Below are 72,089 nucleotides of genomic sequence, written 5' to 3'. Positions count from 1 at the left end.
ATAGCTTTTAAAAACCTGTTGAGATACCACCTTACACCAGTTAGAATGGCCAAAATTAGCAAGACAGGAAACAACGTGTGTTGTAGAGGATGTGGAGAAAGGGGGACACTCTTCCACTGTTGGTGGGAATGCAAGTTGGTGCAGCCTCTTTGGAGAACAGTGTGGAGATTCCTCAAGAAATTAAAAATAGAGCTTCCCTATGACCCTGCAATTACACCACTGGGTATTTACCCCAAAGATACAGATGTAGTGAAAAGAAGGGCCATCTGACCCCAATGTTTATAGCAGCAATGGCCACAGTCGCCAAACTACGGAAAGAACCAAGATGCCCTTCAACAGACGAATGGATAAGGGAGATGTGGTCCATATACACTATGGAGTATGATGCCTCCATCAGAAAGGATGAATACCCAACTTTTGTAGCAACATGGACGGGACTGGAAGAGATTATGCTGAGTGAAATAAGTCAAGCAGAGAGAGTCAATTATGTGGTTTCACTTATTTGTGGAACATAACAAATAACATGGAGGACATGGAGAGATGGAGAGGAGAAGGGAGTTGAGGGACATTGGAAGGGGAGGTGAACCACGAGAGACTGTGGACACTGAAGAACAACCTGAGGGTTTTGAAGGAGCAGGGGGTGGGAGGTTGGGGGAACCAGGTGGTGGGTATTGGGGAGGGCACGTATTGCATGGAGCACTGGGTGTGGTGCAAAAACAATGAATACTCTTACGCTGAAAAGAAAGAAAAAAAATCTGGAGTTGTCCTTGGAATTTTGGTTAATTCCAGGAACTTTTGTCCTCTGTGTGCAGCTCCAGTCTCCCCACATAATATGTTCTTTCCTTGCATCACCCTAGTACAAAAGAAACTCAAACTTCTTTTGTGCTTCTTTAGCCATGTACATTTTGAAAACATCTTAAGATGTTTTATTTCAATTAATCTTCACTAACTTCAGCTAGAGGGACTTAGAAAATTAATGATTATTCAGAATTTACAAAGCCGAGGAAGTAAGTAAGGACTTCCAAATGAGTTCACATTTCTCCCAGGCTTGCAGCGAACTGCTACCTGACAGCCCAAGTTTCTCCACATTCACGGTGTTGTCTAGAAAGTAGCTTCAGTTCTGAGAATGTCTTGGTTATTCAGTGTTCTGCTGACACCACGGAAAGCTGCCTGTGTGATGATGTCATGCCTCTGCCCATGGGTTCTGACTGTGGTAGGGCTGTGAGTTAGAGCCATCGCTTTTGAAAATGCTTCACCAGGACCTGGGCCAGGCTGAAGAGAGCAGGCCTTTTGAAAGAGTGATTCTGCTGCTAGAGCTAGAGAAAACTTGCCATTTTGTAGTAATAAAAAACGGGGACCAACCCAGTCCTGTCGAGTGGAAGGTATGTGCTCTGCAGTATCATGCTCAAGTTACAGTGAACTACCATGAAACATCTTAAGTGTGAATTACTTAGACATGCTACTGAGGAAGAGGTAAAAGCGACTTGCAGAAAAATTGTGCAGGATGGTTGCACTTGTTCTAGTTTTGAAACTATACAAAATCAAATACAATTTAGCGATGCATTTACTTTGGTAAAAATATAAGGTAAACACAGAGAATAGTGAACAGGACTGATGGGCAGACAGGGGGAGGGTTGTACAGACGACTCCAAAGATGTGGATGATACCGCATTTCTTAAAATGGTTGGGATGTGTACGGGTTTCTTTTCCTTATTCCTTACATCTTCTATATAATTCATAAATGTCAGCTTGTAGCTTTTAAACACTAAGATACACTCTAATGTAAAGAACCCCTTTGGAAATAAATCAGACATAACAAAAATAAAATGGCCGATAGGAAGGGAGGAGAAAAACCGATTGTAAGATGCTTTGTGCCCTGCAAGGGTCTTTGCTGCCAAGACCTTAAAGATCCCAGTGTGACTTTCAGTTTTGAAACCTCCCCACCGCCCTTCTTATGACAAGCTGATTCCAGCTAAGATCACTTTCTGATGGTTCCCAAACCTAAAAGAAAACGCAGGCTTTTCTCAGTGGATGGTACTTGCTTCCTCCTGGCTGGAGATCTTCAGCGGTAAATGAAGGTATTGGGCTGTGGCTGTTAGGCTGCATTCTGACTGTGCCAGGCAGCAGGGCCTGGGTCTGGCTGGCCCACCACAAGGGCTCGTGGAACAAGGTGAGCGTGACTTGACAGAAAACAGATCAGACCAGGCCTCACACTTCGGGATGGATTTTATTAAACAAAGAAGAGGAAGGAAAATGTGTTTGAATATAGGCCAGGGACGTTCAAGCTAACAAGCCCTGAGCTTGCCAAGTGATGGGAAAAAAGGAGCTTTTCATAAATAAAACATAGGGAAAAGTAAACATTTGAGATATATAGCAGCTTTTGGAGAAATTTAGATGGTGCTTTCATGTTTGGAACATTTTGGTTGTTTTGTTATAAACACTGATCTACATATTTATGTGTAATATGTATCTTTTTGTAAGAAAAGCAGTGTTTCCATGTATTTATGCTGGGCAGACATCTGAAGTGCACTATTACATGACACTGATGCTCACAGAGATGGATTCCACTCCTGTTTTTCTCTTCCTTGTGCTTCACCTGATACATAATAAAATCTCCAATGATAGAAAACAGGGTGTACCACCCTGCCTTTTCTGTGATGAATGCCAAGGTTTGAGAAATGTTTTACCTGGGAGTGCTCACTCAACAGCCCAGGTTGTAGCACTGAGCAGATCTGTGGCTCAGTGTCATCTATTCAAATCCGGGAAGGTCAGTTGAGGTCCTCCTGCCCAAACACTGGGCAGAGAGACATAAGCCCCAGATTATAGAACATTCCCCGAAATAGACAAGAACTCCCAAATGGTTCTTCATATCTCCCAGAGTTACAATGAAACCTTCGTAATATTTATGTTAGTATCTAGAGAAGGAGTTTAGCTTCCAATATAAATATTTTTGTAAATAAAGCCAGTTCAGTGAGACCTGAAGGATTTTTGTGGTCCTTTTCACTACACAGAGGATGCTCCTGCCTCATATCCTCTCTAGCCTTTTAGCTTTCTAGGATTAGTGAAGTTGCAACTACTTTGTCTCCTACCTGAGTCATCCATCGACAGAGTGAACAGCAGACATCGGAGGATATGATAATGTGTTTCAATCATCAGATTGGCTAAGCTAAAAAATGATGCTGGGGAAGGAGCAGAATCACAGGTGCTCTCATATGTCCTGGTGAGGTGTGAGTGGTGGTCATCCACTCCAGAATATTCCAGGAGGAGTTATTGAATTTTAAAAATGGGCTTACGTGCATGTTCTCAGAGCACCGAAAAGTATGGCGCACAGAAAAGGAAACCATCAACATGATGAAGACAACCTACCAAATTATCCCAGGATCAGAGCGGGATATACACAAAAGTTTCAACAATTTGGGTTGTTGTCATCTTTAATTGACAAGGAAGTGACAGTCCCTCCCCAGATATGATGTTGGGAGTTTTTTTTTTTAAGATTTTATTTATTCAATTGAGAGAGAGACAGACACACACACAAAGAGACACAGAGAGTACAAACAGGGGGACAGGCAGAGGTTGAGGGAGAAGCAGACTTCCCACTGAGCTGGGATGCCAACATAGGGCTGGGTCCCAGGATCTGAATATCAGACAGAGGCAGACACTTAACCATCTGATCCCTGACCCCCCATTAGGAAATTTTTATGAAATGGTACTAATTAGCTTCTTGGATCCTCAAAAGACCAAGCAAGTTGAAGTGAATCTGAAGCAGACTGTACTAGGACAGTGGATTGTGCTGAATGTCAAGTTGATAAGACCTGTTCTGTTACACAAAGGCACCTGAAGATTCTGATTCTGCCATTTACAAGAAAACAGATGATGCATGGCTCTTTCTTGACAGTGAGATAGTCATTGGTATTTGTAGGCGGCAGGAGCAGGAATTCTACAGGGTTCCTCTCTCTGCCAATGTTTACACTCCATTACAGCAAGTTTCCTTTAAAATGCACTGGTCGGGGTACGAGGTGGTGGGTATTATAGAGGGCACGGATTGCATGGAGCACTGTGTGTGGTGAAAAAATAATGATACTGTTATGCTGAAAATAAATAAATAAATAAAAGTAATTATTTATATATATATATATATATATATATATATATATATATATATATGCACTTCCGTGGGCTGACTTGACTCGGACTAACTCCCTGGCCCCAGCGACCCCAGCTACAGTCATGTGCCTGACTGGCTAGTCACCTGTGTTTCCACCTGCGCCATTGGTTACATGAAAGTATGGGAATGCTGTGTGGTCATGCTTTTTGGATCACAGTGGTGCTCGTCCTTCTCTGGAGAACACAATGCAGAGCGTGAGTTTCCCCAGGTCTGGTGTGGAGATGGATAAATCCATGCTGTGGGTACATTCCCTCTACCCCTTTTTTAAAATGGCCAGTGTGAGCCAGAAAGGGACTAAAACCAGTTCCTAATACAGTTTCACTTAAAAAATTATTTTGAGCAAATGTGTGCTTTTCTGAAGCTCCTAGAGGTTCTTGCAGCTTTATTCAACAGCATAAACCCATGGGTCACCCCTAGTTGTCCCATGATGTTAAGTGATGACTGTCCCTTCAGGTGGTACATAACATCCGAAATGGAAAATAGTACTTAAACTCTTCAAAGATTATTGCTTTAATAAAAATGTGCAATTTACTTAACAATACTGAGCTCTGGCCCTCTCTCTAAACAGACCTGGGAAGATAAGCTGTAGTCCACGGCTTGGCCCCTGAGCCATGTCCATAAGTAGACAGCACCCCACAGATACCATTACAGTCACAGCCAAATTGACAAGAAATCCTGAAGCACCAGAAATTGCCTTAGCAATGCATTCTCTGATGCCGGGTTCATGGCTTCTGCCTGTTTCCATGTTCATGCTCTATGTAACAGCATTCATTCCATACCTGTGCCATAAATATTCATAAGAAGCCCAATGAGTGAGTAACAGAAGATGTCCTTGGAAATATTTTCCAAGGGCACATTTTTTTAAAGGCAACAGATTCCCCCCCCCCAGAGTTTGGCATGTTTTGAGGATGGGTTGTTCTCCACTTTCTTAATTATCATTTTGAAATCTGAGATGTCATGATGACTCACTGGCCTTTCACTTTGTTTAGCCCTGCAGCCTTTCTTATCATTCTTTAAAAAAAAAAGATTTATATATTTATTTGGGAGAGAGTGATAGTACAACGGGGGGAGGAGCAGAGAGAGAGAGAAAAAAAAAACCTCCAGCCAACTCCCTGCTAAGTGCTGGTTAGCCCAGCTGACCCTGAGATCCTGACCTGAGTCGAAATCAGGAGTCAGGCACTTAACCCACTGAGCCATCCAGGTTGAGAATCAGCCAGCCACGGGTGTCCATGTTTATTTCTTTGTTACGCATCTCCACCCTGCTCAATCTGACCCACTTCTTACGCTGATCAAGGAGCTAGTCAGATCTCTCAATCTGTCCGGGGAACAGCTGACCCCAGAGCCATGCACCCTGGCCCACTGTTAATTCCAATGCGAGTCACCTGGCTTCCGAGCTTCCTAACCAGGTTCTTCTCCATGAGAGGATACTGCACGGTTGGGGGTGAGAGTCATTCTTAAGAATCACAATTGTGATTCTGCTATTCTTTATGCTCAGGCTCAGGCTGAGTGTGTGACAGATGGTCTGTCAGCAATTCTCTGAAGGAAAGAAAACCACGCCTAGTTCTTCAGTGGGTAGCTCTCTGCCAGAGGATCAAACCCAGACTGGCCTGCTCAGAGATTGGAGAAACCCAGCATCCTGGCTCCATTGCCTCTAGGAGAAGCAAATCCCATGCTCATGTTTTGTTGATGTCTGGCTATATGTCCCTCCTTAGTTGCAGTTGTGTATGTTTCTTATTTGATTAATTTTATTCTTACGATCACTTTGCCTACTACTTCATGCAGTTACCGGATTTTCATTTTGGTTTTTTTTTTTTTCTGTGTTTTGGTAGATAGCCTAGTCCTTTTCTATACTTTCTTTGAAGGTGCTTGTTGAGAATTTACTAGAGACTTCTGGTAGAATTTTTATAATTAATAGCCAAGGCACATGCCAGTAATTTTTGAGTAAATATGATGCCCATCTTCCATTCCTTATTCATCATTTTCTTAATTACAAATGTGAAGTACTTTCTGTAGTAGGGTTGTAGAATGTGTGTGTGTTTACTGAGAGAGAAAAAGAGAAAGACAGAGACAGAGAAAGAGAGAGATTTATTTTAAAGAATTTGCTGACTGTGAAATCTGGCATGTTTGAACTCAGCAGATTGGGCAGATTGGTGGCAGACCAAGCTGATGTGACAGTTTGAGTCTGATTCCCTGCCTGGAGGAAGAACTCCTTCACACCTTGGGACATCAATCTTTTCTTTTAAGACCTTCAACTGATTAGATGAGGCCCACACATGTTATAGAGCATAATCTGCTTTTCTCAAAATTTATGTGTAAATCACATATAAAAAAATACCTCTGCAGTTACATCCAGACATGGATTTGATCAACTATCTGCATCCTCTGACCTACATAAGTTGTCACATAGAATTAACCATCACTAATGTGCATCGTATGTTCTCTGATAAGGGACCAAGAGAAGGAAGAAAACAGATGGGTTGGGCGCCTGGGTGCCTCAGTGGGTTAAGCCGCTGCCTTCGGCTCAGGTCATGATCTCGGGGTCCTGGGATTGAGTCCTGCATCGGGCTCTCTGCTCAGCGGGGAGCCTGCTTTCTCCTCTCTCTCTCTGACTGCCTCTCTGCCTACTTGTGATTTCTCTCTGTCAAATAAATAAATAAAATCTTTTAAAAAAAAAGAAAACAGATGGGTCAACACAATAATACTCATAACAAAATAAGGAAGAAATACTCATAAGAATTAGAGTCCTGGAATGCCCAGGAGGCTGAGTTGGTTAAGCTTCCGACTCTTGGTTTTGGCCCAAGTCATGATGTCAGTATCATGAGATTGAGCACCACATGGGGCTCTGTGCTCAGCACGGAATCGCTGGAGATTCTCTCTCCCTCTGCCTCTGCCCCCCCCACTTGCACTCTGAACAAAGAAACAAATGAACAAAATCTTATGAAAAAAAAGAATTAGAGTCCTTATTTCTGTAACTGGTCACATGGTCATAGCTGGTATCTTACCTGCTACTTTGGCTTCTCGTTCTACATTACATTCACTGTGAACAAGCACCTCAGCTGGTCATGACTCTTTATCTGGTGGAGTGACCCAACCCTTCATTCCTGAGTTTTGTGGACTACCAGTAGTTCTGCCTCAACTAGGCAGCTGTCGTTTTTCACTGACTTTCATACCAGGGCTTGCTGGTTCAAAGGAATCTCTTATACTACAGACATGCCCTCCATTTCCTCCACAGTGGATTAGCAGTCTCATTTTTCTGCGTAATCAGGTCATTAAACACCTTACTTCTCATCATGTCATCTGTGAAGAGATAAGGATTTGGGCAGAAAGCTCCTGTGAATTGGCCGGAAAATACCCAGCAAACACGCTTCATGTGCTACACGTCTGCAGTGCCGCCCCCTGGGCCTGGCCTGGGATCCCCAGTTCCAGCAGCTTGAACCCTGTGAGAAAGCCCTCAGTGAGTCAGGAGCTGGTGAGGCCACTGCCTCCTGCTACTCAGCCTCCTTGGGTACCCTCCCTGGAGCAGGCAGATGGGACCTGGGCCCTCACCCTCACTTAGATTTTCAGCCTTCCTTTTCCAGCGTCCTGTCCATCGAGCCCTCCAGTTGAGGAACCCCGAGTCACACCCCATGGGTCCACATGTCAACCAGGAGGAAATGGTTCCTTTCAGAGCTGCGGAATTCCCTCAGAAACTTTCATGTCCCCACTGAAGCCATCCCCAACCATTGGTGCCACACTGAGCTGAAGAGTCGGAGGCTGACGCCCGGCCACACTCCGTCCCTCAACTGTGCTCCTGGAAAGCTCCCCTGCGCAGGGGCCCTCGGGTGGGCAGCGTGTTCTCGGCATGTTTTCCAGATGGCCGCAACATGCACTGAGCGAGAAAGCACTCTAGGCCACGAGAGACAGTGCGGTTTGAATAGTCACCCAACACCGGCCAATTCTCACGAGCTCTCTGCCTAAATCGATACCGATATTGATTTGGGCAGAAAGCTCGTGAGAATTGGCTGAAAAACCTGTGAAAATTCACTTCATGTGCCACATGTTTGCAGGGCCACCCCCTGGGCCTTGCACAGGATCCTGAGTTGTCCCGGCTTGAACCCTGCCAGTAAGCCCACAGTGTGTCAGGCACAGGCGAGGCCACCACCTCCTGCTACTCAGCCTCCTGAGGTACCCTTGGTGGTGCTGGTAGATGGGGCCTGCCATGCCCCTAGGCCAGGGCCCTGACCCTCACCCGGTTTATCAGTCTTCCTTCTCCAGGGTCCTGTTCCTCGAGACCTCCAATTGGGTGTGACTCAGGAAACCCTGAGTCACACCCAATGAATCCACCTGCCACCAAGAGGAAACGCTGCCTTTCAGAGCTGCATAAAAACCCTCAGAGCAAGAGAAAACTTCATGCCCCCACTGAGGCCATCCCCAACAGTCAACACCAAACCGGGAGGAAAAGTTGGAGGCTGATGCCTGGCCCCAAACCCTCCCTTAACTCTGCTCTTAGAAAGCTCCCCTGGGCAGGGGCCCTTGGGTGGGCAGGGTCATCTCGGCGTGTTTTCTGGATGGCTGCAACATGCACCGAGCAAGAAATTGCTCTAGGCCTCAGGGGACAGTGCAGTCCCAATTGCTGCCCAACACCAGCCAATTCTCATGAGTTTTCTACCCAAATCAATGGGGGACAGGGCGGTCCAGAGGGCCGCCCAACGCCGCCCAATCCTCACAAGCTTTCCGCCCAATTGATTTGGGCGGCCCTCTGGACCGCCCTGTCCCCCGTGGCCTAGAGTGCTTTCTCGCTCGGTGCATGTCTCAGCCATTGGGAAAATGCACTGAGACAACGCAGCCCATCTGGGATCCAGGCACAGTGGAGCTTTCCCAGAGCAGGGTTGTTGGAGGGGTTTTGGCCAGGTGTCAGCTTTCAACTTTTCAGCCTGCTGTGGCACCGTAGTTTGGGGATGGCCTCAGTGGGGGCATGAAGGTTTCTCTCACTCTGAGGGTTTTCCGCAGCTCTGAAAGGCACCATTTCTGGCTCGGTGGCAGGTGGACTCGTGGCGTGGGACTCAGGGTTGCCCAATTGGAGGGCTCGAGAGACAGGACCCTGGAAAAGGAAGACTGAAAAACCAGGTGAGGGTTCAGGCCTGGGCCTAGGGGCATGGCAGGTCCCATCTGCCAGCACCAGGGAGGGGACCCCCGGAGGCTGAGGAGCAGGAGGCATTGGCCTCGCCTGCACCTGACTCACAGAGGGCTTTCTGGCAGGGTTCGAGCCAGGACAACTCAGGATCCCGGGCCAGGCAGACATGCGTCACATGAAGTGAGTTTTCTGGCCAATTCTCAAGAGCTTTCTGCCCAAATTGATAAAGATTTGGGCAGAAAACTCGTGAGAATTGGTCGGTGTTGGGCAACCCTTTGGACTGCCCTGTCACCTGTGGCCTACAGCACTTTCTTGCCTAGGGCATGTCTCGGCCAACTGGAAAAAGTGTGGAGATGACGGGGCCCACCCGGGGGCCGCAGCTCAGGGGTGCTTTCCTGGAGCAGAGTTGAGGGAGGGGTTGTGGCCAGGCGTCAGCCTCCAACTTTTGACCCGCTGTGGCGACAGAGTTTGGATATGGCCCTGTTGGGTCACAAAGGTTTCTCTCACTCTGAGGCTTTTCCACAGCTCTGAAAGGCACCGTTTCTGCCTGGGTGGCAGGTGGACTTGTGGGGTGTGACTCAGGTTTCCCCAATTGGAGAGCTCGAGGGACAGGACCCTGGAAAATGATTCCCCTTTCTCCATATCTTCTCCAACACTTGTTGTTTCTGTGCTGTGAATGTTGGCCATTCTAACTGGTGTAAGGTGGTATCTCAAAGTGGTTTTGATTTGAATCTCCCTGATGATAATGATGATGAACATTTTTTCATGTTCATATCTGTTAGCCATTTGTATGTCTTCTTTGGAGAAGTGTCTGTTCTACTCATTTTTTGACGAGATTATCTGCTTTTTTTTTGGTGGGAATGCAAATTTATTTTTTTAATATATTTTTTAATTTATTTATTTTCAGAAAAACAGTATTTGTTATTTTTTCACCACACCCAGTGCTCCATGCAATCTGTGCCTTCTATAATACCCACCACCTGGTACCCCAACCTCCCAACCCCTGCCACTTCAAACCCCTCAGATTGTTTTTCAGAGTCCATAGTCTCTCATGATTCACCTCCCCTTCCAATTCACCCCAACTCCCTTCTCCTCTCTAACACCCCTTGTCCTCCATGCTATTTGTTATGCTCCACAAATAAGTGAAACCATATGATAATTGACTCTCTCTGCTTGACTTATTTCACTCAGCATAATCTCTCCCAGTCCCATCCATGTTGCTACAAAAGTTGTGTATTCATCCTTTCAGATGGAGGCATAATACTCCATAGTGTATATGGACCACATCTTCCTTATCCATTCATCCGTTGAAGGGCATCTTGGTTCTTTCCATAGTTTGGCGACCGTGGCCATTGCTGCTATAAACATTGGGGTACAGATGGCCCTTCTTTTCACGACATCTGTGTCTTTGGGGTAAATACCCAGTGTTGCAATGGCAGGGTCATAGGGAAGCTCTATTTTTAATTTCTTGAGGAATCTCCACACTGTTCTCCAAAGAGGCTGAACCAACTTGCATTCCCACCAACAGTGGAAGAGGGTTCCCTTTCTCCACATCTCCTCCAACACATGTTGTTTCCTGTCTTGTTAATTTTGGCCATTCTAACTGGTGTAAGGTGATATCTCAATGTGGTTTTAATTTGAATCTCCCTGAGGGCTAATGATGATGAGCATTTTTTCATGTGTCTGATAGCCATTTGTCTGTCTTGATTGGAGAAGTGTCTGTTCATATCTTCTGCCCATTTTTTGATGTGTTTGTCTGTTTCGTGTGGGTTGAGTTTGAGGAGTTCATTATAGATCCTGGATATCAACCTTTTGTCTGTACTGTCATTTGCAAATATCTTCTCCCATTCCGTGGGTTGCCTCTCTGTTTTTTCGACTGTTTCCTTTGCTGTGCAGAAGCTTTTGATTTTGATGAAGTCCCAGAAGTTTATTTTCGCTTTTGTTTCCTTTGCCTTTGGAGACGTATCTTGAAAGAAGTTGCTGTGGCTGGGGAGGAGTCAAGATGGCGGAGAAGTAGCAGGCTGAGACTACCTCAGCTAGCAGGAGATCAGCTAGAGAGCTTATCTAAAGATTGCAAACACCTGCAAATCCATCGGCAGATCGAGGAGAAGAACAGCAATTCTAGAAACAGAAAAACAACCACTTTCTGAAAGGTAGGACTGGCGGAGAAGTGAATCCAAAGCCACGGGAAGATAGACCCCGGGGGGAGGGGCCGGCTCCCGGCAAGCGGCGGAGCAACGGAGCACAAAATCAGGACTTTTAAAAGTCTGTTCCGCTGAGGGACATCGCTCCGGAGGCTAAACCGGGGCGAAGCCCACACAGGGTCGGCGTGACCTCAGGTCCTGCGGGGTCACAGAAGGATCGGGGGTGTCCGAGTGTCGCAGAGCTTGCGGATATTGGAACGGGAAAGCCGGCTGCAGAGACAGAGCCGACAGTAAGCTCGCAGCTTGGAGTTGCCTTGAACCGGTCGCAAGCTCGGTGAGCTCGGAGCGCGGCCGGAGGTTGGGCAGACGCGAGTAACTGGGAGCTGTTCGCTGAGGGCGCACAGGGGAGCGGAGCCCCGGGCTCTCGGCTCCTCCGGGCCGGAGACCAGGAGGCCGCCATTTGTATTCCCGTCCTCTGGAACTCTACGGAAAGTGCTCAGGGAACAAAAGCTCCTGAAAGCAAAGCCGAGCAGATCACTCAGCCCGGCCCCTGGTAAGGGCGGTGTAATTCCGCCTGGGACAAAGACACTTGAGAATCACTACACCAGGCCCCTCCCCCAGAAGATCAACAAGAAATCAAGGCAAGACCAAGTTCACCTACCAAGGAGTGCAGTTTCAATACCAAGGAGAGAGCAGCAGAATTCCAGAGGAGGAGAAAACAAACCACGGAACTCATGGCTTTCTGCCTGTGATTTTTCAGTCTTGCAGTTAATTTAATTTTTTTCTTTTTCATTTTTTTTCTCTTCTTCTGCTAAAATTTTTTATAACTTTTACCCTTTTCTCTTTTAACGTTTTTTAACTAGATTATCTAATATATATATTTTTCTTTTTTATACTTTTGTTTATTCATTTTCTTTTTTTTTAATTCTTTTTTTTCTTTTTTTCTTTCTTTCTTTTTGAACCTTTTTTTATCCCCAAATCAGAAGAGATCCTAATCTCTTCAATCTTTTTTTCTTAATTCTTTTTTAAATTCTTGATTGAATTTTTAATTCAATCTCTTTTTTTTAATTCTTTTTTTCTTTCTTTCTTTTTGAACCTCTTTTTATCCCCAAATCAGAAGAGATCCCAATCAGAAGAGATTGGGAGATCCCAATCAAAGGAGATCCCAATCAGAGGAGATCCCTCACCCAATCGTGAGGGGGGAGAAATCCCCCCTCACGATTTGGGATCTCTTCTGATTTGGATAAAGCATATTTTCCTGGGATTGTTGCCACCCTTTTAGTATTTTACTTGCTCCTTCATATACTCTTAGCTGGACAAAATGACAAGGCGGAAAAATTCACAACAAAAAAAAGAACAAGAGGCAGTACCGAAGGCTAGGGACCTAATCAATACAGACATTGGTAATATGTCAGATCTAGAGTTCAAAATGACAATTCTCAAGGTTATAGCCAGGCTTGAAAAAGGCATGGAAGATATTAGAGAAACCCTCTCCAGAGATATAAAAGCCCTTTCTGGAGAAATAAAAGAACTAAAATCTAACCAAGTTGAAATCAAAAAAGCTATTAATGAAGTTCAATCAAAAATGGAGGCTCTCACTGCTAGGATAAATGAGGCAGAAGAAAGAATTAGCGATATAGAAGACCAAATGACAGAGAATAAAGAAGCTGAGCAAAAGAGGGACAAACAGCTACTGGACCATGAGGGGAGAATTCGAGAGATAAGTGACACCATAAGACGAAACAACATTAGAATAATTGGGATTCCAGAAGAAGAAGAAAGAGAGAGGGGAGCAGAAGGTATACTGGAGAGAATTATTGGGGAGAATTTCCCCAATATGGCAAAGGGAACGAGTATCAAAATTCAGGAGGTTCAGAGAACGCCCCTCAAAATCAATAAGAATAGGCCCACACCCCGTCACCTAATAGTAAAATTTACAAGCCTTAGTGACAAAGAGAAAATCCTGAAAGCAGCCCGGGAAAAGAAGTCTGTAACATACAATGGTAAAAGTATTAGATTGGCAGCTGACTTATCCACAGAGACCTGGCAGGCCAGAAAGAGCTGGCATGACATTTTCAGAGCACTAAACGAGAAAAACATGCAGCCAAGAATACTATATCCAGCTAGGCTATCATTGAAAATAGAAGGAGAGATTAAAAGCTTCCAGGACAAACAAAAACTGAAAGAATTTGCAAACACCAAACCAGTGCTACAGGAAATACTGAAAGGGGTCCTCTAAGCAAAGAGAGAGCCTACAAGTGGTAGATCAGAAAGGAACAGAGACAATATACAGTAACAGTCACCTTACAGGCAATACAATGGCACTAAAATCATATCTCTCAATAGTTACCCTGAATGTTAATGGGCTAAATGCCCCAATCAAAAGACACAGGGTATCAGAATGGATAAAAAAACAAAACCCATCTATATGTTGCCTCCAAGAAACTCATTTTAAATCCGAAGACACCTCCAGACTTAATGTGAGGGGGTGGAAAAGAATTTACCATGCTAATGGACATCAGAAAAAAGCAGGAGTGGCAATCCTTATATCAGATCAATTAGATTTTAAGCCAAAGACTATAATAAGAGATGAGGAAGGACACTATATCATACTCAAAGGGTCTGTCCAACAAGAAGATCTAACAATTTTAAATATCTATGCCCCCAACGTGGGCGCAGCCAACTATATAAACCAATTAATAACAAAATCAAAGAAACACATCAACAATAATACAATAATAGTAGGGGACTTTAACACTCCCCTCACTGAAATGGACAGATCATCCAAGCAAAAGATCAACAGGGAAATAAAGGCCTTAAATGATACACTGGATGAGATGGACATCACAGATATATTCAGAACAGTTCATCCCAAAGCAACAGAATACACATTCTTCTCTAGTGCACATGGAACATTCTCCAGAATAGATCACATCCTCGGTCCTAAATCAGGACTCCACCGGTATCAAAAGATTGGGATCATTCCCTGCATATTTTCAGACCACAATGCTCTGAAGCTAGAACTCAACCACAAGAGGAAGTTTGGAAAGAACACAAATACATGGAGACTAAACAGCATGCTTCTAAAGAATGAATGGGTCAACCGGGAAATTAAAGAAGAATTGAAAAAAATCATGGAAACAAATGATAATGAAAATACAACGGTTCAAAATCTGTGGGACACAACAAAGGCAGTCCTGAGAGGAAAATATATAGCGGTACAAGCTTTTCTCAAGAAACAAGAAAGGTCTCAGGTACACAACCTAACCCTACACCTAAAGGAGCTGGAGAAAGAACAAGAAAGAAACCCTAAGCCCAGCAGGAGAAGAGAAATCATAAAGATCAGAGCAGAAATCAATGAAATAGAAACCAAAAAAACAATAGAACAAATCAACCAAACTAGGAGCTGGTTCTTTGAAAGAATTAATAAAATTGATAAACCCTTGGCCAGACTTATCAAAAAGAAAAGAGAAAGGACCCAAATAAATAAAATCATGAATGAAAGAGGAGAGATCACAACTAACACCAAAGAAATACAAACTACTATAAGAACATACTATGAGCAACTCTACGCCAACAAATTTGACAATCTGGAAGAAATGGATGCATTCCTAGAAACATATAAACTACCAAAATTGAACCAGGAAGAAATAGAAAGCCTGAACAGACCCATAACCAGTAAGGAGATTGAAACAGTCATTAAAAATCTCCAAACAAACAAAAGCCCAGGGCCAGATGGCTTCCCGGGGGAATTCTACCAAACATTTAAAGAGGAACTAATTCCTATTCTCCTGAAACTGTTCCAAAAATTAGAAATGGAAGGAAAACTCCCAAACTCATTTTATGAGGCCAGCATCACCTTGATCCCAAAACCAGACAAGGACCCCATCAAAAAAGAGAGCTATAGACCAATATCCTTGATGAACACAGATGCAAAAATTCTCACCAAAATACTAGCCAATAGGATTCAACAGTACATTAAAAGGATTATTCACCACGACCAAGTGGGATTTATTCCAGGGATGCAAGGTTGCTTCAACATCCGCAAATCAGTCAATGTGATACAACACATCAATAAAAGAAAGAACAAGAACCATATGATACTCTCAGTAGATGCTGAAAAAGCATTTGACAAAGTACAGCATCCCTTCCTGATCAAAACCCTTCAAAGTGTAGGGATAGAGGGCACATACCTCAATATCATCAAAACCATCTATGAAAAACCCACTGCAAATATCATTCTCAATGGAGAAAAACTGAAAGCTTTTCCACTAAGGTCAGGAACACGGCAGGGATGTCCATTATCACCACTGCTATTCAACATAGTACTAGAAGTGCTAGCCTCAGCAATCAGACAACAAAAGGAAATTAAAGGCATCCAAATCGGCAAAGAAGAAGTCAAATTATCACTCTTCGCAGATGATATGATACTCTATGTGGAAAACCCAAAAGACTCCACTCCAAAACTGCTAGAACTTATACAGGAATTCAGTTAAGTGTCAGGATATAAGATCAATGCACAGAAATCAGTTGCACTTCTCTACACCAACAACAAGACAGAAGAAAGAGAAATTAAGGAGTCAATCCCATTTACAATTGCACCCCAAACCATAAGATACCTAGGAATAAACCTAACCAAAGAGGCACAGAATCTATACTCAGAAAACTATAAAGTACTCATGAAAGAAATTGAGGAAGACACAAAGAAATGGAAAAATGTTCCATGCTCCTGGATTGGAAGAATAAATATTGTGAAAATGTCTATGCTACCTAAAGCAATCTACACATTTAATGCAATTCCTATCAAAGTACCATCCATCTTTTTCAAAGAAATGGAACAAATAATTTTAAAATTTATATGGAACCAGAAAAGACCTCGAATAGCCAAAGGGATATTGAAAAACAAAGCCAAAGTTGGTGGCATCACAATTCCGGACTTCAAGCTTTATTACAAAGCTGTCATCATCAAGACAGCATGGTACTGGCACAAAAACAGACACATAGACCAATGGAACAGAATAGAGAGCCCAGAAATAGACCCTCAACTCTATGGTCAACTAATCTTCGACAAAGCAGGAAAGAATGTCCAATGGAAAAAAGACAGCCTCTTCAATAAATGGTGTTGGGAAAATTGGACAGCCACGTGCAGAAAAATCAAATTGGACCATTTCCTTACACCACACACAAAAATAGATTCAAAATGGATTAAGGACCTCAATGTGAGAAAGGAATCCATCAAAATCCTTGAGGAGAACACAGGCAGCAACCTCTTCGACCTCAGCCGCAGCAACATCTTCCTAGGAACATCGCCAAAGGCAAGGGAAGCAAGGGCAAAAATGAACTTTTGGGATTTCATCAAGATCAAAAGCTTTTGCACAGCAAAGGAAACAGTTAACAAAACCAAAAGACAACTGACAGAATGGGAGAAGATATTTGCAAACGACATATCAGATAAAGGGCTAGTGTCCAAAATCTATAAAGAACTTAACAAACTCAACACCCAAAGAACAAATAATCCAATCAAGAAATGGGCAGAGGACATGAACAGACGTTTCTGCCAAGAAGACATCCAGATGGCCAACAGACACATGAAAAAGTGCTCCATATCACTCGGCATCAGGGAAATACAAATCAAAACCACAATGAGATATCACCTCACACCAGTCAGAATGGCTAAAATCAACAAGTCAGGAAATGACAGATGCTGGCGAGGATGCGGAGAAAGGGGAACCCTCCTACACTGTTGGTGGGAATGCAAGCTGGTGCAACCACTCTGGAAAACAGCATGGAGATTCCTCAAAATGTTGAAAATAGAACTGCCCTATGACCCAGCAATTGCACTACTGGGAATTTACCCTAAAGATACAAACGTAGTGATCCAAAGGGGCACGTGCACCCGAATGTTTATAGCAGCAATGTCCACAATAGCCAAACTATGGAAAGAACCTAGATGTCCATCAACAGATGAATGGATCAAGAAGATGTGGTATATATACACAATGGAATACTATGCAGCCATCAAAAGAAACGAAATCTTGCCATTTGCGACAACATGGATGGAACTAGAGCGTATCATGCTTAGCGAAATAAGTCAAGCGGAGAAAGACAACTATCATATGATCTCCCTGATATGAGGGAGTGGTGATGCAACATGGGGGCTTAAGTGGGTAGGAGAAGAATCCATGAAACAAGATGGGATAGGGAGGGAGACAAACCATAAGTGACTCTTAATCTCACGAAACAAACTGTGGGTTGCTGGGGGGAAGGGGGTTGGGAGAAGGGGGGAAGGTTATGGACATTGGGGAGGGTATGTGCTTTTGGGTAAATTGGAAGGGGAGATGAACCATGAGAGACTATGGACTCTGAAAAACAGTCTGAGGGGTTTGAAGTGGCGGGGGGGGTGGGAGGTTGGGGTACCAGGTGGTGGGTATTATAGAGGGCACAGCTTGCATGGAGCACTTGGTGTGGTGAAAAAATAATGAATACTGTTTTTCTGAAAATAAATAAATTGGAAAAAAATAAATAAAAAAATTAATCCGAGGATCACCAAAAAAAAAAAAAAAAAAAAAAAAGAAGTTGCTGTGGCTGATATCAAAGAGATTACTGCCTATGTTCTCCTCTAAGATTCTGATGGATTCCTGTCTCACGTTGAGGTCTTTTATCCATTTTGAGTTGATCTTTCATCCTCAATGGGAAAAAGCTTGCAGCCTTCCCACTGAGATCAGGAACAAGACAAGGATGCCCACTTTCACCACTCTTGTTCAACATAGTATTAGAAGTCCTAGCAACAGCAATCAGACAACAGAGAGAAATAAAAGGTATCCAAATTGGTAATGAAGAAGTCAAACTCTCTCTCTTCTCAGATGACATGATTCTTTATATGGAAAACCCAAAAGACTCCACCCCCAAACTACTAGAACTCATACAGCAATTCAGCAACGTGGCAGGATACAAAGTCAATGTGCAGAAATCAGTGGCTTTCTTATACACTAACAATGAAAATACAGAAAGGGAAATTAGAGAATCGATTCCATTTACTATAGCACCAAGAACCATAAGATACCTGGGAATAAACTTAACTAAAGAGGTAAAGGATCTGTACTTGAGGAACTACAGAACACTCATGAAAGAAATTGAAGAAGACACAAATAGTTGGAACACCATTCCATGCTGTTGGATCGGAAGAATAAACATTGTTAAAATGTCTATACTGCCTAGAGCAATCTATACTTTTAATGCCATTCCGATCAAAATTCCACCGGCGTTCTTCAAAGAGCTGGAGCAAATAATCCTAATATTTGTATGGAATCAGAAGAGACCCCGAATTGCTAAGGAAATGCTGAAAAACAAAAATAAAGCTGGCGGCATCACGTTACCTGATTTCAAGCTTTATTACAAAGCTGTGATCACCAAGACAGCATGGTACTGGCATAAAAACAGACACATAGACCAGTGGAACAGAGTAGAGAGCCCAGATATGGACCCTCAACTCTATGGTCAATTAATCTTTGACAAAACAGGAAAAAATATACAGTGGAAAAAAGACAGTCTCTTCAATAAATGGTGCTGGGAAAACTGGACAGCTATATGTAGAAGAATGAAACTCAACCATTCTCTTACACCGTACACAAAGATCAATCCTACTCTTAACTACCACTCACACCCTGTTCCAGGAAGTATTCCAAAAGACAGTAGTTAAACTGGCTTTCCAGATAAAGCCTCTGTGAAAAGTATTACTTTCAGATAATCTAAGAAAGCTAAAAAAGAAGGAGAACCAGGAGAATTTTCATGACAAGGATGTCAATGGTCTTCAAGTGTCTCCCCACTCATTGCTTATGAATTTCAAAGGAAAGAAGAGTAAATGAACAGTGGGGACACGACAATTCTTCACTCAGGTAATCCAAACAAACATCAGCAAACAGAGTGCCTCTGGATGAGACGCAGGAGAAATGTGCGTCACAGCTTATGTAGCATTCTGACTGAAGTTACTGCAAACAAGCAGAAAAACTCTCAAAAGGAAAGTCCCATTAGAGTAGAACTGTATTCCTCATAGATGTCAAGGTCACAAAGGACAAAGGATGACTAAGGAAATGTTCCAGATTGAAGGAGGCTGTGGAGATATGGCAGTTACACCCAACACTTGACCCTGAACCTGCTACAAGGGACATCGTCCAGTCAACTGACAAAACAGGCCTGGGAATAGAAGATTATTAGTATTTCTTTTTTTTTTAAGATTGTATTTATTTATTTGAGAGAGAGAGCAGCAGCAGAGGGAGAAGCAGACTCCCCACTGAGCAGGGACCCAGCCATGGGACTCAATCCCAGGACCTTGGGATCATGACCTGAGCCGAAGGCAGACGCTTAACTGACTGAGCCACCCAGGTGCCCCCATTAGTATTTTCTTGGGGCAAAAATGTACTGAGGCTGAGAACTGTACCAATTACATAAGAGCATATGCTTATTCTTTGGAAAAATATATGGAACTTTATATATAAATATACTGAATATATTTTACTTACATAAATATATTTATATTTTATATAAATATATGTTTAATATATACACTTATGTTTATAAATAACTGAATATAAATATTCAGTATGTATATAAATATACTGAAAAATATACTGAATAAAACCCCAGTGACTGCAATATACTCAAATGGTTCCTTCTTTAAACTGGTATGTTGTTACAAACAGACACACACGCGCACGCGCGGAGAGAGAGGATGGACAAACAACAGGGCAAACAGTAAAAACAGGTGATTCTGGGTAACACGTATATGGGTGGTCTGGCATTATTCTTATTCCTGTTATTTTCTCTAAGAGTCAAAGTGTATCTAAATAAAGTTCAAAAAATTAGAATCAATACAAAAAAAGAACAACCCATACACATTTTCTTGGTGTAAGGTTTGAGAAAACCACCAGCTCATCACGCACGTGTAAGTTTGCTTCCAAAGGAGCAGGGCCTGGACTGCCATGTCCGGGGAGAGGCAGCCAGTGGAACGTGCTGGAAATGGGATAGAGCAGAGGCATAACGGGGAGGAAGGAGCAGTTGACACAGATTCTACCCTAGTCCCACTCCGCATGGCCTCAGAGCACATGCCTCCGCGAGGCCTCCGGGGAGTGAGCTGTGAGAACGGCAGGAAGGTAAAGAACCCAAGACAGAGCCTGGCTCAGCCTCTAAATCACAGAACCACAGGCCAGCAGGGAGAAGTAACAGAGCATCAGACCTGCCCAGGGCAATGAGGGGGACTCCTGGGGAAGGTCACCGAAAAGACGGACCACCAGCTGCTCCATGAGCTGGACCCCGGCAATCAGAGGCTTCTTACTGCCCCCCAACCCCTTGACGTATGGGTCCCACTTGCCTTTCTCATCCCCAGAGACTGATCCCAGGACACAGCCTCGAGATAATGATGTGGTGCTGAGAACAATGACATGGCCTACGTGACTAAAACCAGTTAAGGCAGGGTGCCTGGGTGGCTCAGTGAGTTAAAGCCTCTGCCTTCAGCTCAGGTCGAGATCCCAGTGTCCTGGGATCAAGCCCCGCATCAGGCTCTCTGCTTGGCAGGGAGCCTGCTTCCTCCTCTCTCTCTGCCTGCTTCTCTGCCTACTTGTGATCTCTGTCTGTCAAATAAATAAAAAATCTTAAAAAAAACCAGTTAAGGCCTCTCTCTATACAGACTTAAGATAAACACCCACCACTGAGTCAGAGCGTAAAACCCATGCCAGGAAACACTGTGCAATCACTACATTATCACGTGCCCTCTCCAATACCCACCACCTGGATCCCCCAACCTCCCACCCCCCTGCCCCTTCAAAACTCTCAGATTGTTTTTTTTTTTAAGATTTATCTTATTCTTTTTTTTCCCCAATTTATTTATTTTCAGAAAAACAGTATTCATTATTTTTTCACCACACCCAGTGCTCCATGCAAGCTGTGCCCTCTATAATACCCACCACCTGGTACCCCAACCTCCCACCCACCCGCCACTTCAAACCCCTCAGATTGTTTTTCAGAGTCCATAGTCTCTCATGGTTCACCTCCCCTTCCAATTTCCCTCAACTCTCTTTTCCTCTGCATCTCCCTTGTCCTCCATTTTTATTCATATTTTTTACAAACTCGCTACCTTTAGAGAGTGTCGATACTCAGAAAAACAATAAAAACGTTGTCAAATAAGGAAAGTCATCACCAGTAGAATGAAAAAAGTCCACTGCAGTCAACCCTATGAAAGGACTTTCTAAGAACCTTACTACAACTCCTCCTCTAGCCCTGCCCTGGCCTCCAGCCCCTTCTGGGCTCCAGCCCCACAGGCTCTGACCTAGCTCACCGCAGGCCCACACCCCTGCTGGCCCTGTTGGACCCAAGGATTAGCTCCCTTCCCTCTTAGGACTCAAAATATTTTTCATCCACGGTGAAATACCTTACACATAGGAGGCACTTAATATATATTTCTGAACTTAAAGTTAGAGAGTGTTTTCAGATATCCCAGGCACGAGACCCTGACATGCTACCTGCACCAAGACTCTCCCCTGCCTAGATGTGGTTGCTGGAGCTTTCTGTTTACTTGTCAGTAATAACAACTGTCTCTTCATATTCCTCTGTTTTCATTGTGTAGCTACTTTACCATTTTTTTCTTTCTAAAGGCAAAACACTAGTTCCTTTTCCTCTCTTCATTCCAGTAAGAGATGGGAGAAAGATTTGTTCTTCAGGGAAGAAAAAAAAAAAAAGCCTGTGACCTGGACTAGGTAAGAACCTGCAGCCTGGGAACTCTTCCTAAAATATGGGTGTGTCTGGGTTTGGTATCCAAAGTATAAGAAACTGGGAGAAGTTCTGCTTTCCTCTATATTTTAATTAAAAAAGAGAGTCAAGCTCTATTCTAGTCAATGTACGATTTCTCGCATAATTTCGCAGAAAGACAGCACGCATGTATGTGCGCACTGCTCCCCCAGGATTCCATCTGTTCTGAGCCAAGTGAGCAAAAATCAATTCTTTGTATTGATCCAGGGCCCAAAGCCAGAGTCTTCACCTGGAGTTTCATTTAAAGTATTTCACTTGCCCTTTGAACATTTAAGTAGAAAGGTAAGCATTTGATGGGAAAAAAAACAGAGAGAAAAACATCATGTGCTCTGACTGCTCACACAAAACAATGGCCACAACAGACCCAGCACGGGATGGAGGGAACATTCCAAGAGGCAAGAGGTGGGAGTAGCAGGCAACCGGGAGGAAGCAAAGGAGGAGGTGGGCTCTGGCGTGCAGCAGCCCGCAAAGAACAGAGCGCAGGACCCTGCCGGCCCTCTGAAGTCAGCAACCGCCCTCCCCGGGCTGTGGTTAAATTTCCAGCAGCCCTGGGCAGCTACCAAAGCCCTCAACAACACCATTCTGCTCAGCCCCAAATGTCAAAGAAGAACAGAGAGGCAAAGATAACAGTGCACGACCAAAAAAACCCGCCAGGGCCGCGAGCCAACGGCTGGTGCGGCAGCAGCTCTGCAATGTTGTGGGGAATGCGTCTGAGCTAGCAAGACCGGGGAGTGGTGACAGGCGGCCAGAGGTTAGCGGGCCAGACCGCACCGGGCCCACCAGGCCATGAGAAAAACCCTGGACCTTCCTACTGGTGGAACAGATTCTCTGGAAGGTTTAGACCTGCCTTGTGAGATAGGTTGTCACCAATGGATTTCTACAAAAATTAATCCAAGTAGTACATCTATCACAGATTAAAGGCACTCAGAGTACTTAATACAGTCCAGGAGACCGTGACCACGTGCCCCACCCACCCTACCAGCTATACCTTCTTCCTCACTCACCTTCTGCCCCAGGACCCTTGGAGCCACAGTTTATCTGTTCCCATCATCTAGAATGTTGTCCACAGAATCCACCCCCACCCCCCAAACACACACACACCCAGTACTGACTCTCTGAAGCGATGGTGCCCTCTCATCCTCCCATTTCAGCTACACACCACCTCCCCAGAGCTCCTTCCCAGCCACCTGATCTAAAGTCAGCTTTCCACACCTCTCACAGCACCCCAGTGGTCTCCTTCCCAGCGCTTATGACATACACTTACTTGCTTAATATCTACATCTCCCCCTTGACCGAGGGTCTCGAGAGAGGAGAAAACATGTCTGTTTTGTTTACAACTACATATCTAGGATTTGATAAATATTTTATGAATGAACATAAAAAATTATATATTTATAATCTAAGTGCAAAAGTTGGTTTTTTGAAAAGATTGACTAAATTGACAAACTTTTTCCTATTTTCCTCTCCCTTCTTCTGGCTTAAAAAAAGGCAGGGGGGAGAACTTAAATGACTAAGATAAGACACAAAAGAAGGGAAAACACCACTGACCTCCACAATAAGAAGGATTATAGGGGAATATATGAAGAACTGTATGCCAACAGATGAAGTAAATAAAACAGACAAATTACTAAAAGAGAGGTTACCAGGGCGCCTGGGTGGCTCAGTGGGTTAAGCCGCTGCTTTCGGCTCAAGTCATGATCTCAGGGTCCTGAAATTGAGTCCCGCATTGGGCTCTCTATTCAGCAGGAAGCCTGCTTCCTCCTCTCTCTCTCTACCTGCCTCTCTGCCTACTTGGGATCTCTCTTTGTCAAATAAATGAATAAAATCCTAAAAAAAAAGAGAGAGGTTACCACAAGTGTCACAACCAAAAATAAAAAATTAGCAGACCTATACAAGCAAAGAGATTAAATTCATAACTAAAAAGCTTCTTGCGAAGAAAAGCCCAGGCCACAGGGCTTCACTGGTAAATCAAACAAAGAAAAAGAAAGACAAAGAAAAAATAAATGCCAATATGTCACAAACCTCCAAAAATCAAAAGAGGATGGGGCACTTCCCAACTTATTCTGAGACCAATATGACCCTGCTACCAAAATCAGACAAAGACAGCACAAGCAAGCTACAGACTATGTCCCTTAGGAATACAGACGTGGAAATCTTCAACAAAATACTTGCAAACAATTTTTTATTTTTACAAAATCCAGCAATACATACATAAAAGGATCTGCATATGATCCTTTTGAATCCATCAACATATAAAAATAATCACACACCGTGACCAAGAGGGATTTAGTCCAAGAACCAAGGTTGGTTTAAACATCCAAAAATCAATTAACATAATATACTACATTAATATGATGAAAGATAACAATCACATAATCACCGCTATAGATGCAGGAAAAGGATTTCATGAAATCCAGCAACTCCTCATTGTAAAACACTCAACAAACTAGGAACAAAAAGAACTTCCTCAACCTGGTAATGGTTATCGTAAACTCACAGTCAATGTCATACTTTATGGTGGAAGACCGAATGCTTTCTCCCTACAATAAGGAACAAGATGAGGATGTCCACTCTTACCATTCCTATTCAACACTGAACTAAAAGTTCTAACTGAGGCAATTAGGCAAGAAAATGAAATAAAAGGGACCCAAAGTCTAAAGGAAGAAAGTAAAACTATATCCATTTGTACATGATACAATTTTGTACACAGAAAACCCTACAGAATTCACTGAAAAACTCTTAGAACAAATAAATTTAGCAAGGTTACAGGATACAAGATCATCAAATAAAAACCACTGTGTGTGGAGATTCCTCAAGAAATTAAAAATAGAGCTTCCCTATGACCCTGCAATTGCACTTCTGGGTATTTACCCCAAAAGACACAGATGTCGTGAAAAGAAGGGCCATCTGTACCCCCAATGTTTATAGCAGCAATGGCCACGGTCGCCAAACTATGGAAAGAACCAAGATGCCCTTCAACGAATGAATGGATAAGGAAGATGTGGTCCATATACACTATGGAGTATTATGCCTCCATCAGAAAGGAAGAATACCCAACTTTTGTAGCAACATGGACGGGACTGGAAGAGATTATGCTGAGTGAAATAAGTCAAGCAGAGAGAGTCAATTATCATATGGTTTCACTTATTTGTGGAGCATAACAAACAGCATGGAGGACAAGGGGCGTTAGAGAGGAGAAGGGAATTTGGGTAAATGGGAAGGGGAGGTGAACCATGAGAGACTATGGACTCTGAAAAACAGTCTGAGGGGTTTGAAGTGGCGGGGGGGTGGGAGATTGGGGTACCAGGTGGTGGGTACTATAGAGGGCACAGCTTGCATGGAGCACTGGGTGTGGTGAAAAAATAATGAATAATGTTTTCCTGAAAATAAATAAATTGGAAAAAAATAAAATAAAAAAAATTTTATCTAAAAAAAAAAAACCACTTGTGCTTCCATACATTCATAATGATAAATTCCAAAGTCAAATAAAGGAAACAATTCCATTTAAAATAGTGTCAAAAAGTATAAAATGCTAAGGTATAAATTTTTTTTAAAAAGTGTAAAAGTTAGAGACTAGAAACTACAAAATAGTATTGTTGAAAAAAATTTAAAGAAGGGGTACCTGGGTGGTGCAGTGGGTTAAGTCTCCGACTCTCAGTTTCTCTTCCTCTCCCTTTGCCCCTTCCACTTGTGCGTGCTCTCTTTCTAAAATAAATAAATCTTAAAAAGAAAAAAAAAGAATTAAAGAAGATCTAGGTAGGAGAGCCTTGGTGGCTTAGCCACTTAAGTGTCCAACTCTTGATTTCCGCTCAGGGCATGATCTCAGGGTCCTGAGACTGAGCCCACATCTTACTCTGCACTCAGCAGGGAGTCCGCTTAGATTCTCTCCCTCTTCCTCTGCACTCACACGTGGACATTCTCTTTCTTAAGTAAATAAATCTTAAAAAAATATGATGACGACCTAGGTACATGGAGAGACATCTCGTATTCATAGATCAAAAGACTTCATACTGCAATATTCTGCAAAAACTTAATATTGGCAATATTCCCCAATATAGTCCTATCAAAATCCTAATTTTGGTAATAAAGACAGTGAGGTACTGACCTAAGAACAGATGGAACTGACATAAGGATAAATGGAACAGAATTCAGAATCCAAATTATCCTTGTATTTTATGGTCAAATGACTTCAAGAGCCAGTCCCAAGGAAATTATATGGAAAGAGAAGAGTCTTCAACAAATGGTGTTGAAAGAACTGGATATTTATCTGCGAAAGAAAGAATCTGGATTCATATCTAACAGCACACACAAAAATTATTTTAGGCTACAGACCTATATCTAACAGTGAAACCGTAAAACTCCTAGAAGAACACACAGGAGTTGATCTTTATGAAATTAGGTCAGCAGAGTCTTCTTTGATACAATACCAAAAAGCACAAACAACAAAAGAAAAACAGATAAGCTGGATTTCTCAAAAATGTTCGAACTTCAAGGACACCGTGAAGAAAGTGACCGCGTCTACAGAACAGAAGAATATACTGGCAAATCATGTATCTAATTACAGACTGGTATCCAGATCTTATGAAGACATCTCATAACCCAGTAATAAAAACGCAACTAAACCAATTTAAAAATGGGCAAAGCAAATGAATAAACAGTTCTCCAGAGAAGATATACAGATGCCCAATAAGAACATGAAGAGACACTCAACATCACTAGTCATCAGGGAAATCAAAATCAAAATCATATAATACTTCAGACCTCCTAGAATGGATGAAAATAGAAAGACCGTAACTGGTGCTGGCAAAGATGTGAAGAAACTGGAATCCTCATCCACTGCTGGTAGAAATATGCAGCTGGTCTAGAAAACAGTCTGGTGATTCCTCAAAAAGATTTATGCAGAACTCCCATTATGACCTAGCATCTCTACTCCTAGGTGTAACCCAAGAGAAATGAAAACAGACGTCTACCCAAAAACTTGCAAAGAAATGTTCAGAGCAGTATTACTTACAATAACCAAAAAGTAGAAACAATACAAATGTCCATCAGCTGATCAGCAGATCAACAAAATGTGTTATATCCAGTCAAAGGAATATTATTCAACCATGAAAAAGAACGATACGTACTGAAGTGTGGATAAACCTTGAAAACATTGTGCCAAGTGAAATAAGCTAGTTACAAAAGACCCCACTTTATATGATTCCCTTTCCAGGAAATGCTCAGAATGGGCAAACTGACAGGCAAAGAAGGTAGAGTAGTGGTTGCCAAGTGCGGGGAGGGACAGAAGAATGAAGTATGACTGCTCAGTGTGTATGGGGCTTCCTTCTGAAAGGACGGAGATGTTCTAAAATTAGCTTGTGACAAATGGTTGCACATTCCTGTGAATATACTAGAAAAAGTTGAACTGTGTATTTCAAATGGGTGAGGTGTATGGTATGTGAATTATACCTCAATATTAGCTGTTAAAAAACAACAGGTAACACAGTGATATACAATATATCACAGATGGTCCGTGACTTACAATGGTTCAACTGATGATTTTTCAATTTTACGATGGTGCGAAAGCAATACAGATTCTATAGAAATCATAGGTCAGATTTTTAATTTTGACCTTTTCCTGGACTAGGGGCAGCAGGCAGGATGATATCTCACAATGCTGGGCAGGAGCTGGAGTCCCAGGTCTGAGGCAGCCACGAGATCATGGAAGTAAACCACCAATACATTAATAACCATTCTGCACCCACACAGCCATTAGGTGTTTCCCTTTCAGTACAGTGTTCAGTACACTGCATAAGATCCTCAACACTTTATTATCAAATACACTTTGTGTGAGATGATCTTGCCCAACCGTACAGTGTTCTGAGCATGCTGAAGGTCAGCTGGGCTGAGGGGTAATGGTGTGTAGGTTAGGTGTATTACATGTGTTTTCACTTGCCAGACTTTCAACTTAACGATGGCTTTATCAGGAGGTAAACCCACAGTCAGTTGAGGAATATCTGTAATATGTGAGGTGCTTACCATTATATTTATATAATGACATTTCCCTTCCTAAATGTTTATTTGTTGTGCTGTGAAAACAGGGTTAAGATATAAAAGAGAGGAAAGCAGAGGAAAGATTTAACTTTTGGAGTCTTGGTAGCTGAGCATCAGAGCCCTCCCAGAATAAAATATTTCCATGTGCTGAATACGTGTAACAAGGAATTTCTGTGTCGTTCAGAGTGACATCAAATTATGGTGCATACATCCTTTATAAGGCCCAATCACTTGAAAACCTTCCAATTGTCAAATGCAAAACTGGCCACTCATTTGGCGCAAAACCACTCTGTTCCCAGGGCGAGCAATTCCCCCAGTGCACTAAGAAGAGATGGGCTCAAGAGGCAGAAATCACATACTTACATTCCTCAAGACCGGAGAGCCAAGTGATCGAAGGAAGTCAGATCCACCACGTACTGTCCAACCCGGCATTCACGTTTTCGAGGTGGAGGCTCTGACCTGAATGAAAAGAGAGGGCATTCTCTGCTGAAAGACCCCTGTCTGTACTGATTTCTGGTTTGTAGCTACTCCAGTGGGCCTCTGGCCCTCCACGTAGGCTAAATCACCTTTAAAAATCACCCAGGTACACTAAGCTAACCTGATGCCCTGTAACCTGATGCCTGACATCAGGGCTACCAACTGGAGTGCGTACCACCACTGCCACCACCAGGCCTGGCAGGGACCTTGGGGGGCAATCCTGAAGCTGCAGGGGGGCTGCGCCACAGAAAAGCAGCACACAGGAAACAGGACTATGAATTACAAAATGCTAAACACTTATTACTTGGCGGAATGACTTTTAAATGACATATGCTATTTTTATACTTTGTTTTTCATGTGATGGTTTCAATCTCTGTTTTCTTTCTCTGAGAAATCTGTAAAGGCCCCAGATTCTTCAAGATAGAAGGGATCATTTGGCTTAATCTTGTACCCAGGGGGAGTAAAATACCACAGAACAGAAATATCAGTACCTGATTCTGGACAAAACTCCCTGCAGACCAGATAACGTGACAACATCGAATCCTATTCTTCTCCCTCCCTGACTGACTTCTTCTGTGTAAAATCCATCGACAGGCCCACCGGAGGATTTTAACACCTCACTGGCTTTCTGGATCAGCGTTGTTTTTCCAACTCCTAAAAAAAAAAGAAAGAAAGAAAGAAAGAAAAACAAAACAAAACAAAAACCCATTAGGAACCACTCCTTTGCCAGAGGACACACAGCACTCACCGACTCCGAGAGCCTTCCTGGCGGGGAGTGAAACGGGCTGCCCCTGAGTTTTAGGAGTATTAACTGCACTTCAATTCTGATTGCTCCAGGGTGTTAAAACTTTTTAATTTCAAGCATAATAAAAATATGAATGGGATCTGAAAGTCTGATTTTAAAATTCCTCCGAGACACCGCTAATTTTGTCACATATACGATACCAGGACCAACTGAGTAGCTCTGTGGTGACAGGCGCAATTTTCATCCTCTGAGACAAGCTTCTAGAACTAGGTTTACTTGCCTCCGTGGGTGGCCACACTCATTCACGAGGAGGTAAACATGGTCATACTTGGGTCAAATTCTGGACACCTTAAGTTGGGATTTCAACCTTTGGAACACTCTGGACCTATACTTATTTATTTTGAAAGATTTTATTTTTTTTAAAGATTTTATTTATTTACTTGACATAGAGAGATCACAAGTAGGCAGAGAGGCAGGCAGAGAGAGAGGAAGGGAAGCAGGCTCCCCGCTGAGCAGAGAGCCTGATGCGGGACTCGATCCCAGGACCCTGAGATCATGACCTGAGCCAAAGGCAGAGGCTTAACCCACTGAGCCACCCAGGCGCCCCTGAACCTATATTTAATTGTGGGAAGATCCCTACACTCCTTCATGGACTTAAATTACTCTGTCTCCCAAAAAAGTGTCTCTTAAATACCACAAACACCACAGGAAACAGCAGTTTTAAACTTTCTCACAAGAGCAATCCTAGCAGGTTGGCAACCCCATCTATGACCTCCACCAGCGTCCCTAAGCATTCCCCTGGCTTGCCCACCAACCTTCCCCCAAATTACAGCTTCAGCGCCTTCACCCCCTCACCCACCTGGCCTGTTAACTACTCTGACCGGCTCTTGCTATGTGTTCACAAGCACCAACAGGTGCGAGCTGATAAAGTAACCCGGACTTGTGGAGCCGGGCACTGTTCTAGCACACTCCACAAGCATTTCCTTGGTTAAATCCTCACAACTCCCCCTCTCAGGCAGTCACCATTCTTGTTCCTGGATTACAGATGAGGCCCAGAGAGGCTACGTAACTTATCCAGGCTTACACAACTAGTAAGGATCATGCACGTTAAAAGAAGCCTTGGTGTGTCCCCATGGCTTCATTTCCATGAGCCTTGTTCCATACACACTGAAGGCAATGGCATCATGATGACCCAACACGGAAAAAGGGGAAACCTCTGGCAAGTCTGCAAGAGACTATTTCGAGACACCACAAAGTTGTAAATCATGTTATTCCTACGGCTGCCGACACAGTCATCAGGGTTCCTCAAGGACCCTTTTAAGCTTCCTTGAGATAAACGATGATCTGTTCTTTAATAAATCTCTCTTCTCAACTTCAAACCAGCAGACAATGGCAGCTGGCCTTCTGGAACATGAACAGCAACCCAGCCACATGCTCCCTGGGGTTGGAAGAGAATGGTGTAGGTTTTTCATCCCAGCTCCGTCCCCCAGTATCTGCCCCCTTCAGAAAGTCCCTGAAGAACCTGGTTAATGCTGGCCAGTGGCCCTGGTATGTAAGCTCGTACTTTTCTGAACGGCAGCACTGTCTTCCACAGCACACAGCAATTCTATCGCTGTGAATTCCCTCCACAAAAATTTGACCGCAGCACAAAGATATATGAAAGGGTATTTACGTCAGTATTCACTGTAATGGCAAGATACAGAAAGCAATCTATATGCTGATCAGTAAGGTAGTGTTAAATTATGGTACTACGTGCATAAAACACGCAGGAAAGCCAAGCAGCCATTAAAGAGATACTGTTTACCTGATGTATCAGCACAGAAAGTAGACCACAATATGTGGATAGATGGAGAAAGAGCAGGTTAAGACACAGCAGGCATATACAGTGGTATTCCACTAAGCTTAAAAAAAAAGTAAAGTATATGTATCTACACAAGGAAATGTCGAGAAGGAATTGGGAAGGGTCACAGCACTTATTTCTATACATAGCAATTCCATGTGATTTTCACATTCTTCTGTCAAACTTTTTTTTTGGTCTTATATTAAGTGGGTTTTACTCTAAATGTAAAAAAAAAAAAGAAAGAAAGAAAGTTACTGCATTTTGAAGGTGGTAACCAGAGCAGCTGTAATAAAGAAGGCTCTGCGTGTCCTGCATATTGGCTCGGACACGGGGAAGTAAGAGGAGGCACTGACTCAAGAACCTTTCTCCTAAGCTCTGGAATCTTCTTTCAGTTAATTTTTCATCTCCATCCATTCAGCCGCTACCCTTGTGCTGTCTACACTAAGAGGTAACCGATACTGAAGGAAACCCCAAAATGACAGTTCCACACACCACACAGAGGCAAGATGAGCAGGTCGGACAGCTCTAGAACACTTTTTGTTCTAGGTCTCTCAGAAGAGTGACCGTGAGATAAAGATTCAACTGCAGGTAGTTTAATTTGGAAAGTGACCCCATGACCCTAAGGGAAGTAACTGAGTTATCAAGCGAGTTGCCTGTGTGGGTAGCTAATCCCACTGGGGATCCTAAGGGACAGTTTAAATGCAGGACTCAATTCTCCCGAGGATGGAGGAAGTAGGGAGTTCAGCCACCAACTTCCATCTGTCATGGGTTCGAGGCTGCTCCTAGGGAACAGGAATTCCCTGGCCCTTCAGGCTGCCCTGTGCACTGGTATAGCAGAATCTAGTGACCAGAGATAGCCCTCCAAGATCGGTTACAAGTTGGACAGCTGGAAGTTGGGGAAAAAATGCTAAGTGCTAAGGATACACTGGTGGGACACTGACAACATAGAGAAAAGAGGCCACTTTGAGAAGATACATTACCTGATGATCTGAGTGTACAGATTCGATTTAGACAGCAGGCAGAGGCTGAGAGGGAGCTGGTGACAGAAACTATTTTAAAAAGCCTGACAGTGGGGCGCCTGGGTGGCTCAGTGCATTAAAGCCTCTGCCTCAGGTCATGATCCTAGGGTCCTGGGATTGAGCCCCGCATTGGGCTCTCTGCTCAGCAGGGAGCCTGCTTCCTCTCTCTCTCTCTCTCTCTCTCTCTGCCTGCCTCTCTGCCTACTTGTAATCTGTCTGTCAAATAAATAAATAAATAAAAATCTTTTAAAAAAAAAAAAACAACCTGACAGTAACTCCAAAGGGGAAAAAAGTTGTACATAAAAGGAAAAGAAAACTACAGATTACTGACCATGTGGCTTTTCTGGAATTAGCTTTTACATGTACTGGGCTAATAAAGATGACAAAATAACTGCACTAGGAAGATGGAGAGGGTGACCAGGTTTCAACACAGGCTCAGGAGAGCTATACTGTGGAATTACTTGAGTCTTTCAACGGTGTGCACACGAGACTTTTATAAAGAAGGAAACAGGAAGAGCCAATGTTGACCTGGCCAACCTCTGTCCCCAGCCACCTGAAGGACCCAGGGCAGGTGCTAACACAGTAACAGATCACTTCTGTTATGAAACACATAGGTGTCTTGGGGCCAGCCTGCTGAGCAAATGCCATTCCCAGTTTCAAATAAAGGACCGACAAATCAGTCGAAAGACAGTCCTTTGCCAGGTCAGGGAGTCCTTTGGATGTCAGCCATTCCTCCAACCACCACCGCACTCCTCACAGCTTCCCCTCCGCTTGTAACAATAAAATTCCGAAGTCTACGATATTATTAAGTGTGGCCTTTCCTGCTTAAGAAAAAACGTAACCATTAAAATCACATGAAAGACAATTCCAGGCCGGGAATGACCTCCTCCTCCAGGCTCCTCTACAGGAACATGATGCCATCCACTCGCAGCCCTGCAGGGTTGAGGGCTTTGCCAAAGACTGGCATCAGGAGGGCCTGGCATGGACACAGGATCTGAGATGGGCTTCTCACCCTGTAGCCTCGCCCCTGAAGGAGCCTGGGAGGGGGCAGGTCTCCTCTTGGGTTTCACTACCCTTCAGGCAAACATCCGCGCTTCCCTCCCTGAGTGTGGTCCAGACTCCAGCACCTGTGGTGCGCATGGGCGACACCGACAGAGGCGGGCCTCGTCCTGTCAGTGCCAGCGCGGCAGGTGGCCTGAAACACCACTGGCGCCCACCGCAAGGTGTCCTATCAATGGGACAATGAAGTCTGCATAACAGCACATCTGTTGACATCACAATATACTGAATATTTTAAGTCAATGAATTATTGACATGTATCACCCAGATAAAAAGATTCCTGCTCATTCGTCCAGTCACCCAAGAGCTCTGATGAAGACGGACAATGAGATTAATCTTGTTTTCATGTCCGCTAACACAACATCCATTCTGCAGCCCAAGGATCAAGGAATAATGTTGGTTTTCAAGTCTAACTATTTAAGAAATACATTTTGGGGGTGTCTGGGTGGCAAGGTCGGTTAAGCACCCAACTCTTGATTCTGACTCAGGTCATGATCTCATGGGTCATGAGATCAAGCTCCACATCAGCTCTCAGCTGGGAATGAGCTTGCTGAAGATTCTCTTTCTCCCCTTCCCGCTGTGCCTTCCCCTGCTTGTGCTCCCTCTCTGTCTCTCAAAAAAGAAAAAAAAGAAATACATTTTAAAAGGCTATAACTGCCATAAGTGATTCCCCTGACAGACCTGGACAAAGCAATTGAAAGCCTTCTGAAAAAGATTCCCTATTCCCGATTCCCATGTGGTTCACGTGAAGAGGTCAATGTATCCACAGTAACAGGGGTTTGGGAGAAACGGATTCCAAGCCTCAGGGAGGACTCTGAGGGGTTCAAGACCTCAGGGAAGGAAGTAACTGCAGCTGTGGTGGGAACAGCACAAGAACCAGAATTCAAAGTAGAGCCTGAGGATATGACTGAACTGCTATAATCTCATGATAAAACCCGAACAGACGAGAAGTTGCTTCTTATGGATGAAAGGGAATCTACTTCTGAAGATGCTGTGGTGATGGCTGAAATGTCAAGGACAGACCTAGACTATCACAGAATGTCGCTGATTAAGCAGCAGTGAGTTTGAAAGGACAGACTCCGGTTTTGAAAGAAGTTCTGTGGGTAAAATGCTATCAAGCAGCACCACATGCTACTGTTTGTGAAAGGAAGCATCAGCTGATACAGCAAAGTGTGCCTTGCTGCCGTTAGAGCCGGCCACGGCCACCCAGCCTTCGGCAACCACCACCCCGACCAGTCCGCAGCCAACAACACTGAGGATCCACAGCCAGCAAAAAGAGTATGATTCCCTGAGAACTCAAGGACAATGGCCAGCATATTTTGGGAATGAAATAGTTTAAAGTCAAGGTGTGTACTATTTTTTTCTTTAGATATAATGCTACTGAGCACTTTAGTAGACTATGGTATGATATAAACGTAACTTTGATGAATACTGGGAAACAAAAAATGCATATGACTTGCTTAACGGTGACATTTGCTTTATTGTCATGATCTGGAATTGAACCTGCAATATCTCTGAGGTATGCGTGTGTCTGACAAAGAACTATAATCCACAATGTACAAAGGACCTCAAAACTCATCAGCAAAACCACAACCCAGTTAGAAAATGGGCAAAAGTCAAGAAGAAGTATTTCAACAAAGATCAACACAAGACAGCAAATAAACAAATGAAAACATCTGAAACACGATTAGGGAATGCAAGCAGGACACCTGGGTGGCTCAGTGGGTTAAGCATCTGCCTTTGGCTCAGGTCATGATCCCAGGGTCCTGGGATGGAGTCCTGCCTTGGGCTTCCTGTTCAGCGGGGAGCCGGCCACTCCCCCTAATTTGCTCTCTGACAATAAAAATCTTAAAAAAAAAAAGATAAAATGACAACAAACTATCACTACATACTTATCAGACTTTTTTCAAGATTTTATTTATTTGACACAGACAGGAAGAGAGAGCAAGAATGAGAGTGTGCACACACACAAGAAACAGGTAGAAAGGCAAAGGGAGAGGGAGAAGCAGGCTCCCCACTGAATAAGGAACCCGATGCAGGGGCTCGATTCCAGGACCCCAGGATCATGACCTGAGCCGAAAAGAGACCCTCAACCAGCTAAGCCTCCCTATCAGAACTGTTAAAACAAAAAAATAGTCCTAACACAAATGATGGTGAAGATGCAGAGAAACTAGATGATTTTTATTATTTATATTTATTTTGGGGAAGGAATTTATATTTATTATTGAGAAGACAAAACAGTGCATTCATAGCAGCTTATTTGTAATAGCCCAAAACTGCAAAACCCCAGATCTATCAATAAATGATTAAACAAACTGTAATAAATAAATAAATAAAATGGAACACTACTGGGCAACTAAAAGGAATGAACCATTGATACAGTAACTTAGATGAATATTCAAGGTGTTATGTCGAGGGAAAGAAACTAATCCCAAAGTGACATACATACAAATCTATGTAACATTTGAACTGACAGTGGCAGAGTGCACAGGAGTGAAGAGGCTGCGGTTATAAAAGGACCAACAGTGGAGGTCCTTATGATAATGGAACTGTAGAGTATTTTGACTATAGGGGCAGATACACAAAACCTACACAAGTGACAAAGTTGTACTGTACTAAATGTATACAAACAAATGAAAAGAAGAAAAACTGGAGAAATCTTTCTTAGGCCCCAAAATTTTATCAATGTCAATATGCTGGATATGATATTTATACAACAGTTTGTTGGTGAACTGTTCCCAGGAATTGCATATATCGTTTCTGAAAAGTGCACTGGAATCTATAGTCCTCATAAAAAGAAGTATTTCAATTTAAAAAATTAGCAAGATGGTAGTTCACCTAAGAACTTGCTCCAAAAAGCATTAAAATAGAAGCTAGCGATGATCAGAAAGGATAAGAAAGCAAGAGTCAACTCTATCGTATAAAAAATTGATTTTAAATTAAAAGAAAAATATAAACTACAGAAAGATGGAATTAGATATACCACACAAACAATAATCATAAGAAGCTGAAGTAGTTATACTAATTTAAAAAAAGATTTCAGGTGAACCATGAGAGACTATGGACTCTGAAAAACAGTCTGAGGGGTTTGAAGTGGCGGGGGGGTGGGAGGTTGGGGTACCAGGTGGTGGGTATTATAGAGGGCACAGCTTTCATGGAGCACTGGGTGTGGTGAAAAAATAATGAATACTGTTTTTCTGAAAATAAATAAATTGGGAGGAAAAAAAAAAGATTTCAGGAAAAGGAATTTCACCAGGAAAAAAGAGGAAAATTTCACAATGAGAAAGAAGATACAACAATCTCAATGCAACTGTACCTAAAATGAGAGCTTCGTTATGTGAGAAACGGACAACAAAAAACACAAAATCACAATTACACCTGAAAACTTCAACATACCTTTCTCAGGAATTGATAAAAAACTGAAAGGGAAATGAAGCATGAATATGTATAACTGCAAAACATTATCAACCAACTGACATTTTAGAACATCTCGTGCAGTAACAGCAGAGTACAGTCTTTCCAAGTTCACATGGAACATTCACCAAGAAAGATAAACTTAAGGAAAACCATAAAGATTATATTCTCTGAACACCAAACAAGTCAGAAATGAAAAGAGTACCTGAAAAAAATTCCAAATATGTAGAAATCACACAGGCTTTTCTAAGTAACTCATGGGAGGGTGGGTGGAGAGACCTTAAGGTAAATTAGAAAATATTTTTAACTAAATGAAAATGAACACATAACTTCCCAGAATTTCTAGATCCTGGAGTGAAAATCAGAACATTAAAAAACTTATAATTAAAATGAAAACATTATTAAAGCCAATGAAAACCCAGCTTTCATTTTAAGAAGTTAAAAAAAGAACCAACCCCAGAGTGAATGAAAAGATAAAAATAGTAGAGAAGTGGACATAAGTCAATGAAATAGAAAAAGTACAGAGAAAAATAAGTAAAAACAAAAGTTCATTCTTTTGAAAAACATAATCAGTAAAACTGATAAATTTCCTCCAAACCAAGGAAGGAAAATAGAGAAAACAAATTACCAATGTAAAAACAAGAGGGGCAACCAGCACAGATCATACAGATGTCATTCTTTATGAATAACGACACAGCCGTCTTTAACACAGAATCTGCAAATCAAACTCAGCAATATATAAGTGACAGATCACAACCAAGTGGATTTTTACAGAAATACAAGGTTGTTTGAACATTTAGAAATATGTAAGTGTAATTAATTACATCAGAAGAATTTCAGAAGGAATCATATGATTATTAGATTTTGTGCTTAAAAGGCCAAAGGAAAAAATATCAACATTTATGATAAAACTCTGAGCAAACTCGAATTAAAAACAACATTCTGTACCTGAGAAACCCACAGCTGACATGAAACATACGGTAAACGACTCAGTGCTGTCCCTTAAGACAGAGTAAGGCAAGGATGTATTTTGTCAACAGTTCTCTTCAGCATTCTAGTGAGAATGCAGAAAAGGAAAAAAGAATGTGAACAGCATCAAGGTTGAAAAGAAAGAGCAAGTACAGGTGACATGATCATATACAATCAGAAAATCTTATGGAATCAAAAAAGCTACCAAGACGATGTTTGTTTATCAAGATTACAGGAAACAAGGTCAATACACAAGGTACAACCATATTGCTACAGATTAAGAAAAAACTGGGACGCCTGGGTGGCTCAGTTGGTCAAGCAGCTGCCTTCGGCTCAGGTCATAATCCCAGCGTCCCGGGATGGAGTCCCACATCAGGCTCCTTGCTCAGCAGGGAGCCTGCTTCTCCTTCTGCCTGCCTGTGCTCGCTTTCTCGCTCTCCCTCTCTCTGACAAATAAATAAATAAAATCTTTAAAAAAAAACTACTAAAAGTGAAATTATATAAATAATACTACTTATAATAGCATTCAAAGCAAGAAAGGCTTAGCAATAAGCCTAACAAAACAGTATATGTTATATATAATATATACTGTTATATTATATATATACTGTTATATTAATATTATATATAATATATATACTGTTAATATTAATATAATATTTATAAATATTATAATATTAATATAACATTATATATATTTTATATATATATTACTTAGGGAATACAAAATGCTGCCGAGAGAAAGACCGGATTAAATGGTGAGATAGATCATATTCATGGGTCAGAAAAGTTAGTATTATTAAAATGTCAACTTTCCCCAGACATACAGAATCAATAAAATCCTAAAAGCAATATTAAGGCAATCTTTGTTTTGTTTTGTTTTTGGAAACTGACAAGCTCATTCTGAAATATACACGGAAATGCAAAAGATTTGAAAGGGCCAAAACAATTCTGGACAAGAGAACAAAGTTGGAGAATGTATACAGTTTCATTTAAAGACTTATTAACAAAGATATGGGAATACAGACAACACAGAGAAGCTAAACAGATCAGTGGGACAGAGTAAAGGGTCATAGGTAGAAACCACCCCCAATACACACAAAGACAAATAATCAATTGGGGGTCTTAAAAGGTGCCAAGGTACTTTGATGGAGAAAAGACAGTCTTTTCAACAAATGGTGCTGAAAAAATTCAATGCTCAAATGGAATTATATAAATTTCAACCCTTAAAACACTATACATAAAAATGTATTCCAAAGAGATCATATACCTAACACAGAACTAAGGCATTTAGAAAACAAGGGGGAAAATCTCTGATACTATTGTTAAGATCTCTTAGAAAAGATTAGAACTGGTTAGCTGGACTTTTATCTAATGAAAAACTTCTTCTAAAAAGCCACAAACTAGGGGGTGGGGGGAAAAGCACGGAATGGGGGAAAATATTAAATTTAAAAAAATCCTTTTAACTCAAAAATAAGCCAAACAACCTACAAAGTGGGCAAATGACTTAAATAGATGCTTCACAAAATAAGATACACAAATGGCCAATAAGTAAGTGAAAGATGCATATCATTATTTATCAGGGACATGCAAATGAAAAAGCACAGGGAAATGCCACTATGCACATTAATATGGCGACATTAAAAGTAACAATACCAAGTATTGACCAAAACATAAAATAATACATCTCTTACACACTGGTGACAGAAATATAAAATGGAACAAACACTTCAGAAAAGTCTGATACCACGTATGCTAATCCTACCATCCGAGAAACTTTACTTCTAAGTATTCAGCCAAGGGAAATAACAATAGGCCTATATTAAAATGCACATGAAGTTCACTTCAGCTATGTTCGTAATAATCAAAAAGTGGAAAGGGAATGGATAAACAGAACTGCAGTACTAAACATACAATAAAATATGACTTAATCAAAAAATGAAGGTGTAACTGACAGATACTAAAACACGGATGCATCTCAAAATCAGGCTGAATGAAAGACAGACAAGGAAGAGGACATATTGTGCTTCTCCATTTATGTGAATGGTATTTTAAAAAATCAGTCTAACCTAGCTACAGAAGGCAGATCACTGGTTGCCAGAGGCCAGGAGGGAGGGAGGGCGAAGTCCCAGGAATGAGAAACCTTTCTGGGTAATGGGTGTGTCCTCTTCACTGTAGGAGTCATACATATGAGTATACTCTTATTTTTAAAACTCAAGTTGGTGACTTAAGTAGGGTCTATTTAGCCATATTACAATTACTGCCCAGAGTTGATTTTTAAAAATTTGAAAGCACTATTATTTTAATAACAAAGATCTTAAAATTCTGAAAATCATTAACAGGAAAAGAGACAATATCATTATGGTCATATATTAAGCTTTATTAAAGTGAATCAACTAAAGCTAAATATATCAGTATGTAAAAATATCAAAACCATGCATTTCAAGACAAAAATAAAAATAAAAATAAACATGAGTTAATATAAATATAAATATATTTAATATAAAAATAAAAATAACATGAGTTCCCACTGATATACTAGCAAAACAATGTTACATACACCCACACACACAAACACACACAGAGAAATATATGTGAAATATTACTGTAAAACTAGTAAGACCTGAGACCAATACTAACCAAATTCAGAAACTTGCGGAAGGTGGTAGAAGTTATAGGGTATGGAATGGATTTGAGGATGGTATGCAGATACTTCAACTATTCTTGTACTATATTACTTCCAACCTGCGGCAGACACACCAATGGTAAAGATATGCCTCATAATTAGATACATATATGAAATATTTCACTAAAACACCACCAAGTTTCTCTCCCTGGAAAGGCGGGCTATCACTGGGTCAACAAGCCTGAATTCAATAAAGCTAAGCCATGAGGAGCTTCCTGTCGATTTCAGGTGGGACACAAAAGTCCCGGCACTCTAGGCAGTCCTCTACTTTCATTAACACACTCAATGTTACTTCTGGCTCCTGAACCCAAGAAGAAGCAGCAGACACATCCTCAACTGTCCCTGGCTGATGGCAGTGTACATTCTGATTTGGCTCTAGTCCATGAGGAGAACCCCCAGAGTAGATTACAAGATGAACCAGACCATCAAGCATTATTTGCAGAAGTATCAGCATAGTTGGGGACAGACTAATCGAAAACCCTCTGACAGGGGAATGGAGTGACATATGTCTCTCCAAAAGTGAAATCGGGGTCTGAGAAGAATAGTCAGTTTATCTGTTCTTTTCAAAAAGCTTCACATTCCACAGTTAATGTTTTTATACATGTCTATTTTCAGTTTTGTTTCTATTAAAAATTTTGAGAAATTTTGGTGAAAAAATAATGAATACTGTTTTTCTAAAAATAAACAAATTGGAAAAAAAAAAAGAACTGACTTCTCCCAAAAGGGTTCTCCCAAGTTGTTATATTCAAATATTCTCTCTCCTGTGCCAAGAAAGTCTGATCTCCCATTGAAATTATCCACTCTTTTGGGCGCCTGGGTGGCTCAGTGGGTTAAGCCATTGCCTTCGGCTCAGGTCATGATCTCAGGGTCCTGGGATCGAGTCCCGCATCGGGCTCTCTGCTCAGCAGGGAGCCTTCTTCTCTCTCTCTCTCTCTCTCTCTCTCTGCCTGCCTCTCTGCCTACTTGTGATCTCTATCTGTCAAATAAATAAATAAAATCTTTTTAAAAAAAGAAATTATCCACTCTTTCAATATACTCATAACCTTTCACCTCTAAATGAACTCTGTGTTCCAAGAGAGATGATTTCTCAAAAGTTGTAGCATATTCTTGAAACTCATAAAGATTTTCTGGGTTTTGTGCCATCTTACTGACCATGGGGGTTGAATTACTACAGAATGTTTTATCAGATTCATTATGTTCACAAGGACTCTGTCCTATGTAAGCTTGGTTATATGGGATGACAACTGCTGTCTCATGGAAAGCTTTCCCAAATTCCTTGTATTCCTTATTGCTTTGAATAAAGCATTGCTCTATATTTTTAGTTCTCTGATACGGGATTAAATCTTCATTATGACTGAGGTATTTTCCATTTTGAATGAATTCACAAGGTTTCTTTCCCATTTGATGTTGTTCATGGTTAATCTGAAGGAACAATTTTTCCTTATTGTATTGAGGCCAACAGCCTTCTTACTTAAATAGGTTTTCTTATTAATAATTAATTCTGAAATACATTTCAAATTCATACCACAGGAGTCACACCTACACGGTATTTTTATGGAAGGAACTGTGTCTGTGCTGAAATTAAAAATGTTTCCTAATACGTTACCTCTGTGCACAGCGTTTTGTTGTTGATAAATGGAGCTTGCCAGAAACGTCTGTGCTGGGTTTCTTGAGTCTCTTCTGCTTGGCTATCAACTTTGCAGGCTTCTAAAGATGACAAAGACCAACAAACCATAAGCTATGAATCGTGTCTTAATTATGATGAAATTACACTTAAAACAAATGCCCTTCTACGTCACTGACTTAGTTTTGTGAAATAAGAGTGATCCAAACAGTCATATTTCCCCATCCATTTGGATTAGAAAAACAAAACCTGAAAGGGTAGAAAAGGAGATTAAAAACTTAGAACACACACATCTACATTTGGCAATTTACAAATACATACCTCAAGACTTAATATGTATGTTACAAATAAATATAAAGCATGGTGAAGAAAAGACTTTAAAAAAATAAAAGGCTCATCTAGGAAGGGGAAATGCAGAGACCAGAGAGGCCATGAAACTTAGTAGACAAGAGTGCCCTGAAGAAATAGAGGAACGAGTCGGTATTATTTAGAAGGATCAGACTTTACATAATTTTCCTCTCATACTTACATTAGTGCACCTAAATTCTCTCTAAACTTTACATGTTACCAGTTTCATTCTCCCCCCTTTAAAACTACTTCTGTTTTGTTATATATACATTAATTTCATATACTGTTAATACCACATTAAATTTCTGGAAACACTGATTTCTTTGTACCTCTGAAGAGAGTCCTGTAATGTAGTTTCTAATTTTCCTTCTATTCATGTTACTTATAAAAAATACAAATGTCTACTAGGAAAAGTAAAATTAAAAAGATGAGGAAGAAGACAGAAAGACAATCAAATCCTTCCATTGTTTTTAGTTGTGGTATAGTCAAGCTTATTTGGTCAGATATCCTACCACCAAATGCTAATTTCTCCCCACTATAAACTTGCTCTGACATATTATTAGTAAGAATTTTTCTTTTACACCCAGATTTCTACATTTCTTGGTTTTATGTGTATTTATAACCATGGAAGACCTGACCCCAAACACTCAATGATCTATATTCACCCTAAGAATTCTCAGCTATACTTCACATTACCTTCTTTTTTTTCCAATTTATTTATTTTCAGAAAAACATTATTCATTATTTTTTCACCACACCCAGTGCTCCATGCAAGCCGTGCCCTCTATAATACCCACCACCTGGTACCCCAACCTCCCACCCCCACCCCCGCCACTTCAAACCCCTCAGATTGTTTTTCATATTACCTTCTTGCTCAGTACATACAATGTAACAATGATGACCCTGTTTAAAAACCTCTTCAAAGCCCATTGTCTCCAAGCACCATTAAAGGAAACATATGGCATTTATAATGCTTGGCTGGAGGGGGAACGTGTCCTCAACTACATACATATTGGGTATTCAAGTGATCGCTTCACTAGTCCATAATAAATGTCTTCTTTGTAGAAATGCCAGACTATTAATTTGTCAAAAGTCATTCACGTTCAAGCAAGACTTTTCAACTCAGCTGGCTTACATTCCCATTTTGGACTTGCTCAGAACTTCGGTCTTTAGGAAAATGACACTGTCTCATAATAAGTTTTCACAAACATCTCCACCATTTCAAGTCCTACTTATACATCAATTTAAAAAATTAATTGCATCCTATACATCTCATTCTATGTTCTGTGGTGCAAAAATAATGAATACTGTTATGCTGAAAATAAAAAATAAAAAGAAAAACAAAAAACAATCTGAGGGTTTTGAAGAGGCGCAGGGTGAGAGGTTGGGGATACTTGGTGGTGGGTATTAGAGAGGGCATGGATTGTATGGAGCACTAGGTGCGGTGCAAAAACAATGAATACTGATACACTGAAAAGAAATAAAAAATTAAAATAAATATATAAATAAAAATGTAAAAAGGTGAAAAAAAGGTTGGCTAATACTCCCTTGAAACATAAACATACCCTATTAACTGCCAAAATTTGAAATACTTGGTAATCTTTTTTCTTTTTCCAACTACAATCTATGGTGTGTGGCAAGTATTTATATCTGATTTCCTCTGAATACACCTGAGTGATTATGAAAGTAATGGTCCTTAACAGATGGTGTGCTTTTTCAAAATATAGTTCAAGTTTTCTACAAATCTGTAATTTTGAACAAGAACCTACAGGTTTATAACCCAACACGTCCATTTGGAAATTAATTCCTTATAGTATTTTCTGAATATAAAGGCTCTCTCACTCATCGAGAGGCACAGTTAATGAATTAAGTAATGATCGAATAGCCACTATATGTTATATAACAAAGTAAGATATGCTCTCTTTGAAGAAATTATAATCCAGAGAATAGCTTCTTCATTCAACATCCATACACTACCAGGAATCAGATTCTATAGTAGGTAACGTAAATTAAAGGATTGAAGGAACATTTTAAAAGCTGTGGAGAGCTGAGCTTAAATTTGAAAATGTGCTTAAAACCAATGATAATCTGAGGGGTTTGAAGTGGCGGGGGGGTGGGAGGTTGGGGTACCAGGTGGTGGGTATTATAGAGGGCACAGCTTGCATGGAGCACTGGGTGTGGTGAAAAAATAATGAATACTGTTTTTCTGAAAATAAATAAATTGGGAAAAAAAAGTTCTAAAAAAAAAAAAAAGGACTTGAGAAACAAGTACCAATTTTCAAAGAAAGGCCTTGGAAGGATTAGCTAATAAAAGATGTCAATCTAAAAAAAAAAGAAACCAATGATAATGATATTAACAACAAGAAAAGTTAACAGGAAAACTAACCATTACCATGAGCCAAGCACTGTTCCAGGTACTTTTCCTGTATTAACTCACAAAAATCCGCAAGTATGTTAGGAATGAAATGTAGACTTATATGGCAGAAAGCACATCTGTGGGTAATCCTAAAAAGAAGGATTAGCACCAGTTCTGTGCCATACCGAAGAAACGTAGCCATATTTAAGGGTAACTGGGGCACCTGGGTGGTTCGGGTGGTTACGTGTCTGACTCCTGGATTTCAGCTCAGATTGTGATCTCAGTGTCGTGAGATCAAGCCCTGTGTAGGGCCCCATGCTTGGCACAGAGGTTTGTTTGTTTTGTATTTTTTAAAGATTTTATGTATTTATTTGACAGAGAAAGAGAGAGGGAACACAAGCAGGGGAAGAGGGAGAAGGGGAGCCCAACTCGGTTCAATCCCAAGACACTGGGTCATGACCTGAGCTGAAGGCAGACATCCAATGACTGAGTCACCCAGGCAACCCTCAGCAGAGTCTGCTTGAGATACTTTCTTTCCCTCTTCTGCTGGTCCTCCCCCAACTCATGTGTGCTTGCTCTAAATAAATAAATAAAATCTCTTTTTTCAAAGGGTAAAAATGATTAAGGGTCATTAAATGAGAGAAACATAAATTTGCTATATTATGCATTGGGCAAAATACAACTCAAGATATTAACATGATAAATTAGATGCTTCGGTGGGCAAAGACTAACTGCATTTAGGAATCAGAACAAAGAGGAAAACAGTATGCCCAAGTGTTCTGGGTGGTTTCAGCACAAACTGAGAATATAAAAAGAATTTTTTTAAAGTTTACAAAAATATAACTATAGTGATCTAACATTAATAAGAAAGGAAGACAGAAAAATAAACTGACACAAGGACACAGTTACAAGAGAAGATTCACAGGAGGTAACAAATGAAGTGGGGAAAATTTATGATTTGTAAATGCTGACTGTGATATTACTTCTTCTCACACTGAAGGGATCAGGATATCCTGTATCTTCTGTAGACACACAGGTATAACACTGAATGTCAAGTGGGCAAAAGATGCTAAAAATATAAATATGCAGTTAGCAGAATAAATGAAAACCTCTTATCTTAGCTATAGGAAGGTATTATTTTATTTCAAAGATCCAATTTGACGATTTGTACTTTAACAGGTAAATGTAGTCTGTTGCTATTTATGGTGATTCCTGAAATATATCAAGTCATCTCTCACATTTTACTTGGTACTTTTTACTTGTCACAATTTTACTACCAATTCTATTGTACTTTTATTCCTCCTTTTTGAAATACATTCTCATCTTTTCCATTTTTTCTCCCTTACAACTTTAGAAGTTATACACATCTGTTTCTCAGCTTTAAGGGGCTATCCATCACATCATACCATGAATATTTAACTTAAAATCTAGACTAATTCAATATCTCACCTCTCCCTTTCTGAAGAACAGAAGCATCAAACTCAATTTGATCACCTCTCACCTCATTTATATACAGTTAGTGCTTTGTGTATGGTTTTTAGCCTTACATATTTGTATCATAATTGCTTTACACACCCATTTGTTCAGATTCACCTCTGTGTTTTGTCATGACTTATCACTTGCCACTCCTCTCAAGCATTCTTTTGGGTTTCATTTTCTTTTCCTGTAGTCTGTCCATTAGAATTTTACATGAAATTACACAATTAAAGGTACAGCTGCTATAATTTATTTCATTACCAATGCAAATTTAATGATACTCTGAGACGAACTCTCCTGTTCAATAAAGCTCAGTTAGTGTCCTCTGAGGCCTGTTCTCAACTAGGCCTTGACTAGGTCTTCCAGGTCTATCCGGGCTGAGCTCGGTTTCGGCAAGAACCCTTTTAAGTCGGTCTAGTGACAGTCCCTTCACCCTTGATATCTGATCAAGTTCCTTAAACCCTGTCCCTGATGTGTTAGTGCCCGATCTGCATTCAGCAAGAATCCCCCTACTGTTGGTGTTTCTCCTAGTAATCTTCTATGCAGTGATTCCCCCCTACTCTGCCAGTTGGCTGTAAGTCCCTAGCTGTCTTAGCAGTATGTGGAGTTGAGCTCGGATTTACTGAAACTGCTCCCCCCCCATTCCAACAGTTACTGAATAAAATCTGTATCTATCACTGTTAACTGGTGGCTGGCTTTATTTCTCATTGAAGCAGCATGAGCCAAGCTGACTGGTGGAAGAGAAACAGGAGTAAAGAAATAAACCCTCTGTAACACAGGCTTGGATGGGCAGCCAAAAGCTGAAAATGGAGCACAGACACTGAGGAAATTCTGACGAGACAGATCCAAGAACTAGGGAACAGTATTAAATACAGCCACACATAGGAACTGAAGTCCCAGGAAAAAATTAAGAATGAAATACATCAAACCACTTAATTTAGGAAACCGAGAAGACAACAGGAAAAATATCCAGGAAACCCACACCCACACACACTAAAAAAAACAAAAGTAAATCTGGAAACAACAGAGTTGAACAGCTAAAAACCAAAGATGAAAAGAAAATCTTGACAGCAAAAAGAGAAAACAGAATATTAAATACGGAAAAACAGAGATTTAAAAATCAGAGTAGGTAGTATGTAACCTAGAAGACAGTGAAGTGAATCAAGTATGAGCAGAAAAGTGTCGATCCAGATTTCCGTACCGACAGAAAACATCTTGCACTAGGAAGACCTGTGGGCAGAAAGAGCTGCTTGCTGCCTTGTGCGGTTTGAAGTAAAATATCACACAGAACGGGAGGAGGAACAGAAGCATATTATTACAACACTGTAAGCCTCTTATAAAATAGCATGACGTCATTTGAAATCAGACTGTGACAGTCTGAAGGTATCGTATCCACAGGGCATCCACTTAAGTGGTTAAAATATTCCCACTAAAAAATGCGAGATTTTCACATTAGTTAAAAAAGACCCAACCGTGTATTATCTATAGGAAACCCACTCTAAATATAAATAGATTAAAAGTAAGAAGATGGAAAAAGATACACCACATAGACATTACAAGAAAGCGGAAGGGACTATTAATGTTTTTTTCTTTTTTTTGCCTCCAGGGCTTCTGACTATAAACCCTGGGTTCCCATGACTAGCCATGTCACCTCAGACTAGTAATTCACTAGAACACCTCAAAAAAACCCAAAAAACTATTTACTTATATATTGCTAATTGATTTTATTTTATTTTTAAAGATTTTATTTGTTTACCTGAGAGCAAGACACAGTGAGAGAGGGAAACAAGCATTGGGATTGGGAGAGAGAGAAGCAGGCTTCCCTCCCAGCAGAGAGCCGGATGCAGAGCTCGACCGGGACCTGGGCCAAAGGCAGACGCTTAACAACTGAGCCACCTGGGCGGCCCCTATATTCCCAATTTATTATAAAGGATTCAATTCTGGAGCATCCAAAGAGAAGAGATATACAGGCAAGGGCTGGGGATGTGTGTGGTATGTGGAACTCCCACACCCTCTCCGGTGCACACCTCTCGAAGCTTCCTGAACTGCGGTTTAGAGGCTCCTAGAGAGGTTTCATTACCTAGGCTTGAGTGATTAAATCACTGGCCACTGGTGATGGCCACCCCCCCACACACCTTGAAGTGATCTAGCGGCCCCCAGCCACCAGTTACTTCAGTATACAAAAGACACTCTTTTCATGCCAGAGATTCCAAGGGTTTTAGGAACTATGTGCCAGGAACCATGGGCAAAGAGCCAAAACCTTTTTTTTCCCCTTTGGTTATATTATAGTCTCTCTCACTACTAAAACCTGCAATGGACCCCCATTTTTTTTAAGGACATTCACATTTTGCAGCATGGCCTAGAACTTCAAGATCAAGTTTATGCTGGTGTCTCCAACTTTATTTCATGCCATTGCTCACTGTGCTTGTCGTGACAGAAACACACTCACCATCTTGCTAATGACTGAACGAGTCCAGGGTCCTCCTGACCAGGACGTTCCTGCCTCTCTGAGCAATGCTCTTCTCATAGATCTTTGCTGTCAAGACTTTTCATATAATTTAGGCCCTTTCCAGATACAATCTTGAAGAGACTACCCCTGGCCACTTGGCTGAAACAGTCTATTTATCCCCAATACCCTCTATCACTATCATCTCATCTTCTGGTCTTTAAAACCCTTCAAGCATTTAGCATGACCTGAAATTATAGGATTAATTTATTTGCATCCTTTCTTCCTCTGTGGTCCTTATCTCTACACCTCCCTCCTGAAGGTAAGCCCAGCAAAGGGAGAGTCCTTGACTTTCTTGTTCATTGATGTATATCCTGAGCTTTTAGAAGGGCATTAGTTAAATGCTAGTTAAAAGTATAAATTTCCCAGGGGTGCCTGGGTGGCTCAGTGGGTTAAAGCCTCTGTCTTCGGCTCAGGTCCTGTGGGATCGAACCCGCATGGGGCTCTCTGCTCAGCAGGGAGCCTGTTTCCTCCTCTCTCTCTGACTGCCTCTCTGCCTACTTGTGATCTCTATCTGTCAAATAAATAAAATAAATAAAATCTTTAAAAAAAGTATAAAATCCCCAGATGCCTATTTTAGCAAGGCCCTGTGTATTTATATCTTGCCTCATCTGATGCTCACAAATATTGTGACAAAGGTCTTATTATCCAAATTTACAATGAAGAAACAAAGGCTCATAGAGATTAAGTGACTCATCTAAGCCAGTAAGTGGCTTAGCCTGGATTTGTGGGCTAGCAGTACTAATATTAAAGTAGGCTTCAGAATAAAAAAGTTCTACCAGAAATAGAGACATCATCGTAAAGAGGTCAAGGGCTCAAGAGGACATAAAGATCCGAGTATATATACACTTAACAATTCTTAAAATTGATAACGTGAAAACCAATAGAACTGAAAGGAGAAGTAAACACAAAATTATAGCTACAGAGTTCAACCCTGCTTCTCACTGTGTCACTGACAAAGCTCTTAGGAATTTTATCCCCAAACCCATTTTTCCGTTAGCCCTGTGATTTTCAGTACACTATTTTATATGGAGCAGTGGTTCTTTTTTAGGAAAACACACATCACGTTATGAAAGAAGTCACTGTATTTGTATACCTTCTCTCCTCTCCGTTTGTTTTTAGCTTCCTCTTATCTATATAGATACATATCCTTTCGGTGTTGCCTAGATTTGCAACTCGTACAATCTGTCACCTAGCTCCCACATTTTTTAATTTTTTTAAAATTTTGTTTATTTATTTGACAGGCAGAGATTACAGGCTGAGAGGAGGCAGAGAGAGAGATGGAGGAAGCAGGCTCCCTGCTGAGCAGAGAGCCCGATGCGCGGCTCGATCCCAGGACCCTGGGATCATGACCCGAGCCAAAGGCAGAGGCTTTAACCCACTGAACCACCCAGGCGCCCCTGAAGAGTATCTTCTTAACTGGGTGTAATACTCTCCATGTGACACCTTGAGGATTTTGTAGAAACTTCTCTTGCTGACTCTGAGCTACAGATTTTACTATGGAAAAGTCTGAGGCTATCTGGACTTTCTCTTATATTGGCCGATTGTCAAAATAACTGTTTTTGAAATCTACTCCCTTTATCAGAATATATCCTAATGGGGCTAAGGACTGGCTCTTTTACACAGATTCAATCACAAATTTTTCCCCCTTAAAAAGTATTATTGAAATATTTTAAACATTTGTTCTATTTCTTTTCCTTTCTATTTTGGGGAAGGGATTCTATGTATGGTATGTATGTGAACTCTCTTTTTAATGTAATCTTCTAATTTTATTTCATTTTTCTTGCTTACATCTATCCTTTCTTTCTGAACAAATTTTTTTAAAAGATTTTATTTATTCATTTGAGAGAGAGAGGCACAGTGAGAGAGGGAACACAAGCAGGGGGAGTGGGAGAGGGAGAAGCAGGCCTCCCGCCAAGCAGGGAGCCCAATGAGGGGCTCGATCCCAGGACCCTGGTATCATGACCTGAGCCGAAGGCAGACACTTAATGACTGAGCCACCCTGGCAGGCCCTGAACAGATTTTGGCCAGTATGTATTCATCCTTGGGGTTCTTCCAATTTGCTTTCTTTACTGTAATTTTATTTTCTGTTCTCTTTTCTCAGTTTGACACCCTGCCATGTGTTTGCTATTCCCTTATTAATATCCTTCTTAAATACCTGTACCACAGAGATAATTAATTCAATTAGTTCACCCTTTGGAAACTCAGGATTTAATATTTGGTCACATAACTTACCTACTTTATGACTACTTGGATCAGATGACAAGTCTATCACCAACTAGCTTTCTTCCCAATACTTTTCACCCCTTTTTTCTTATAATCATTTTGCATGCGTTTGTGCTGGTTCCTTTTCCATCACTTGGGCTAAAAGGATGTGAGCTCTTCAAGGAAGACCACACTGCAAAAGGTTTACTTGGGAGACGGAACAGAGTCATCCCTTAGGCTAGAGGGGTAACTCATTGTGAACAAGCGCTCTGCACATGTGTTGGTCTCAGTTTACAGATCAACCAGGATGTGCCTTCCTTCCTCGTTGGAGTCGCCTCCACAACAGCTTGCTCTCTTGGTCATCACAGAGTCAATCTCTGACTGCACCTCCAAACTGAGGAAAACCAAGTGTTGGGCTCATTTCACAGAAACAAGCCCAGAGGCCCAACTGGGCCCATGGAGGCTCCGACTCCCCCAGCATCTGCCTAGACCAACTGTCTGATGCAATCCAGGAAAGAAAGGTAGTTAAAACTCTACAGAACAGTTTCAGCTGAGAGACAGGAACAAGACAAAAGATAACATCCTTTCCCTTCCACCTTTCTGACCAGCTGCTCTGGCACACAGTGGTTCACACGGGGACTCGGAACATATCCTGCTAGTCTGAGCAATCAGATGTGCTAATTACAAAGCTACAGTCAAGAAGGTAGTCACCCCCCTGAGCCTTCCCCTCCTCCTAACCAGCCTTACCGTCCCCCATGCTTCCCTCACTTTTGTAGAAGGTCTGCAAATCCCGATCAACCGTTGTCAACTAAGTTTTTGCATCAAATTCTCTGTCAGAGGAGTACCCGCTAAGATGGCATGTAAGATTTTTTCTGCACATCTAGTGTCTATGAGGTGGTTTTCCCTCATGCACAGTCTCTCTTGCACCAGCATGGAAACAGAGGGCTACTGAAAAGTGGGGTTTGTGCTTCTACACTTCAGTACGTCTCCTTTGCAGAACGAAACTGTCTCCAGGGGAGCTCAGCTATCTAGTTCATGGCACCACTGTTCAAGGAAGTTTCAGGTGCGGATGTGTCTGGTCATGAAAAGCGCACTGCCAGACCCCGAGCGCATCAGAAATGCTTTTGTTTTCTACCCACCTGCGAACATGCACACGTTCCTTGATCCGTCATCAGCTCTGCTGCAGGTACACCTGTACTGATTTGGGATTTCAGATATCCACTACTGTCATAGAACGAAGCTCGTCTTGCTCACTTCCCTTAGTGCTTCTGGAGGATTTGCAGACAAAGGCAGAAAACACTGACTTTATACATTCTTCTTCAAGAAGTTCGTTTTGTCTTCGAAAACCATCTTAACTCAGCTACAGGACCCCATATTCTCTGTTTCCACCTTATCTCCAGACTGTTCCTTCTCTCTTCTTCGGGGAGTCCTCTCATTTTCATGACTTCTAAACATTAGTGTCCCAGGGGACAGCTTTCAGACCTCTCAAATTTGTTCATTCTTACTTCTGATCCCTTAGCTTCAAATACTAATTTTAAAAACTTTAAATACTATCATAAGTTGATAATTTCCAAATAAGTATCTCCAACCTGGGGTCTTCCCTCTATCACCTCTGCTCATACAACCAAATGCTTATTCCCATGTAAACCTGTGCATTTTATAATCATTTCATTCAAGTTGAGATCACCCAAATGCCTTCCTGAGTGGCTTCCTTTTCTCAAGTATTACATTTCATTATTTCAATTTATAACTTCCTTGCTCTTTTGTTGACATACTATGTATACAGTATGTGTATGTGTGTATGTATTATGTATATTATGACATATTATGTGTATAGTATGTATATGTGTGTTTATTTCTTTTCTTTCCCTCTCAGAATGTAAGCTCCATGAGGTCAGAAACAAATTCAGTTTGATCATGTGTTTCAGCACCTAAAACTTGAGTGAGGCACAGCAGGTACTCAGTATTTGTTAAATGTGAAAACGAACATATAAGCAAGTACCTGAGAATAAAAACAATTCATACCCTGTCACCTAGTGTCCATCTGTTTCATACAGACTAACTCACCTGGGTAGCTCTGACAGGGGGACTCTTCCTCTAGCACCCATGGCTGCTCTCCTTGCTCCAACTTCAGGATCACTTCTGGTTTAGGGATGCAACACCCTGTAATTGGGAAATGACATGGGAATTCAGTGAGGCTCATGGGATTCAGGGCCCTTGAAGAAGACAGAAGACGAAGCTTCAGGGGCCAATTACAACAGTTCATTCTTTACAGTGATTCAACAATCCTTCTGCTTAGTACTTGATATCTCAAACCTAAATATCATTAAACTCAACAAAGCTTCTACAGGTGTCAAACCAAGAATGAAAGTGCATACTAGGAGTCTACATGGGAAACAATCCTTACCCACTGAGACAAGGTGGCTATAGTTCTCCAGCATCACCTCCCTGTACAGGGTCCTCTGAGCAGGGTCCAGGTGCTGCCACTCCTCCTGGGTAAAGCCCACAGTCACATCCGCAAATGATAAGGATCCCTGAAACAGCACATTTGTGTCCAAATTTAAGGAATCACAACGGGAAGACGTGGAAAAGCTGTCGAAGAACTGTTACGGAGTTCACTATTCACAATTAGAAAATGTGTTCTGGCGTGCCTACCTTTGGACTTGGTTGGAGGAGAAAGCATGGCAGACATTCCTCACCAGTGTGATACGTTACCGGCATCCCATCATGTGCCTACATGCCATAAGGAACTCTCCTATCTTGAGAATCTGAAAACCAATAAAACCATGTCACTGTTCTCAAGGAGCATATACTCTGACAGACACAAGCATGAAGCATCCGACTACCATGTAGCATGAAATCCTACTACAGTAAAACAGGTGCAAAGTAGAGTGAGATTACAGAGGGGAGAAAAGTTCTATTCCTGCTATTAGGGTGGGTTTCACTGATAACATAGTATCATTCAAGAACCTGGGCCAAGAGCATAACCATGCACACTTCTAAAATATGGAGTTAAGGGGCACCAGTTGGTTAAGTGTTTGCCTTTGGCTCCGATCATGATTTCAGGGTCCTGGGATCGAGCCCCATGTCAGGCTCCCTGCTCAGTGGGGAGTCTGCTTCTCCCTCTCCCCCAGTGTGTGTGTGTGTTCTCTCTCTCTAAGGAATAAAAATCTTTTTAAAATGTAGTTAAAGGAGTCAGTGAACACACAGGAAAGGACTGCTGGGACTATGTTCACATAAAGAGCTACAGTCATCTTCAGGGAAAATGCTATTTAATAATTCTGAACATAACTCCTGTAGGACAGGGTGCCCAAAATGTTTGGTTACTGTTCCATCTAGGAAACCCTTTTCTTTCTTTCTTTCTTTCTTTTCCTTTCTTTCTTTCTTTTTTTAAGGAAACCCTTTTTTATAAACAGTAAACTTACAATGTCAATTTATATATTAAATTGCATTATTGTTATTTTTCCTAAATCACTTTTTTTTCAAATGAATATATATGGCATGTAACATTGTATAACTCTGATAGGCTTTTATACTGTAACGATTGCCAGTGTAGCTGTATTTATCGTATTACGTAATTATAACACATTAGTGTGTATATCCATTTCACTGTATACTAGATTTCTTCATTCTTCTTTTTATGGATTACAATAAATCTAGGGAGATACCCAAGTATTTTCTTCCCATAACTGAATTGACTGTCTTATACAGTTCATAGGTTTTATACCACCCATTTAAAAAATGACCACTGTGGAAAATATAGCAAAAAGAAACAGAGACATATCATTCCCAGGTTATCAAAACAAACAGCTGATCAATGTTCATGTCATACACTAAAAATTGGTTAATAGGAAAAACAAGACTATTTTCCAGAAATGTATAAGGTATTATTGGGAAAAAAACAAACAAAATACAGAAAAAAAAAAAAAACAAAGAATACCTAAGTAAATGAATACACTATATTCATGGCTCGGACAATTGAATATTACAAAAATATCTCATTTCTCCACAAATTGGCCTATAAATTCAAGACAATCAGAATTAAAATCTTAGCAGATATTTTTGTGGAAACTGATACGTTTATTCTCAGACTTACATAGAAACTTGAATGGACAAGAATAACCAAAACTACCTTGGAAAACAGAATGGATAAACACACTAATTATGGTAGGCAGAATCTAAGATGACGACCTCCAATGGATCCAACAACGTGACATAAACTCCTCTTAAATGGAAGAGACTTAATTCCCTGTGATTGTGATACATTCTATGGCAAAACAGATTTTGCAAGTATAAATGAGATCCTTTAATCGGTTGACTTTGGTCTAAAAGGAAGACTTACTTGGGTCGGCCTGACCTAATCATGTGAGTCTTTTATTTATCTTTAATATTTTATTTATTTATTTGAGAGAGAGAGTGAGAGTGAGAGAGAGAGACAGAGAGAGCATGAGCACACGAGCAGGGTGAGGGGCAGAGGGAGAAGCAGGCTCCCTGCTGTGCAAGGAGCCCAACATGGGGCTTGATCTCAGGACCCGGGGATGATGACCTGAGCCAAAGGCAGACACTTAACCAACTAAGCCACCCAGGCGTCCCTCATGTGAGTCTTTTAAGGAACGTAAAATATCAGAGACCCTTCTTCTGACCTCAAAGAAGAAACAAGCTACTGTGAATCCTACGGCTGTCCAGAAATAAATTCTGCCACATATGTACAGATGGGAACCCAACCAAGCCTTACATAAGGAGTCCCAAGCAACACCTTGATTGCAGCATTAATGCCTAAGAAACTTAGCTAACCTACTCCTAACTCATTCTCGTCTATACATATGAGCCATATGAGCAGGGAGCCTGATGCTAGGATTGATCCCGGACTCCAAGAGCAGGACCTGAGCCAATGGCCAATACTTAACCCACTGAGCCACCCAAGAACTCCTGGAGAGACTTTGAGAAACAATCTCATATAAATAGGAGTTTTCCAGAGTAGCAGATAGGAAAATGAACATTTCAGTCTCCTAGGTGCCCTCAGGAGTCTCCTTTTTTGAATGTCCAAAAATGCAGGTAGTTAACATGCAGCGCAGTATTGCATTCTACAGTACAACTCGGGGACTCATCACTTCTCTCCACCACTCAGAGCTGACCACAACAAGTGTCTTATGCCCATCATCCATTGACCCCTCCCCAACCCACTTCCCTCCATGACACCGCAGCGTGCAGGGATGCCTTCACCCTCAGAGTTCTGTCATGAGCCATCGCCACGGTGACCTGATGACACGCATCCAACGTTCCATTTCAACTGTCACTCTGTGAGCCAAGCCCCTGGCGGTTGGGTGAACAGGACTAACAGTCCCCACGATGGGGAATCTCAGCTGCTGTTGTACGGGTATATGCCTATCGATTTTCTCAATTCTCTTCTCTGGAGCTGGCTGCCTCCCTTATACAGAGACCGGCTTCTTCTCTTCTTCTCTTTGGCTTTTCCTCTCCTCCCTCTGATCCCCCCTCCCCCGGTTTGATGCCCGTGTTTGTTCGTTTGGGTTGTTTCATTGGGATTTCGTGGGGAAGCTGCCTTCCTTAAAGCGCTTCAATGTTCAGAAAACCGTACTCTTTCTGAATGCCCATTTCGGACACAGTCCTACAGGGACAACACACAGGTCACACGACACACTGCGGTCCCTGGGTCAGGAGAACCTTGGGGCGACCCAGGCACCACACTTGAGGGGAACGAATTGCTGGTCTCCTCTTCCCGATGGACATGACAAAATCGGAGAGGAAAGGTCAGCGGTCGAAATGCAGCTGTTTTTAGAAGGAGAGACACTGGAGGATAGCGCGGTGGTCTCATGGGTTGATGTGCAGGGTTTCCCGGGCCGTCTGCCTGATGCCTGGGAGTGCACGGGAACGGGCTGTGCCACCCGGTGGGTGGACGGAACACACGGCAGCTGCACGGTGGACTGTCTGCTGCTCTCAAAGGTACTGCTGGGCTGGGTTCTCCAGGCCCGGCCTAGGGAGGGAGACAGGAGACTGTCCGCTAAACCGACAGTCTCCAGAGGGGATCAAGAGACCTGAGAGTAGACAGTAGACTGGCAAAGAATGAGAGAGCAGGGAGGGACTCAGTCCAGCCAGGGTAGCCTCACGTCCATCCAGGCTCCCCAGAGCAGTCCGCAAAGCAAGGGGCCCCTCAGCATCATCCGTCTCCTTCCTGAAACCAACCCCCCCACATGGCCACCTTCATGTCTGTTCCTACCATCGACTGCTCCTCGGGACTCGCGAGCTCAAGGCAAGCGAGTTCTCGGCGGGGTCCTATGTGACCGTTGGGAGTCTGAATCAGCTTGGGAGCCAAGCAGAACCCCAGGAGCCTGGGCTGCAACTGGCCTTCAGGACGGCCTTGGGCGACTGGGCTGACCTTGCAGAGAGGTGAGGGAACGTGGCTCATGCTACCCATTCCTGGTCCTTCAGTAGGGCCCCATTCGGCAGAAACCGCCACCTAGTTGATGTCGGGGCCCCAAACACAGAGGTGAGTGAGGACTGAGGCTGGTCTCGTGGCCCTCGCTCTCCCCTACAGACACACTGGCACAGAGGGATTTCAGATTGTGAGGGCAGCTCTTAGTTCAGGGCTTCAGGACCTTTTATCAGGGGCCGTGGGTTGGTGTCAGGGGCTCGGGGATCTCTGGCCATGGGAAACGATGACTTTCCTGTCCCAGATCCATCCTTCATCAGGGTGGCAACTATGGACGGTCCCTTCACCACCCTACATTTCAGGGCCCTCCACTGTCCACTGTGGTTTCACCCACAGCCAGCCATCTAGCTGAGTCCCTAGGCGGTCCCTTCCTCAACACCTGCCGAGCGGATGGGAAGCATCCTGTCCTCCCCTAGGTCCCAGGCGCTCCTTGGACTCAATCACTTGGGACACCGTGGCGGCACACTCACGTCTAGGCTGGAGGGCAGGGAAACGGGGCACAGAGGGTTCTGGGGAACACTCTCGGGTAGGTGTGGCTGTTCAATGGATGTGACCCAGCCCATCACGCGTGCTCACAGTGCTCTGTTGTGTTTCTGTCCTGTCTCTGCTCCATACACGCCATTGCTCAGAGAACCTGTGGGTGTGGGAGGGGGCGGAATTCAGAGCACAGCACACGGCGACCCCTTCCTAAGTCCCACCTGGCGGGAGGAATGCCTGATGGGCAGCTGGCAAGTAGGGGCAGGAGACAGATGGACTAGAAGGGAAGGATGTCCAATCCCCCTATGGGCTTCTGACGACAAGGTGCCGACACTGCTCTCTATTTCTGTGCGTCTCCCAGAAATATGTGGGGAGTGTCTTTCTGAAGATGTGGAGCCGCCCCCAACCACTCTAACCCCTCCACCACGACGACGACGACGACGACGCCGCAAGAAGAGAGTCCGGTTCAACTTGCACGATGATGTCTACATCATCGAGGACACCGAGGAAGGTAGGTACCTTGGGGATGGACTCATTACGTTGATTGGAGACGCATTCTTTTGTTCAGTAGCACAGACACAATCAAAGCTTTTAAAACTGCTGAGACACATTGTCCTCTGATTTCACTGGTAGCCATTTCTCTCTATGGCGTCCGTCCGTCCCCTTTTAAGTCCACAAGCCACGATGAGATCCTCATTCAAACTGGATCCAAGGGGCACAGAAAAAAAGTGTCTACTAGCTAAAGGGATGGATCTTAGGTCTTTCTGGAACACACAGGTCCCTACGGGTCTCCCCAGGAAACATGGTTCTTAGATGTGTAGGAAGGAAGAGACTATGTTTTCCGCCAGGAATGCTGAACAGAAAAATGGACCAGAATAGGACAGGAGGTTTCAGGATGTCCCCCCTCCACTTCCGCCCATTAGCCACATCTTACATGGGTGTGCTACGTACCTTCAAAGGAACAAAACGACCTCACCACATTTGGGGAACTCAAGTACCCAGTCCATTCCACGTGGTTACCGTTCTACACATGTGGCCAATGCATTCGGGGACGTCTTCTCATTCTAGAAACAGAAATCTGCGGACTAAAGTCTCACACAGCTGGGTTCCCAATAGCCCCAGACAGGCACTGCCCCCAAATCCATCATGGGAGGAAAGAACACATTCCATGGCATCCATACACATCATGGAGTGCAATTCAAGCGTAAGAAGAAACAAAGGTTTCCAGTATTTTACAAAACAGATGGACCCTGGAAACCTAACACGCATTTTGAAAGCAAGCACACAAGGAAAGAGGTACACGACATGATCCCAGGCTTTGAGGACACTCGAGTAGGGACATTCATAGACCCAGAAAGTACAAGGGACAATGCAGGGAGGAAAGGGGGAGGGCCGGTCATGTCATGGGTACAGAGGTGCCATGAGATAGGATGGCAACGTTTTCCCCGTAGATGGCAGTGCGGTCTACAAAGCATCACGGATGTCAGCAGTGTCACTGAACGGACACGTACTAACAAATACAACCATCCCCAGTACTTAAGATCCCATCACCGAAAAACCCACTACACCAAGGCACGACAGAGGACCGATAGGGTCACACAGCAGAGGTGCACAGAACAGGCCCCATGACCAGCTGAAGAAGCGGCAAGCTGGCTTGGCTTCACAGTGGGCAGGAGGGCTCAGGGGACTGCGCCCTGAAAACCAGGGTGTCTTGAGTGTTTCCCAGACAGACGCTGATGAGTTCCCACTGATGACATTCCCTCTGTTGGAAAGCCAAGGCCCCATTTCCCTTTTCCATCCTGCTCCCCTCCTCTGTGATTCTGTGTACACCACTGTATACTGTGTCCACCACTGTGTCCACCACTGTTGGCCCACTGGCAAGTCAGGCCTTGCTTGGTCACCCTTCACGTCCATTCCCTCTGGCCCCGCTTCCACATCCAGCAGACTTAACTCCCCGAGGCATTCCTGAGTAGTGCAGCCAATGTCCTGACAGCTCCTCTCTGTTCTCCTAGACCCTGTGGCAGGCCAGTCCAAGGACCTTCCTAGGTGCTGGACAGAGGAAGGTCCCCCAACTCTCCCCGAGGTAAACTAGCCTCTCTTTCTCAGAGACAGAAATGGTGCTTCCTTGATTTCTTCCATCAATGGAGTTGGATGAACATCTGGCACTTTCCCTCCCAGGGGAAGGGGGCAGCAGTCTCCCCTCGTGGAGGAATGCTGGGTCTGGCCTTTTATGCACAGTGGACCCAAAAAGGGTGAGGACACAGGACAGCCTCAGTTACAGACTCCATGGGATCAAACACCTTCTTCAGCAGAAAAGGTTTCTCCTTGAAAGAGAACGTTCTGTCTGGTGATCAGAATGGACTTCGGAGATTGAACGATGCTCCAGCATCATTCAAACGGTCCTCTTGAACTCGGGTGGGGGAACGTGGACTCAACCACGGGACCTCATCCAATTAGCTGCCTGAAGTCCTCCCCAAACCTTAGAGCTGGCCCAACAGCGGACAGGATGCTGGGATCCTCACTGTTTCCTTTTCCCCAATCGCAGGCAGGTAGACGCTGGGAGCAAGGACAGCTGTACGTATTTAAGAGCATGTGGCTCTGGGAGGAAATCTAGAGTACAAAGAAGCCTGCCCCCTGATTCTGGGTTCCAACAAGGAACGGGGGTTGGGGGATACTGACCGAGACTGTCTGGTGAGGCACAGTCACCAAGTCGAAGAGGGCCTAGAAGAACTCATACACAGGGAAGGGGTGATCTGTGTGCACGTGGGATGAAGGCCCTGTGTGCGTGTGTGTGTGTGTCCCCATGCGTTATGCTTGTGAACACGATTGTGTGCCTTTTCCAGGAGATCTTTCTCACACTTCCATCACAATCACAGTGTCACCCTTCCAAAACACTCTCATCACCCAGGCACACTTTACATACTCCTTCCCCTACTCACCACAGCTTTACCTGGAGGACGTTTCCCTTTGATTTCCTGAGACGGGCATGGTGCGGAGATGAAGGGTCCAAAACCTTGACCTCCTACTTGGAAAGCCAAGTATGGAGCTCAGGCTCCAATCGGAAAGTTGCTCTGGCCTACGCACCTGTGTTAGTCCCTCAGCCAGGGGGTCATGATGTACCATGGGTGCTAGCAAGCAAAGGGCCATCAGCATCTGTGCACACAGCCCAATAACTAGATTCTATGATGGTCCCCCACAGGACCCAACATGACACACTGGCTTCCATGGACACAGAAGCCAGGGCAAGCTTAGAAGCCCACGTTAAAGATTACAGCCTGGTCCCTGGAGTCAAGTGCACAGAGAAAAGCCACATCCACGTGCTCAAGCCCACATGGCTGGAAAGCGTGTGGACCCATGGCGGACAGAACAGGGCAGCATCGGTCATAGCCGGTCTCAGTGTGTACACACGACCGACCAATGGCAGAAAAGCATCACGGAGGGAACTGACTGTACTTGATAAGATTTCCCTATGCCTCAGGAAGGTTCATATTCTCTAAGCACATACTCAAACACCACTGGCCAATAGGAAATCAAGGTCAAGCTTGGGTAGAAGCTTTGGACCCAACATCCCTGAAGCAAATCTCCTGCAAAGCAGGCCTACAGCCTCTCAGCACACACTCCAAGACTCCTCTGTGTAAGCAACTGCCCACTGGTCAGAACACCTGGGAGTGTTCGGACAGCCACTGTCTTCAGGGGAAACACACAAACACACACACACACACACACACACACACACACACACACGGGACAGCTCAAGAACAGTGGAAGGAATCTATCACACTCATCGACGGTGCTGGCTGTTTACGGAAGCTACGATGTCCGGGCTCTCCAGTATTGCACATGGGATTTTCTGAAGACAAAGAAAGGATGAGTGAAGCAAACTACTAGGCTCCTTTCCCGAGGGTTGAATGCCGCCCGGCAAGCAAGGCTGCTTTGTATGCCATGCAAAATCTTACAGAGACGTGATGCATATAGTCGCAGCAGGTGGGGATCTTGGGCCCAGAGCTGATGTCCAAAGCAGCAGCGTAGGACACCTTAGTGGCACGTCAGTCAGGAGAGGTTAGGGGACTCGGTCCTCACACAGAGCCAGGTGAGACTTCCATGTACAGGTCTGGCTACCTGGCTTTGATCAGGGTGCTTTAGCTAGAAAGACTAGAACCCTGTTTGCGTTTCCTCCCTGCTCCTCTCCCGTCCCTTCCTCTCTGCACCGAGGACAAGGCCCGGCAGCAGAGCGGCCCGTACCTCCTACACGCGCACACTCGACTCCTGTCCTCATCCATCCAAACTCCCTGCCTACATCCGGAGAAGCCTCACCAATGTCCTCACAGTGCCTCTGTATCCTCCTAGCTCCCTACGATGACCTGGTGGAAGAGCTACTACCTACTTTGAGGGCCGAGGAGGAAATTCCGTCTCTCCCTCCTCAGGTAAACTCATTGTTCCTCAACTTTTTATTTATTTCAAAGACAGAAAGACAGAGAAGGGGAGAGACAGACAGACAGACAGCGCAGGAGAGCGCAAGCAGGGGGGTAGCAGAGGGAGAGGAAGAAGCAGGCTCCCCTTTCGAGCAGGGTGCCCAATGTGGGCCTCCATCCCAGGACCCTAGGATCAGGTCCTGAGCTGAAGGCAGAAGCTTCAATGTCTGAGCCGCTCGGTCACCTCGATAAAGTCATTTTGTGCTTCTGAGGGACAGCCAGTGTTTGATTTCTCTTTCCATGAACATCTGAGCATGGACATGCCAGAGGGGAGAGACAATGTCCTTGGTGCTGAGAGCCTGCCGTGAGTTTATACCATTAACAGACAGCGGATTGAGACGGGCACTGAGAAAACGTCACCACCGTTGCTTTAGGCAATGGATGGTCGTGAGCATTTTCCACCAGCTCATTCTGTCTATGGGAAATGGCTTTGGAATGAGTTGCTGAAGAAAATGGACGGGGGAGTTTTGACATAACAAGCCGGAGCCTTTTCGGGAGGTCATTTCCTCCTTCTCTGGATCATAGATGCAATGACCGCATCCCATCTAGCTTCCTTACGACACACACCAAGGGCACAGAGATGTCTGCACACGGTGTGCACAGGGTGTTGGGATCCTCAGTGGGTTTCCCTTTCTCCAACTGCAGGAGGCGGCGAATGGATATGTCCATATGGGTATTCCCCCATCATTCCCTTTAGGGGGACAGATCTAGCTGAACAAGGTAGGGCTTTCTCTCCTCCTCTGGACTGGAGAGCTTCTCCCCTTCTGAGATCCTCCCGGGCACGGAGGCTGGGGCGGACTGAACAAACGGAGTGTCCTGCAGAAAACCAGGACCCTGTGCTACAGTCCCTGCAAACCAGTAGGTCACTCGTGCGGTGTGCTTGGTGCGTCAGAGGGTTGGGGCTCATTTTTGCGTGGGTCGATGCGACGGGACCGGGCATGTGGGTGTGTGGACTGCGTGCGTTTCACCAGAAGACATCTCCCGCTGAATGGACTTGAGGGCATGGGTCAGAGTTTCAAAACCAAACCTCCTTCATCCCCGCTGCACACACTGCGCTAGGACACCGCATTCCTCGCTGACCTCAGCTCCACCTGGAGAGTTGCTCAGGATTCCCTTTCCTCAGACAGGCATGGGGAGAAAGGAAGGGGCCCACATCTGTCCTAGCTCGGGACGTTTCTCAGACAGGGTCAAAACACAAAGGAATCAGAAGCTACTTTAGTCAACCCAAACAGAACCACCAGCCTTACAAAAACGGTCCCGTCTTGAACGCACAGAGGGAAGGCTCACTGGCAAATGCCAATGGCCAGGAAAGCTTCATCATTAGCTCGGGGCCGATCCGACTTCCTGACAATCTGCTACACGGCCAGGTTAGAGAGTGCCCTTCTCTCGCCTGGCCTCGGCTCGCTCGTGAACTTGCCGGGTCCTGACTGGGGGAGCTGGGTCCCGGGAAACTGGGTCCCGCGGACTCCAAGGACACACCCGCATGCTACAGGAAAGGAAGACTGGGAAGAATCAGCACGTTGTGGATGGGGACTCTGTTGGAAGGGTCAGATGTCAGTACGTAGAAATCCTGGGTCTTTGGTTTTCCTGACCCTGAATGACTCAGGTACAAATAGAAACCTCTAGGGTACTTGGGCTTGCATTGAATGCAACCCTGCCACACAGGGTTCTTCTGCAGAAACACAATCTCCTAGAAGAGGTGAGAGATAGGTGGGAGCGGCCAAGAAACGGTCTTGACAATGACCACGACGCAGTCGCTGGTTGGAGGAGCTTGCCCGACAGTACAACGGACCGTGTCTCTTAGTGTTTACCCTCTTTCGGCTTGAAGAGCTCACCCTGATTCCATTCCCTGTAGCTCGAGTTCAGAGTCAGTATTTCTCCCTCCGTTCCTGCTCCTTGCCCCGACCTCTCTCGATGCAGCAGCAGCTTGCTCAGTCCATACCCACGCACCCCAACGTCGCCATACACTCCCGGGCACGCCCACCCCAAGCGAAACTCCCTGAGCTCTTCCTGCCGAGCCCCACCGGTGGACTGACCATTCTGTGGATCTCTCCCTAGCTTTGCTGGATGGACAGGCGGGGGAACATTCAAAAGCAACGACAAAGGAAGACGCCCCGTTTTTCACCAGAGTGGTACGTTGGCCTTTCTTTGGAGGAGTCACAAAAGTCTTCTGGCTTTTTAAATCAAAGTTACATAAAAAAAATCTCAGCATGCACAATTGGCAGGGGAGGGAGAAGTTTGAGAGAGAATCTGTTACCAAAAGCTACCTAACCCCGATGGCATTGCAGGGGGGCGGGGACAACCACAGCAGGATCACCTACCATCTGGAGGGAAGGGAGCTTGGGTACGGGTAGCAGCTATTCCTCCTTGCCACCTATTTTGTCCAGTGGGACCCTGAACGGGGGACCTCTAGGAAGACTGGGCACACCTGTGGAGGACTCGTTTTGCTCGTCATACTTTGGGGCTCACGGGCCTCTAGCACACTGCCCCATCTGGCTTCCTCCCATCCCCCAGGAACAAAAGAGCCATGCAAACAGGACAAAGCCTGATATGATGTTCATACTGTTTTCCTTTCTGAAATCACAGGTGTCCCTGCTGGAAGGGGATGGCGGTAAGTATTCTGTACTCTAGAGTCACTCACTTGTTTGCAGCAACCTGGAAAAGGGCCAAGGTCTGGGCTTCCTCACGGGCTCCACGATGAGAACCACCCTGATTCCAGATCCGGCGGGACTGAGAAGAAGGGTCAGAGTAACAGAAAGGGATTTTCTGGGGAAAGACCCGTGGCCTCATGGCCCTGTCCCCGGAAACTACTGCGCTGCTCTTAGGTGGTGCAGGTTTGGGGGCAGGCAGTAGGTGTGCCTTGGAGATGAACTATTTCACAGTAACTCCAGGCCGTGGAGCTCCAACGGGAGGCAGAGTTTCTATTCACGTCCCTGCTCCTCTCCTGGACCTTTCATGTTCCATCCAGGAAGGGCCCACAACAGCTCAGTCCATACTGATGAGCTCCCCACCTCCACACACTTGTCCACATGTGCACGCCAAGCAAAGCTCCCCGAGCGATTCCCGAAGAGTTCCATCGGGGTCCCGACACTCTCTGTGTGTATCCACCTAGATTCCCTGGCTAGCGTGGATGATGACCTTGACGTGGACAGCAGAGAGGGAGAGGCCCCATTGTTCACCAAGGTGGTAAGTTAGCCTTTCTTCGGGTGAGGTACAACATCCCTTGTTTCTCTGATACTCGCAATCAGATCTGAACACCTCAGCACGTACAATGTCCTTGGTGGGGAGACTCTTGAGGGACTGACTCTTAGCCAGGGACACCCCATTCCAAAGACCCTGCAGGAAACGGCAGGTTCGGTTCCAGTCCACAGGGTCGTGAGCTTTTTCACGGGTGCTACTGACACCGCCGGGCCACCTGATGAACCCAGGGCATGTGACCTCTAGGTGGATTCCGTATCACTGCCCATGACCCTGCCCATCACCAAGAGACCAAAAGAGCTGGGCACACAGGATGAGGCAGGACTTGGTGTTCATCATGTTTTCTTTTCTGAAATCGCGGGTGGCCCTGCTGGAAAGAGAGAGTGGTAAGTATGCTGTCCTCTAGAGTCACTCATTGCTTTAGAGCAAGGTGGGGCTTGCTTGCAGGTTCCATCTTGAGAGCCACCCAGAATCCTGATCCTGTTGCAACGAGACTAAGGGTCATGTTCCGGACTGAGACCCGTGGCCTCGTGAACCTGCCCCCGGAAGCTACCATGCTGCTCTTAGGTGCCGTAGGATCGGGTGCTGGGCACGAGGTCTGTTTCCATGGGAATCCCTGTGCTGGGATTCTCAGGGTTGGTGTATGTGTGTCAGGTGGGGGAATGCTGTGCTCTCGAACGTGTCTGGTCCTCTCAAAATGGCGATTAATGGTGTCCACGTTCTCAGGGACGTTTCCCATCCCTGTCACGTCATGAACGTCCATTCATGGGTAAACTCTTCAACACCTACAATTGAAAGAGCTGTTCTTTCCTTGCAAATACACATCAATTCCCCCAGAAAACAAATCCCGTCGCTAACTAGGAAGGGCTATGCTGTCTACAAGAGACCCATTTTGAACCTAAAGATACACGCAGACTGAAAGTGAAGGGGTGGAGAAGCATCTTTCATGCCAATGGGACTCAAAAGAAGGCTGGGGTAGCAATTCTCATATCAGATAAATTAGACTTCAAACTAAAGACTGTAGTCAGAGATACAGAAGGACACTACATAATCCTTAAAGGGACTATCCACCAAGATGATCTAACAATTGTAAATATCTATGCTCCCAATATGGGAGCAGCCAATTACTTAAGAAAACTGTTAATCAAGATAAAGAGTCATATTGATATGAATATACTAATCGTCGGTGATCTTAACACGCCTCTTTCAGAATTAGACAGATCATCGAAGCAGAAACTCAACAAAGAAACAAGAGCATTGAACGACACATTGGACCAGATGGACCTCATAGATATATACAGAACATTCCACCCTAAAACAGCAGAATACTCATTCTTCTCAAGTGCACACGGAACCTTCTCCAGAATAGACCACATACTGGGTCACAAATCAGGACTCAGCCGATACCAAAAGACTGAGATTATTCCCTGCATATTCTCAGATCACAATGCTTTGAAACTGGAGCTCAATCACAAGGAAAAGTTCCGAAGGAACTCAAACACCTGGAAGCTAAAGACCACCTTGCTTAAGAATGCTTGGATCAACCAGGAGATAAAGAAGAACTGAAACAATTCATGGAAACCAATGAGAATGAAGACACTTCGGTCCAAAACCTATGGGATACAGCAAAGGCGGTCCTAAGGGGAAAATACATAGCCATCCAAGCCTCGCTCAAAAAAATTGAAAAATCCAGAACACACCAGCTGTCTCTACACCTTAAAGAACTGGAGGATCAACAACAAATCAAACCAACTCCACACATAAGAAGAGAAATCATCAAGATTAGAGCTGAGATCAATGAGGGAGAAACCAGAGATACAGTAGAACGTATCAATGAAACTAGAAGCTGGTTTTTTGAAAGAATCAATAAGATCGATAAGCCACTGGCTACACTAATCCAAAAGAAAAGAGAGAAATCCCAAATTCATAAAATTATGAATGAAAGGGGAGAGATCACAACTAACACCAAGGAAGTAGAAACAATCATCAGAAGTTACTACGAACAGTTATATGCCAATAAGCTTAGCAACCTAGATGAAATGGATGCATTCCTGGAAAAATATAAACTACCAAAATTGAACCAGGAAGAAATCGACAACCTGAATAGACCGATATCTGATAACGAGATTGAAGCAGTGATCAAAAATCTCCCAAAAAACAAGAGCCCAGGACCTGACGGATTCCCTGGGGAATTCTACCAAACCTTCCAAGAAGAAATAACACCTATTCTCCTGAAGCTGTTTCAAAAAATTGAAGCAGAAGGAAGACTTCCAGACTCTTTCTATGAAGCCAGCATTACCCTGATCCCCAAACCAGGCAAGGACCATACCAAAAAGGAGAATTTCAGACCAATATCACTGATGAATATGGATGCTAAGATTCTCAACAAGATCCTAGCCAACAGGATCCAACAACACATTAAAAAGATTATCCACCATGATCAGGTGGGATTCATCCCTGGGCTACAAGGATGGTTCAACATTCGTAAATCAATCAATGTGATACAACAAATTAATATGAGAAGAGAGAAGAACCACATGGTCCTCTCAATTGATGCAGAAAAAGCATTTGACAAAATCCAACATCCGTTCCTGATTAAAACGCTTCAAAGTATAGGGATAGAGGGAACATTCCTGAACCTCATCAAATCTATCTATGAAAGACCCACAGCAAATATCATCCTCAATGGGAAAAAGCTTGCAGCCTTCCCGTTGAGATCAGGAACAAGACAAGGATGCCCACTTTCACCACTCTTGTTCAACATAGTATTAGAAGTCCTAGCAACAGCAATCAGACAACAGAGAGAAATAAAAGGTATCCAAATTGGTAATGAAGAAGTCAAACTCTCTCTCTTCGCAGATGACATGATTCTTTATATGGAAAACCCAAAAGACTCCACCCCCAAACTACTAGAACTCATACAGCAATTCAGCAGCGTGGCAGGATACAAAGTCAATGTGCAGAAATCAGTGGCTTTCTTATACACTAACAAGGAAAATACAGAAAGCGAAATTAGAGAATCGATTCCATTTACTATAGCACCAAGAACCATAAGATACCTGGGAATAAACCTAACTAAAGAGGTAAAGGATCTATACTTGAGGAACTATAGAACACTCATGAAAGAAATTGAAGAAGACACAAAAAGATGGAAGACCATTCCATGCTCTTGGATCGGAAGAATAAACATCGTTAAAATGTCTATACTGCCTAGAGCAATCTATACTTTTAATGCCATTCCGATCAAAATTCCACCGGCATTCTTCAAAGAGCTGGAGCAAATAATCCAAAAATTTGTATGGAACCAGAAGAGACCCCGAATCGCTAAGGAAACGTTGAAAAACAAAAATAAAGCTGGCGGCATCACCTTACCTGATTTCAAGCTTTATTACAAAGCTGTGATCACCAAGACAGCATGGTACTGGCATAAAAACAGACACATAGACCAGTGGAACAGAGTAGAGAGCCCAGATATGGACCCTCAACTCTATGGTCAATTAATCTTCGACAAAACAGGAAAAAAAATACAGTGGAAAAAAGACAGTCTCTTCAATAAATGGTGCTGGGAAAGCTGGACAGCTATATGTAGAAGAATGAAACTCGACCATTCTCTTACACCGTACACAAAGATCAACTCAAAATGGATAAAAGACCTCAACGTGAGACAGGAATCTATCAGAATCTTAGAAGAGAACATAGGCAGTAATCTCTTCGATATCAGCCACAGCAACTTCTTTCAAGATACGTCTCCAAAGGCAAAGGAAACAAAAGCGAAAATAGACTTCTGGGACTTCATCAAAATCAAAAGCTTCTGCACAGCAAAGGAAACAGTCAAAAAAACAAAGAGGCAACCCACGGAATGGGAGAAGATATTTGCAAATGACAGTACAGACAAAAGGTTGATATCCAGGATCTATAATGAACTCCTCAAACTCAACCCACACGAAACAGACAAACACATCAAAAATGGGCAGAAGATATGAACAGACACTTCTCCAATCAAGAAATACAAATGGCTATCAGACACATGAAAAAATGCTCATCATCATTAGCCCTCAGGGAGATTCAAATGAAAACCACATTGAGATATCACCTTACACCAGTTAGAATGGCCAAAATTAACAAAACAGGAAACAACATGTGTTGGAGAGGATGTGGAGAAAGGGGAACCCTCTTACACTGTTGGTGGGAATGCAAGTTGGTGCAGCCTCTTTGGAGAACAGTGTGGAGATTCCTCAAGAAATTAAAAATAGAGCTTCCCTACGACCCTGCAATTGCACTCCTGGGTATTTACCCCAAAGATACAGATGTCGTGAAAAGAAGGGCCATCTGTACCCCAATGTTTATAGCAGCAATGGCCACAGTCGCCAAACTATGGAAAGAACCAAGATGCCCTTCAACGGATGAATGGATAAGGAAGATGTGGTCCATATGCACTATGGAGTATTATGCCTCCATCAGAAAGGACGAATATCCAACTTTTGTAGCAACATGGACGGGACTGGAAGAGATTATGCTGAGTGAAATCAGTCAAGCAGAGAGAGTCAATTATCATATGGTTTCACTCATTTGTGGAGCATAACCAATAGCATGGAGGACAAGGGGCGTTAGAGAGTAGTAGGGAATTTGGGTAAATTGGAAGGGGAGGTGAACCATGAGAGACTATGGACTCTGAAAAACAGTCTGAGGGGTTTGAAGTGGCGGGGGGTGGGAGGTTGGGGTACCAGGTGGTGGGTATTATAGAGGGCACAGCTTGCATGGAGCACTGGGTGTGGTGAAAAAATAATGAATACTGTTTTTCTGAAAATAAATGAATTGGGAAAAAAAAAAAGAAAGGGAGGAACATGAGGGAGCGATCCCGTTACAGGCCCTCGTGTTCTGGCCATTAGCAGAGGGTTCACAGTGCACAGGAACCCGGGCAATGCTGGGGCACAGCACGGAGAGGTCTCAGGTGCCTCACCTCACTCCGGGTGTGCTGTGTCCTGGGAAGACAAGCCTTGCATTTGCTGACAGTGTGGAAGATCCTTCAGCCATGTGTCCCTGGTGCCAGGGACATCAGAGCTCGTTCATCCTGGATCGCAGCACACCCATCTCCCCAGTGTGGGAGAGACTTTAGTGGGGGCTCCAACCTCGGGAGACATGAGAGAACTCACCCTTCCGAGGAACGGAGACATGATACACATGGGGGGAACAACTAAAGGGCAGTGCTCACCTCTGTACACAGTAAGACCACTGGAGACGCACCTCACGGATGGAACGAAGGTAGGAGACCCTTGCTTCAGAGAGCTCTGCTCTTCTTCATGTCCAGGACCTCACACGGGGTAGAAGCCATGTGCTGGGATGGCTGCACCAGAGCTCGCAGCAACATGCATCCCTTCGGGGCCATGGGCACGTTCCCACAGACAGAAACTTGTTGAATGTCATCTTCAGGGGAAAGCATTTAGGCCACACCCTTAGCCAGCTTCCAAGGACCCACACTGGCCGCAACCCCGACAAATGCGGTCAACGTGGAAGAGCCGCTCGATACAGCTCTCACATTTGGAGACACCAGACAACTCAGAGCCGAGAAACCGGACTCTGTCATCACTGGGGCCCTGCCTGTACCCAGAGCACCCACCTTGCTCACCGCCACAGAAATCACACAGTACAAACCCCTTGTCTCTCGTCACTGAAGCAGAGCCTTCAGCCAGAAGTGGGCCCTTTCCCAACACCAGAGAACTCACACGGGGAGAGCCACTAGCACTGTATCCTGGTGGGAGAAGCTTCAGGTGGGGCTCAGGCCTGAGGCTTCTGCTACCATCTCAAGAGTGTGCTTCATCCCTCACACGGGAACGAAGGTGTAGGCACCCCGGAGACCCCCTGCCTCATCGCTGTGGCCGAATGCCGAGGACATCCCATATGGGAATCCCATTCCTCACAAGCCAACACAAGGAGGACCTGGGAGGATTCGCACACAGGAAAATCCTCCCGGTCTGATGAGCCAAGGAATGGGCTCAGCTATCCCTTCTTCCCTAGCCAGCAATGACACCCTCACACCGAGGAATCACTGATCCCAATACAACGGGGGGAAATTCTTCCCTGGACACTCCCATCAGAGAATCACTGGGCAAATACCTCCCAAGGAATTCCTCGGGGTGACTCTGAGATATAAACTCGGACACTGCAAACACATACAACAGGGCCCTGTTCTGAGGGATGCGGAATGCGCTATTCCAGTAACCAATAGCCAGAAATCAAGCACATCTGCTCTGATCCAGCAGTACTTGCATAAAGGCCAGTCTCACGGAACAGGCGGGGTCTCACAACCGTGCACGCTGTGCCAAGTAAGAACGGGGGACTTCTCCTTCATGAGCTCTCACAACAGACACAGGTACTGTCTCTTGGTAGGAAGTGGGATCACGGGAAGTAACACTGCCTGGGATCCATGAGAACATCAAGTCGAGGGTGAACTCAGAGTCTCAGAACACAAGGTGATCAAAGTATGTTCACAAAAACATGAACCTATCGATGTACAT

At 43.5% G+C, this 72,089-nt stretch overlaps 1 pseudogene; it reads right to left on the bottom strand.

Moving 5' to 3' along the window:
- Positions 1 to 28,623: 28,623 nt before the first annotated feature.
- Positions 28,624 to 53,736, bottom strand: LOC122899218 (annotated as a pseudogene).
- Positions 53,737 to 72,089: the final 18,353 nt, after the last annotated feature.

Source organism: Neovison vison, chromosome 2 (genome assembly GCF_020171115.1).
Source record: "Neovison vison isolate M4711 chromosome 2, ASM_NN_V1, whole genome shotgun sequence".
NCBI lineage: Eukaryota > Metazoa > Chordata > Mammalia > Carnivora > Mustelidae > Neogale > Neogale vison.
Note: the sequence above shows the minus strand (reverse complement) of the source record. Positions and strands in the feature narration are given on the sequence as shown.